This window comes from Sphaerodactylus townsendi, linkage group LG05 (genome assembly GCF_021028975.2).
Source record: "Sphaerodactylus townsendi isolate TG3544 linkage group LG05, MPM_Stown_v2.3, whole genome shotgun sequence".
Taxonomy (NCBI): Eukaryota; Metazoa; Chordata; class Lepidosauria; order Squamata; family Sphaerodactylidae; genus Sphaerodactylus; species Sphaerodactylus townsendi.
In genome coordinates this window covers 18,914,726-18,975,673 of record NC_059429.1, presented here as the reverse complement: position 1 = coordinate 18,975,673, position 60,948 = coordinate 18,914,726, and the positions used below count along the sequence as shown (strand labels likewise).

Below are 60,948 nucleotides of genomic sequence, written 5' to 3'. Positions count from 1 at the left end.
GAAAATTTATAAACTTCAGGCAGATTATTATGCTTACGAAACTAGTTTTAGATACTGTAGATTAAGACGTTAAGAATGTTTATATCTGTATGTACTTTTTGTTAAGTTCACACTTCACTGACTTCATGAACCTTGAAGAGCAGATAATGATGGCTGGCAAGACCAGATGGAGACCCTTTATTGCCTCAAGGAAAGCAAGCATTGCTACATATCAAAGCATCCCTTTAACCCGTTGTTGTTGCAATACTTCAGCATTAAGTATCCTGAAATGTGCAAAACTCAAAGATAACAACGGATGTTTAATTTCAACATGTTACTTGCATGTGTAAACCTTTGAAACATAATTGAAACATTGTCATTTGAATTATTTCATCACGTATTGGACCACATTCCTCTCCCAGGCTTTTTCCTGTAAGAAGAGTCCGATTTTGGACTTAGTTGGGTTCCTTGCCAGACTACGGGCCACTCTTGACAGTCAGAATGAAAATAATTGCTGTTTGAAATTATTTTTGCAAATTATTTCATTTCAGTCATAAAGATTATAATAAACGTTAAATCTAGTCTGGATATTAGTTGTTTTAGTTTTAACCACCAAGGAAGGTAATTTGGCCAAAGGGGTCTGCAACCTGCGACTCTCCAGATGTTCATGGACTACAATTCCCATCAGCCCCCGTCAGCATGGCCAATTGGCTATGAACATCTGGAGAGCCGCAGGTTGCAGACCCCATTGATGTTTTTAACTTATAATACACACTCATATATATTCTATTTTTTAAAATATAATGTTGTAATTAGCGGCCCTTTATCTGTATTTTCTGAGCCTTCAAACACTCTGCAGGTATAAGTTTCCTCCAATCATAGCTTCACAAAAGCCCTCGAGTCACACCTCCAGCTGCCTAGGCGGTATTTCCGGTTTCCCAGCCCGGAATACCATAGAGACTTTGGCGGCTAGACCGTCCCTGCTTCCATTGGGAGGTGCTTAAGGAACGGGATAATAAGCACAGTAGGGGGCAGAGCGAGGAGAAGGAGGAACCGTTGGTGCCCTGTTCTTTTTTTGTTTCTAAACCTCACTTTTATTATTTTTTTAAATGACGGGTTTTACAAATATTTCACAAACATTTCTGTTAATGTTTGAAGCGAAAGAGCGAAACGAATAAAAAAAGTTCCCCGTCAGCCAATCAGGGGCGCGGTGTGGTGTCACGTGCACGGCAGGGACGGGGCCCGCGCTCGATTTGAAAGGGAAGCGGTCGAGTTTCGTCGCATGAAGTCAGCGGCTCGTCGTGGCGGCGGTGTAATTTTGTAGCTGGTCCCTCATCCGCTGGAGAGGCGAGGTTAGGAGGGCGACCACCTGGGCTGGGCGGCCAAGAAGGCAGCTGGAGAGGTGTACTAGGTTAAAATCGGGGGAAGGGGGGCTGATTGAGTGGAGCCTCCATGGGCCGGCACAGTCTATAGCTGCTGGGGGAGAAAGGTGGGGTGGGCGTGGCTTCTTCCCTTCTTTCTTATGGTCTGATAGGAAAGAGAATGCCCCTTTCCTCTTATCCGCCAGAGTGCCATTCTCTTTTTCTTCTTTTTCTAAAAGGGTTTTGTTAGAATTTTTGGCATCCCTTGTGATTCTTCCTGTAAGTTCTTGCAGGAGTAAGATAGCTGCACCATTTGGTTGTTTCTGTTAATGCAGGGCAGGTGAGCTTCTAATAGGTGGGGGGTCACCTTCACTGTCTGCATATAACGGTGTAGCTTTATATGTTTCACTCCTCCCTTTCTTTTTTTAGACAAGCCTTTATTGGCATTCCAAGTTACAATAAAACAATTGTCCATATAAAACAGATGGAGACATCAGACATTCAGACTCTTATCAATAGTGTAGACCAAACAAACTCATCAAAAGTGCCATTCCAAGCTGAAGACTTATCAACAAAGCCTAAATATCATAATAACATACAATATTAAAATTTTACTGTAAAACACAGAGTTTGTTGGGGTGACATCAGGTACAAAATAAGGAATAGGGGACAAGGAAATAGATAAATAATTGGTCTGACTCTTAATAGGTTGCCACAGCATTTAATTGTTATACCATCTGTCAGTCGCTCCTCCCTTTCCATCCTCCACTCTACCCCTTTTTCCTCCCTCTGCTGTATTGTTGATACTGCTTGCTGTTTGATTGTGCAAGCATGATTGCTCGCTTGGGCATTTTGCACATCACTATTTTTTTGCCTTCCTCTTTTGTCAAATAAGCAGAGTTTGTTTGTTTTTTTCTCTCCCCAGTCAAGCCATGGCGTAATTGCCTGTTTTGTTTTCTCTTGTTGGGGGGGCGAGATAAGGGGAGTTGGTTGAAAAATGCTCAGCTGTTCGTAATTGAAAGCTTGAGATGGCTACAGTGGAAGGCTTGATAAAATGTGTTCCTGCTTTGAAGACTCTTACGAAGCTTGGAAAAGGAGTATTCGCTTCACACTTTTATTCAGAGATGCTGGAGGGTCATCGTGGATAAGACCAACCTCCAGCTGATGCAACTCTTGAGGAGAAAGCACTCTTTGTGAAGGGAGAAAGGAAAGTTGTGAGTTTAGTCTTAGTGTGACACTGCTTAGAGCACAATTGGTTGTATGAGCAGTATTAAAGTGAGTGTCTTGCTAATTCTTTCTTTTAAGGGCATTGATGCCCACTGATGCTCATAGCCAAAACTGTGCCAACTGGCGGTGAATTCCGCAGTTTAACTACTTGTTGAATAGCTTTGTTTTGACTGTCCAGCATTTATTGCCCTCGGTTCTACTGTTGTGGGAGAAAAAGATCTTCCTGCCAATGCATAATTTTATAAACTGCGAACATGACCATGACTCCGCCATTCTGAAAAACCTGACATTTTAAAAGCCTTTCTTCATCCCCTCAATCTTACTCTCTTCTAGGCTCATTCCGCACATGCGGAATAATGCACTTTCAAACTGCTTTCAGTGCTCTTTGAAGCTGTGCGGAATAGCAAAATCCACTTGCAAACAGTTGTGAAAGTGGTTTGAAAATGCATTATTTTGCGTGTGCGGAAGGGGCCCTAAGACTTTCTCCTTCCTTGCAATATCTATTTGAGAGAAGGTGGCCAGACCTAGTATTCCATATATTTTGTGTTGCATTTTCAATCCTTACTCTGTTTCATTTGAACAGGGTGCCATCTTCATTTGTCCACTTTCTGTATTCAGGAGTCAGTTGCTGAGAAATCTTGTGACTTCAGTTCTGCATTGATTTGGATTCTGACCCTCCTTTTTTCTTAAGGCTCTGGGTAGAATTGTCAGTTTCACAGGAGATCCTATCACGGAGCTTCTAAACTCTTCTATATTGATTGAAGCCTTCTAGCAACGGTGCTATTATGCTGGCTCTGTTCAGTGGCAGTGGAGCAGAGAGCTATCGTGACAATGTGATAGGGAATACATAAATTAACCTCTTAAAAACACTACAACATACAAAAATTAAAATCCTAACACCCCTTCCCCCAACCATTAGCATCATAGAAGGCATCCAGGGAGGCTAACTGAGTGCCTGGGTAAAAAGGAAAGCCTTTGATAGGCACCTAAACCTATAAAGAATAGGTGTTCAACGAACCTCTGAGGGGTGATTATTCCAAAGCCTGGGCACAATCACAAAGAAGAAGAGTTGAATTTATAACCCCCCTTTCTCTCCTGGAAAGAGACTCAAAGGGGCTTACAATCTCCTTTCTCTTCCCCCCCCCCCCCAAACACACACCCTGTGAGGTAGGTGGGGCTGAGAGAGCTCTGAAGAACTGGGACTAGCCCAAGGTCACTCAGTTGGCATGTGCTGGAATGCACAAGCTAATCTGGTTCACCAGATAAATCTCCACAGCTCAAGAGGCCGAGTGGGAAATCAGACCCAGTTCTCCTGATTAGAGTGCACCTGCTCTTAAGCCCCTCACCGCCCTGTATCTCGGGGGGGGGGGTGTGCCACAAGAGGACCCTCCCACTGTGCCCTTAGTGCCCAGGCGCAAGGCACTCCTTCACATCAAAATCTTGAATGTCTAGAAGCAAATGTGTGATAGAAAGCTTACTTCTCCCAAACTATGTGTAGTTGCTTTCTGCCGTCTCACCTTGGTGTATGCAGGTCAGCCTTGTCTACTCAGAATACCAGCGGCTTTTTAAGATATCTACCGGTAAGAGTCTTTCGTGTCATCTGCTGTTGGGTCATTTCAGCTGGAGGGCCCAGGTCTGAACAAGAACCTGCTGCCGCAAGCAAAGCAAATGCTTCAACCCTGAACCTTGGCTTCTTACCCAGAAGCAATTGAAACTGGGACTAGTACTTTTGCTAGCCAAATAGAGACGCTTGTTGCAACATATGAAGTATTCTTTGTTCATTTCTACTGTGACTGTTTGGCTGCTTGGGCACTGTATCCTCACAGTAGTAGAAGAAGAAGAGTTTGGATGTATATCCCCCCTTTCTCTCCTGTAGGAGACTCAAAGGGGCTTACAATCTCCTTGCCCTTCCCCCCTCGCAACAAACACCCTGTGAGGTGGGTGGGGCTGAAAGAGTTCCGAAGAGCTGTGACTAGCCCAAGGTCACCCAGCTGGCGTATGTGGGAGTGCCCAGGCTAATCTGAATTCCCCAGCTAAGCCTCCACAGCTCAGGCTGCAGAGCGGGGAATCAAACCCGGCTCCTCCAGATTCGAATGCACCTGCTCTTAACCATTACGCCACTGCTGCTCCAAACGATGCTAGTAGTGATGCATGTATCTAATCTGGAGGAACCGGGTTTGATTCCCAGCTCGGCTGCCTGAGCTGTGGAGGCTTCTGGGGAATTCAGATTAGCCTGTACACTCCCACACATGCCAGCTGGGTGACCTTGGGCTAGTCACAGCTTCTCGGAGCTCTCTCAGCCCCGCCCACCTCACAGGGTGTTTGTTGTGAGGGGGGAAGGGCAAGGAGATTGTAAGCCCCTTTGAGTCTCCTGCAGGAGAGAAGGGGGGGATATAAATCCAAACTCTTCTTCTTCTTCTAGTAGTCATTTGGACTGCTGTGTGCTGCAGTTTATTTGGGTTTTCCATAAATGTTTATTTGGGTTATCCTTAAAATTTGGGTGCATTAAATAATGTTAGCAAAAGAAGGCAAATATCACATCGGGAAGCCCTGGGTATTGTCCGTCCTTCATATCCCTCATTTAGTCCAGTTAATATGATTGATTTGCTACACAACAACCCTGGAAAGTATAAACAGGCTACTTGCACGTGTGGGTAGGAAAATTTGCCAGGGGAAATTATTCCGTTTTGGAAAGTGTTCTGCTGTATATTACTGGTGTGTACAAAAAAGAGTATAGAATGTGTCCTTTCCTTGCAGAAAATGGAGAGTTGTACATTTCCGAAGTACAGTAGCAATGACATAGTTCTAAATCTGCGCAACTGCTTGCTGACCGGAAGCGAGGCCAAGAGCTTTTCCAAAAGTGACTTATTCCCAAATGTCAAGGTAAGTTCTGCGAAAACTGCTTATTTGCTTAGAATAGTTTCAACTGTCATTGGATAGCTCGCATCTTCCCGATTCCTTCCATGTTATATTGGAGTTATTAAATCCCTCACTGAATTTAACTGTAGTTAGAGAACAGTACGTTTGATCTTTGTGTTTCAGATGTTTGCGTGCTAAGTTCTGCTTGGTACTGGAGCTTCCGTTAGCGTGTGGCGGCCTGACCCATAGTTGGTCGGGAACAGTTTATTTTGCAGGCCTGCTCTATAGTGAATAAACGGAAGACTTGTGAAAAATGCTAGTGTGTTTGGCAGAGAGGAAGGTTATAATGGACAGATTTCTCTTTTGTTTAAAATAAGCTAGAAAAAAGTAGCAGCCACAGCCTTTAAATGGTACATCTTTGCAGTTGTGATAGAGTTGTTGAGCCATTCTGTACAATCGTTGCAATTATGAAATTGTGCTTTTCCTGGGCTGTATCTCCATATCAGTGATGGCAAATCTTTTTGAGATCGAGTGCCCAAACTGCAACCCAAAACCCACTTATTTATCACAAAGTGCCAACACGGCAATTTAACCTGAATGCTGAGGTTTTAGTTTAGAAAAAACAGTTGGCTCCGAGGCATGCGTTACTTGGGAGTAAGCTTGGTGGTAGTCATTGGCTTTGCTTTGAAGCAACCATGCAACTCTTCGAACAGGTGAATCATGACCCTAGGAGGGTTTACTCAGAAGCAAGCCCCGTTGCCAGCAACCGAGCTCACTCCCAGGTAAAGGATCGCACTTTAGTTCTTAGCATGAAAATCAGTGGGGTTTAACAGCGCTTAACAGGGTTACCTACACTGCTTCCCCAAAACTAGGTCTTAGGTTTAGTGCTAATAATCGAGCCCAGTGGCCCAAGCCAGCCTAGATGTGTGGGGGGCGATTTCCCGCCCCCCCCTCATGATGAACTCTGTTTGTATGTGCCCACAGAGAGGGCTCTGAGTACCACCTCTGGCACCCGTGCCGTAGGTTCGCCATCACTGCTCTATAGGGTGCTTTAGGAATGGATGGGAGTTTAGAATTAAACGCAGTTACGCCATTCTCTCCAGAGTGATGTCGCTTTTCAGGGGAAATATGAATTGGAAACTTTTTGTCCAGTGCTTTAATGTGATCTGATTTAGCATTTTCTTTGCCTTGCAATTAGTAATTTTTTTTAAAAAAAGTTACACAATAATTTGATGTCCCAATTACAGCTGATAATGTTTCTGGAATACTTGATGAACAAAAAAATTAATCAAGTGTGATTAAAATGCTGTGTTCAGAACTTTATCATTCCAATAAAAATAATATTGATTGTGTTGTAAAAGAACCGTCTTAAACAGATCTACCCAGAAATAAATTCCATGTGACTAGGGGGCTTACTTCTGGGAAAGTTTCCCTAGAATGATAACCAATAACAAGTATTTCCTTTACGTTTGTTTAAGTTTAACATCCCCTCCACCCAAAGACACAGTGCAATCCTGCCTGAAATGCGCTGGGTTTCTATAGGATTGCCTCAGTTTCAGCACACCCAAAGAAAGAAATCAGCATGAGATGCCGTGGAAGATATCTTTCCATTTCTTTCAGCAGAGTGAAACTCAGCCTCAAGTGTCTCTGGGGCACTTCACTTTCATTGTTGTTCTCCAGAACATTGCTTGCATTGCTTGTTAGCTCTTGTCAATTGATGATTACAGACTTTGAGAGGAGAACTACCAATTAGACATTTAATGTGGGTTTCGATTTGACCCATTCCGTACAATTGATTTGACCTGAAATGTTAGAGGAGGCTATAGATCAGAATTTTTACATAGGTTTCGATTGGACCTGCGCACCCGATCTGATGAATGCGTAACTTGCTTTTTAATTTTTTTTTTGGATTGTTTATGGATTTGTGGTCTTCCCCATTTAAAAAAAAATACCCGAAAAACGTTAGTTGCAACTTTGCGGTTGCCTCATGTATTGTTAACAACGGCCATTCTTCGTTAATTTTATGTAACAGATCTTTTTAGAAAGGGACATTTTTCCACAGAAAAATAGTGCACAGAGCATCTTCTGCCCCACATCTGTGGTTCTTTCTGCCCATAAACAGTTGGTTGGGGAGAAGACTTAAGGCTCGTTTTCTCTCTGGCAAAATATTGTATCAGTGTAAAGCAACAAAATAGATTGGGGTGGCTGTTTGTTTGTTTTTACTGAATTAAGAAAGGTTGCTCAAAGAGTCAGAGCAGTCAAAGAAATGTAAATGCTTGTTCAAATATGTATGCTTAATGCGTGCTTTGTTCTTTCAAGTAGAGTCTAGTTTAGGGTTATAGCTTCTTGCCAGCACGTTCTTCTACATAATGAATCAGCGTTCAGCAGAGGTCAATCTGCTGGTAGTCCCTGGGCCCTCAATGATGCGGCCGGCCTCCATGCGGGCCAGGGCCTTTACAGCCCTGGCCCCTGGCTGGTGGAACACTCTTCCTCCAGCTGGCCGGGCCCTGCAGGATCTTGGTGAGTTCCGCAGGGCCTGTAAGACGGAGTTGTTCCGCCGGGCTTTTAGAGTGTCCAGTCGCTGATAGGTGTCCTCTGCTCCCTCCTCCTCCTCTTCTTCTTTATCTTTTTGGGTCCCTCACCATCTATGGGACCCGTTTTCTTCCCCCTTTTGGGAGGTTTTTAATTAGGGTTATTGCGGACATTGTTTGTTACTGATCGCTGCGTCTTAAACTGTTTTAATGTATTTAAGGGTTATTGTATGTGCGATTTATGTTGTTCACCGCCCAGAGCCCTTCGGGGGTAGGGCGGTATAAAAACCCCAATAATAAATAAATAAATAAAGAATTTTTCCTACCATGGCCTCAGAATTTCTGGAGATCTTGCATCTTTATGCCTGTTGCAAAATGAGAGAACCGCTCAACTTTTCTCTGTGTGGGATAGGAAAAGATCTAGAGAATCTGCCGTAATTAAATTTATGGCTGCCGCTGTGTAGCCCCCTCCCTGCATCTCTGCTTGGTAATTTGTCATAATATAGCACTATGTAAATATGATGGTATTGTACTACAAGTTGTGCTTCCAGCGATGGCACACAGTTAAATCAAGTTAAATCAATGACTGAGAAGTAAATACAATTTATTCTTCGTCTGATCTGGGTGGCTGGCAAATCAAATTTTTTTCCTTCCTTTTTTAGCCTGAAGTGCTGCATGTGATCTTCATGAGAGCCTTGCAAGTCGTCTACGGAACCCGCCTTGAACACTTTTATATGGTATGCGTGCAGCAGGCAATGGGAAGAAGGTGCAGAGCTCTGTTTCGCAGTTGTCGTTTCAAACAGAAGCTCTAGTTTAGCCCCTCGAGATGACATGTTAATAATCTGTTTTTACTTTTTGCCCAGTAATGTTCAGGACAGTGAAGCTGCTTACTAAATCAGACCACATAGTCCCAAAGGACTACGAGCAGGCGGGCTTGGGAGGGCTGTTGCTGGGCCTGGCTTGTTTTTTGGGGCAAGGGGAGGGTCAGAGGGTGCTCGGGAGGGCTGCTGCTGGGAAAGTGAACTTTCAGAAGGAACAAATGAGCCAGCAGCAGAGAAGAGCTCGGATGGCACTAAGGCCACCTTGGCTCAGTTTCAGCCTAAGGTTGGATTTTGGAAGCAGAGAGGAAGAGAGATCTGTAGGCACAAGAGGAGGATTTAGGAAGAGGAGAAAAAGCAATGGATGCAGGAGAATTGGTAGGTGGCGGCGGCAACTCGTGTGGGACTCAACTGTTTGGGAGCATGCCCGCTGGGGGCCCTCTGGGGCTAGCCGATATCTTGCACTCTAGCATGAGCTCTCTCAGATGGATTAGGACATGGGTCTTCAACCTGCGGCTCTCCAGATGTCCATGGACTATAATTCCCATCAGCCCCTGCCAGCATGGCCAATTGGGGCTGGTGGGATTTGTAGTCCATGAACATCTGGAGAGCCGCAGGTTGCAGAGCCCTGAATTGGGAAAAGCAGAGTACCAGATGTGCGGAGAAAGAATGGGGCAAGCGGCACATCTGCGTGTGTATGCTGGGAGTGCATGTGTGCACAAATGTGGTTTGGGGTGGGGAAAGGGAGGAAGTGGTGGCTGATGAATTCACAGTTTCACTTATATCTTTTGGTGAGGCAGAGTATATCTTGGGTGCTGTGGATAAATACTGAATTTTACTTGTTTCTTTACCCATGTTCTTAAAATACTATGTGTCTTTGTTACTATTGATTGGATCTGTTGTGTTCTTAGATGCCAGTTACCTTTGAAACAGCGTATCCCCAGATCTTTGAAGGCTTCCTACCCATTGGCAATCTGTTTGCTCACATGTGAGTATGCAGAGATGGTCTTCATATGCTAACTTTCTGATTCCCTCAAATTTGTTCTGTGACTAGTTATGGCTTTAGCTGAGTTTAGATCATGAAGACAAGCTCGTATTCCACTATTTGAAAAGACTCCAAAGGAGCTAAGCAGTGAATTGGAGGTATAGCAATATCGTAAGTAAATAAATAAAGGCTCTAGCTCTCGATTCAGACGTTTTTCATCGTCAGCATATAAGAGATGAGCGAGGATACTGTGCTCAGGGCACACTAATTGTATAAAAGCAGAGAATTCTGATGTTGGCTATTATCCTAAAAACATGTTTGATTTCAGTACAAATCTTAGCTCTCTCGAGGCTTTGCAACCCATGTGTGTGTAAGATTTATTTACGGTCTTTGACCAAAGCATTTACAATACAATGTAAAATAAACCATTTTAGAACCTTCTTAGCTAATATAAGATAACCATTAAAATAATACTCCTGCATATTTCAGCAGCCAAGATGACCAAAACTTATAATGGTGTTTCTCAGTATCTATTTAAAAAGTCACTTCATCCTATTTTTCATTGTTCTTCAAAATTCTTCAATTTGCACAAGTAAATACAAAATCTTGCAACTGATGATGTAATATTAGGGTCTGCTCCCTGGAGTAACCTTAATATATATTTATTATTATTACCAGCAAATCTCTTTAATATCGGACCCAACATATCTTTGCGAGGCTCTTCCAGCAAAGGACACATATGTTCCTGAAAAACATGTTCCATCGTATCGATGCTTTTAATGGACAATCACAAAGCCTTTTTTCAAAGGGAATTTTCCTGTATCTTCCCTCCAAAACCTTAGAGGGGAGTGAGTTAGAAATGACTCTTCTCTTATTACTTCCTTCTAGAAAATATATATAGGGTGCTGGATCATTTTTGTATTTTAGGTGATCCGGAGAGGCCGCTAAATCAGACTGACGCTCAATATCAAAAATTCTTTGCTGAATAAATGATTTCGCCCGTGCATGTCCCAGCTCTAGAGCAACCCATGTGACTTTAGCCACTGTGAAGTGTTGCAACGTACCAGATTAAATGAGAATATACATCTCTGCTAGGCTAACATTTGAAGGACTGTCTCTTCCCATATGTTTCTGGGGGCCAGCTGCTGTTGTCAGGCAGCTCTGCCTGTTTGCGGTCTCACCACTTGGTATGACCCATTTGGTATCCATCAGAATCTGAGCTTTTTCCATTGTGGCTCCTGCTGTGTGGAATGGGCTCCCTGATGAGGTGGGGGGGGGGGGGGGGGCTGCCCTTGGAGATCTTCAGGAGGCACTGAAAGACTTACAGCCCCATCCCAAGTACATGGGGGTGCTGTAACAAACTGAGTCCATACACTAGAATCTTCTTAGAAAACAGAAAGAGCTTTATTAACATGGCTAGATTCATTCGGAGTCCTTGCGAGAACTGATTATCAAAATACAGAAAGGCTTCGAGAGAACTCTGGCCCAGCCCACTCAGACAGATTCACACGCCAGGCCTGGCCAGTCTGGGAAAAGCGTCAAGCAAAGGTAACGCACGGTGAAACATTAAAACCTAAACAGGTGTGAGCACTAACTGTCAGCCTTCCAATCTGCTCTTCACAGGTGCTACCACTCCAGCACGTGGGAAGCCCCCCACCCAAAAAAACATCTGGCAAAAATCCACCAAAGGGGATAACAGAGATACGCCACGAAAAATGTGGCTCTGTTGGCGTGTGGGGACTGGGTGGGCAACGGAAGCCGACTAAGGTTGGCTCTGCCCCAGAACGCCCTCAGCCATGCCAGTGCAGTTTTCTGCACTGGTGGACCTAGAGAAGAATGGCGGGTTCTGGGTCAGTCACCACGGAGCTGTGTGGCGCCCACCCACCTGATTAAATTACACCTCTGCCAGAGCATTTTCCCCCTTGTGACAACGGGGTGAACGCCCACGCCAGTGCAGAGGTCCATTGGCTCCAGAGGTGGGTCGCCTTTTCCACTGGGTTGGGCTGCCCCTTGTTTGCCAGGGGTTTTGAGGAGGTTTAAACATCAGGCATCTTCTAAGTGGGGGTGGAGGGGGAAGGGGAAAAGATTTGGGGTTTATTTTGTTCAAAGTCTTCTTTGAACCATGAGGAAATGCAGGATATAAACGTTTTAGTAAGGGGAAATAAAACAATTCTGCATGTACCGTTTTTCAAAAATTAAGAACATAAGAACAAGCCAGCTGGATCAGACCAGAGTCCATCTAGTCCAGCACTCTGCTACTCGCAGTGGCCCACCAGGTGCCTTTGGGAGCTCACCTGCAGGATGTGAGAACAATGGCCTTCTGCGGTCCCGAGCACCTGGACTGTTAAGGCATTTGCAATCTCAGATCAAAGAGGATCAAGATTGGTAGCCATAAATCGACTTCTCCTCCATAAATCTGTCCAAGCCCCTTTTAAAGCTATCCAGGTTAGTGGCCATCACCACCTCCTGTGGCAGCATATTCCAAACACCAATCACATGTTGCGTGAAGGAAGTGTTTCCTTTTATTAGTCCTAATTGACTGACCCAACTCAAGGGTGTGCCATGTTTGGAAGCTAATAAGTAGGCCATAGATTGCTTCTCTTAGTCCCATTGAGCTGAACCGCAACTCTTGTTTGCTGCAGTGGGTACAGACGGCATTTTTGTCAGGCACTTGTGGTCCCCCTCATCACCAATTCTTTCTTCCCTCCACCTTTGCAGAGAGTGCAGAAACGAGTTCCAGTTTCTCTTGATGTTCAAACAATGGTTCCTGTATGGAACTCCGGGGGTGGGTGGTCTATCAAAGTTAATAAATAATAATAATAATAATAATAATAAATTTAATCAGCCCCATCACCACAAGCAGAATCTCGGAATCTGTCCCCGACAGGTGGAGGTTCGCGGAGACCAATGAAACCCAGTTCCTTCAAACGCCTGCCTTCAGGTGTCACAGGCAATATAATGTCACAGGCTACCTAGTCACGCTCGAGTCCGTTGCCGCAAACTGGAGTTCAATTGGATATTTGATTACAGCCATGTCATGTGGGGTTGGTGGCGGAAAGCACCTTCATGTCACAGCTGCCTTCGACGACCCTGCGCGGTTGTCCAGGCGAGAGACACTTGGAGGTAGTTTGCCACAGGCCGCCCCTTTGTGGGGTGGAAAGTATTCTGAGAGAGCTGTGACGGGCCCAAGGTCATCCGGCAGGTTTCATGTCTGTTTGATGGAAAGTCTGTTTGATGGAAATTAATGTTCTGTAAAACTTTGCCAGGGAGAAGTTTTTCCCAGTCTGTCGTGTCAATGACTTCCAGATGTCTGATCTCATCAATCCAAGTAAGAATTGTGAATACCTCTCTTGTATGCTGTGGATTTTGTCTGTCGTATGAGGTGGGAGGAGAGCTGGTTCTTGTGCATGGCACTGGCTGTTCTGATAGGGCTGTGGTTCTCAACCTGTGGGTCGGGGACCCCTTTGGGGGTCGAACGACCCTTTCACATGGGTCGCCTAAGACTCTCTGCATCAGTGTTCTCCATCTGTAAAATGGATAAATGTTAGGGTTGGGGGTCACCACAACATGAGGAACTGTATTAAAGGGTCGCGGCATTAGGAAGGTTGAGAACCACTGTGCTAGGGGAATATCTGGAATTTCCGGTGATGATTAATGAGTTGTGTCCAGAGATCTCTTGGCCTAGGACCACCTTCAAGCCACATGTTGTTGATCTTTCTCAAACACTGTATTCTTCATTGTTTGACGCAGGGCAGACACACTACTTGCGTGGTGGTCCTAAGGCCGTGGTGGCGAACTTTTGGCACTCCAGACGTTATGGACTACAATTCCCATCAGCCCATGCCAGCATGGCTAATTGGCCATGCTGGCAGGGGCTGATGGGAATGGTAGTCCATAACATCTGGAGTGCCAAAGGTTCGCCACCACTGTCCTAAGGACAGTGTGCCCTCTTCCAGTTATACTGCTGGGAGGCAAATAAGTTATCTAACAGCACTGAGACTGTGAAGAAGATGGGTTGCTTACCACTAATCTGGGTCATTTCTTGGGTAAGATTTAGCCAGGAAGAAGACAGCAGAATCCAGAGCTGAACTAAGCAGTTTGAATCAGGCTATCGGAGCGTAAATAATGGAATTTAAATCTCTCAGCAGATTAATGCAGACTGTTTATGAATGAAACAGCAGAAGGGGGAACCTGGGCATAACTAAGCATGATAAATCCAAGAACATATCGTGGCCATTATCCAAACATAAAAACCTTATGATGCGTTTAAGACAAAGCAATTGACAATAAAAATTAACAACTAAATGGCAAAAAAGCTCCATTGCCTAACATGCCTCCTGCCTGTCTACTTTGCAAGCTGAGCTGAATCTTCTAACACTGCAATATCTTGTTTCATCATTACCTCCAATCCATAGTTAATAAACTAAACAAGGCTCTCTACAATCATACTACTAAGTTCTCAACAATACAGGTCCCCCTGAAGGTCCAATGATAACAGCTGCGCAGTGGAAAAATTAAGTAAATGGAAGATGGGCTAACATGTAAAAAAGATTTGAATAACATATAGAAGCCTAGTAAAATAATTCTCCTTTATTAAACAAGGTATTAGTCAAAAGGGAAAAAATGGTACGCAAACGAATGCAAAACTTATTTAAATAAGCTCTCATACAGATCAAGCACATTTCAGCTAAAAATAGTCTTTGGCCATCTCCGGAATGGTATAGACCAGCGGTGGCGAACCTTTGGCACTCCAGATGTTATGGACTACAACTCCCATCAGCCCCTGCCAGCATGGCCAATTGGCAGGGGATAATGGGAATTGTAGTCCACAACATCTGGAGTGCCAAAGGTTCGTCACCATGGGTATAGACTCAGAACGAGTAATATCAATAGAATAAACAAGATATAAATTTGAACCAAGTTTCTTACATACCAGTAACTCTTTACAGATCTGGTTTTGCAAAACCTAGAGGAATGTCCCAAAGTTGTTTTATCTTGTGATGTATTTTAAAATTTTTGTTTAATTTAAAAAAAAAAGTTTTTGTCAGCCACAATATACTTTTTCCGCGGTATATTACCGTGTTTCCTGGAAAATAAGATGGGGTCTTATATTAGTTTTTGCTCCAAAAGATGCATTAGGGCTTATTTTCAGGGGATGTCTTATTTTTTTCCCCATGACTTTGTGCCCCCCATGTGACCAGATCAGCTGCACTGGGGAATCTGTAATTAGGGTTTATTTTTGGAGTAGGATTTATATTTCAAGCATCCTACAAAAATCCCCAAAAATCATGCTAGGGCTTATTTTCAGGGTAGGTCTTACGTATATTTGCGAGTTTCACTAAAATGCCATCTGTTATTAGTTAAGTAGAATATGTTGGCAGAAAGATGACTGTCAAGTCCTGGAAAATTAAAGACAAAAGACCCAGTAATGTTGCTGCAGTTAAATACACCCCTAAAGCTGGTGACTAATTAAGGAATTCATGTTTTTGCTATTTAAAACAAAGCAGTGGAATCAGTGGTAGAAAAATGGCTCTGTACGTGCTCCAGTTTCCTGCCCTTATTCTAAATGCTATCAATCTAAAAAAGCCTAAAACCAAAATGAATGTAGTCAGTCTAATCTAGGCATAGGCCTGAATGGATCTCAGTGGTAGATGATACAGCTCTCACCCATTCAGAGACCCTGTGGAGCACTAACTGCTGGTACTTCTAGACCAAAGAGCTCAAGCTGAGAAATACTTAATGTCACCGATAAAGAATTCCTAGGGGCTTGAGCCATTGACCCTTTATCTTAAAGCTATTTAGTAACAAAGCAGAGAGAGAGAGCAGTGTAGACATTACAGCCACAGTAAGGCATAGAAACAAACAAGCTAAATTCTTTAATAATGGTGAATAGCGGCAGTATAAAAATCCAGAGCAAGCAACCTGCTTAACAGCTGATTGGTCAATACCCTCATTGAAGCTCCTAGGGCAGTGATAGTGAACCTTTTTGAGACCGAGTGCCCAAATTGCAACCCAAAACCCACTTATTTATTGCAAAGTGCCAACACGGCAATTTAACCTGAATACTGAGACTTTAGTTTAGAAAAAACAGTTGACTCAGAGGCGTGCATTACTCGGGAGTAAGCTTGGTGGTAGTCGGTGGCTTTGCTTTGAAGCAACTGTGCAACTCTTCCAACGGGTGAATCACAACCCTAGGAGGGCTTACTCAGAAGCAAGCCCTATTGCCAGCAACCGAGCTTACTCCCAGGTAAAGGATCACGCTTTAGTTCTTTGCATGAAAATCAGTGGGGTTTAATAGCGCTTAACAGGGTTACCTACACTGCTTCCCCAAAACTTGGTCTTGGGTTTAATGTTAATAATCGAGCCCAGCGGCCCAGGCCATCCTAGATGTGTGCGGTGGGGGTGGGGGCAATTCTGTTTGTGCGTGCCCACAGAGAGGGCTCTGAGTGCCACCTCCGGCACCCGTGCCATAGGTTTGTCACCACTGTCCTAGGGTGATGCCATTTTTAATGTCAAAATCTAGAAGAGCCCCGGTCTCCTGACTTCCTGCTAAAGTTGTGGGCCAGACAATTGAATCTTCTCAGTGACCCCAAATTAGTTATTTGTCAGTGTGCCTCATGGGAATGAAATTTTTGAGCCTGAACTTTGCTGTCTCTCGTGGGCCTGTTGTGTTCGCAGATCCTTGTCCTGACTTTCCTAGTAGTTGTCCCCACCTGTAATAACTTGTGAAAATATTGTGCAGCCAACATGACCCTTGTTCTTATTAACAATCAACAAATGACCTGACATAACAGTTTTAAATTTCTGTAGGCTTTTAAAAAAATTGCGCTCTCAGCCAGTTGCTGTATACACTGTGATGTCCACTGGGGAAATTGCTCAGAGGCCACCACCAAGCTTCCATGGCAGAGCGGGGATTTGAACCTGGGTATCCAAGATCCTAGTTCACTCCACCACGGCTTCATTATATCATTCTTCTATAACAGATCATGATTTCAGCAGTGATCTTCTCTGCCGCCTTTGCCGCTTCTGTTCTTTCTTTGCCAGGTCCCCATTAGGGTCTTCCTCCGTCTGAAACGTTAAGATAGATTTCTACCCTAGTTAAGCACAGGGGATATTCTAACATGACCATGGAATCCGATACTGCTATCTTCTTTCGCCTGCCTCAACTTCCAAACAGTTTGTTTTCACAGTTTTGATGTGATGGTGGGCCCTGTACCTATAATGAAAGTGTTTACTTTTGGTTTATTTCCCCTTCTGGTTGAATTCTAGAACCCAAGAGGACAGCTCATTTCTTGAGTGGCATCATTAACTTCCTTTTATTCCGGGCTTCCCGCCTTGAGGTCTACCTGGAAATCCAAGACACGCATGTAAGATTACTTGCTCTTCTTTTCAAGTCAGATTTGTCCAAGTTGGATGGTGATGGTTGTATTCATCTCCTTGGAAACTTCAGCCAAGGTGCCTCTGGGCTCCCTGATGTTGTTTCCTGGGACCACTTCATTCCAGGCTTATCAGTTGCTCCGCTTGTCTGTTGTTTAATACGTGTTAGGTCTCAGTCAATAAACAGACTCTGGATTCTTGATCAGTAGTGTTTATTAAAAGGCAGCAAGTACCTAGCTGGAGAAAGTCAGCTCTGTTCGACCTGGCTTCCCTGGGTCTCTTTATTCTTGCCCAGGCCCCCCCTCCCGCCTTTCCCAGAGAAAATGTGAAAAGAGTTGTTTGAAGACTCGGGCAAGGCTGCGATTGTAAGGCTGAACACACTCAAAGTCGGCTTAATAAAAAGGAACTAACTTTATTGAACTATGTCGCCCTAGCTACAGGGTGCTGGAACTGAGGATTCTTGTCCTCAGTTCCAGTATTTATTCTATTTACAAAAACAGGCAGCAACCAATCAGCTTTTCCTCTCCCCCAGCTGCTGGCCTCTCATTGGTTCTGAAGCTCCGGTGGGATGTAGCTTCTCCGTTTGTTTTCCCGTTCTTTTTGGAAAAAGGCGGGAGCCAGTGCATGCTGGGAGTTGCAGTCCTGACAGCGATAGGGATCGATTCAGCCACCTGCCTCCCCTCCCCTCCCAGATCTACAGGCACATACTGTTTCTCCGAGGCAGAGAGGCTGCTCAGGGTCACTTAGCCTAGTTATCGACAATCAGTGCTAAAGCTATAACAGTGGTGGCGAACCTTTGGCACTCCAGATGTTATGGACTACAATTCCCATCAGCCCCTGCCAGCATGGCCAATTGGCCATCCTGGCAAGGGCTGATGGGAATTGTAGTCCATAACATCTGGAGTGCCAAAGGTTTGCCACCACTGTCCTAGAGATACAACCAGAAACTGGACCAGATTTTTAAGGATTGCAACCTAAAAATGGATCTATATTTTTTAAAAAAAACAACAGAGTTTTAATGCCCTTGTCCTGGATTATCAAGCTGAGTTTTTACAATACAATGCCATAAATATTCTTTATCTTGTTGAATGCAGCGAGCTGCTTGTAACATCTGACACCTTTATTAATATAACCGGATTTTTGGTTTTTTTAGAAATTGGCTGTGGAAAGAGTGCAGCAGCTTCAGATGTCTATCCAGAAGGCGACGTTGAAGCTGGAAAAACTGGAGTAAGCTGTTTGGGATTGAGTTTTCGCAACTTAAAACCACATCCAGTGTTGGAGTTCACCAATCCCCGCATTGTACATTTGACCGGCAGATCCCCTGTTAAGTTCTGTTTTCTTGAAGGGGGAACAGAGGTCTCAGCTGCAGATCCAAGCACATTATACCTGGCTGCTACTGCTGTGACCTTTAATTGCTCTGCGGGTTGAAGAAGGGAAGGAAGAGAGCTGTCCACGCTGTTCCCCTTAACTCAAGCCCAGTAGTCTTGAGATGTCCGCCTTGAGAGGGGATCTGTGCTCCCGAGAACCCAGCAGTTCCTACGATCGGAGCAGTAGCCTGCTAGCCCTGTTGATGCCAAGAGCTCTGGTGTTCTGGAGGGTGTCAGGGTGGCTGCAGCGCCTGTGGAATCTGAGCAGCGCAATTGCACAGGGGCTGGTGAAGGCTTCTTTCCATTTCTGCTTACCTTTGTTGTCTTGTCCGTTACATGTGATCCTTAAGAAATTGGTATCGCTCAGGTTTGACTAGTTTGCTGGTCTGTAAAGACCTCTCACTCTTTAAAAGAAAAAATAACAAGCCCTGGTTGTGGTGGGTTTCCCGGGCTGTGTGGCCGTGGTCTGGTACATCTTGTTCCTAACGTTTCGCCTGCATCTGCGGCTGGCATCTTCAGAGGTATATCACAGAGGGATAACAGTGTGTGTAACAGACTTCCCTGCGTGATACACACCTCTGAAGCTGCCAGCCACAGATGCAGGCAAAACGGTAGGAACAAGATCTACCAGAACACGGCCACCCAGCCCGGAAAACCCACCACAACCAGTTGAATCCGGCCGTGAAAGCCTTTGACAATACAATACGATAACAAGTCCTGTTTGTTCACTGGCTCTAACATACCAACTTTCAGTACGCTCTTGTGTATTATTTCAGGGTTCGACCCTAACCATTCTTTTGCCACCCTGGGGAAGGTTCTCGGCAGATGAGTGCCTTTGAATCCAACCCCCAGACTTGTAAAATAGACAGCCCTGCAGCTTTCCTAATAAGCGGAAATCTGTGCATGTTTATTCTGAGCCTCCAACATCCTCTCTCTTGTGCATTCAGTACTGTCCCCGCCGAGCAACAAGAAGAGTTCAAGGAGCTGTCTCAAGATATTCAACAGCTGGAGCACAAGCTCAACCAGGAATATCGGCAGAAAGCGGTATGCGTTCATCTTTCAGGATCGGCTTGAGATGCTAGACTCCCTTGGTTTTGATCTTTTAAGAACTTGAAAGTGGCAACCTTTGTGTTTCGGATCTTAACAAGCTTACCTCTGTTGCCTACAAAGCTCATTGCGTCGCCTTTTGTGAAACCCCAAAGTCCACCTTCTGCCACTGTGAGCGAGAGGAACGATGAAGCTACTCTGCAGCATGCTGGGCCTAAGTCAGAATGTAAGACTAAGGATTCTGGAGCTCCGCTGGAACTCCAGAATGAAACCCCGATTCATCTTGTTTCCTTAATTGTCAAACGATTGTTCTTTCCACTAGAGTGCTTTGCAAGAGGCGATCGGCCAAAAGAGAATGAGAATTACGGAAAAAACCCAAAATCTGGTAAGTGTATCTCAGCGGGGAACAGAGGGTAGCCTTTGGAATAACCTTAGCACGCTGAGAGGTGCAACTGACTATACATTCATCTTCCACTGTCGACATGCAGTATATTTTCAGGAGGGGGCAGCTGTGTTGTTGTGTAGGAGTAGAGCAAAGTTTGAGCCAGGGATCCCCTTAAAGATCATCAGACATTTTCCAAGGTAGGAGCTTTTGTGACTCAAAGCTCATTGAAGATCCATCATCTAGATGAGAAGGTAGGAGGAGGGATTTCCAAGAAGGGCCAGTTGGGGTCGGGAGGCAGCGGGACACACAGCAAGACACAATTAGATTGATTAAAACTGCTATATGATCAACAACTAGGGGAGCAGCAGTGGCGTAGTGGTTAAGAGCAGGTGCATTCTAATCTGGAGGAATCGGGTTTGATACCCCGCTCTGCCACCTGAGCTGTGGAGGCTTATCTGGGGAATTCAGATTAGCCTGTGCACTCCCACACATGCCAGCTGGGTGACCTTGGGCTAGTCACAGCTTCTCGGAGCTCTATCAGCCCCACCCACCTCACAGAGTATTTGTTGTGAGTGGGGAAGGGCAAGGAGATTGTAAGCCCCTTTGAGTCTCCTACAGGAGAGAAAGGGGAAAAATAAATCCAAACTCTTCTTCTACTACTTTTTTGTTGCCAGCCATTGAGACCATTTGATTGAAATAGCCTTTGGCCATAGACCAGGGGTCTGCAACCTGCGGCTCTCCAGATGTTCATGGACTACAATTCCCATCAGCCCCTGCCAGCATGGCCAATTGGCCCTGCTGACACGGGCTGATGGGAATTGTAGTTCATGAACATCTGGAGAGCCGCAGGTTGCAGACCCCTGCCATAGACAATAAACTGTACCTGTGTGTGAGCTTCTTCCCTCCCCACCATCCTTGCAAGGTGGGTTGGCACCCTGCTGAACTACTCACAGAGCAAAGAAGCACACTGAGGTTGGCTTCCAGCAGATGGGGTAGTTGGCAAGCAGCTTATCCACTCATTGGCTCTTGAGTTGCAGTACTCTAATCTGGAGGAACTGGGTTTTGATTCCCCACACATGCCAGCTGGGTGACCTTGGGCCAGTCACAGTTCTTTGGAGCTCTCTCAGCCCCACCTACCTCACAAGGTGTTTGTTGTGAGGGGGGAAGGGAAAGGTGTTTGTTAGCCCCTTTGAGTGTCCTTATAGGGGATATAAATCCAATTCTTCTTCTTCCCCTGGCCTCTTCCCCTGTGTTCCTTTTATCCAGCGGTTCTCAACCCGTAGGTCATGACCCCTTTAGGTGTCAAATGACCCTTCCACAGGGGTCGCCTAAGACCATCGCAAAACATATTTCCGATGGTCTTAGGAACCGAGACACAAATAATTTTATGGTTGGGGGTCACCACAGCATGAGGAACTGTATTAAAGGGTCGTGGCATTAGGAAGGTTGAGAACCACTGCTTTTATCCCTAACAAAAGTGCCCCCCCCCTTGGGGCTCTCTATTCCAGCCTACTTGTGGTTGGCAGGTTGTCTATCAAGCCCTGCTAGCTTAGGATTGGCCCCTCGAGTCTCTGGGTCCTCCTTAGCATCTGGAAAATCAGAGCAATTAAAGGTGCAGCATTTACGTGCCGTAGTGGGAGGGAAAACCTTAGCTGTTAGTGCCCCCTTCTTTGTTTGAAGGTTTCAAAACCAACTGATGGTTGGTTACTGAGAGGCTGGCTGACAGAGCCTCTGGTTTGAATTGGATTGAAACTTGCCTTGGCATCAACCGAGCTGTTCACTCGCTCTTGTGGACTAGAACGAGCTGAAACGCACCATCTGTGAGCTGAAAGAGGAACAGAAGCAACTCAAGTCCAAGATCACGGAGTCTCCGGAGGAGCTGACCAGCTGCAAAGAACGCTTGAAGGAGGCCCTCCAGAAGATCAAGAAGGACAAGGTGAGGTGTCCCTGGCCTTTGATTTTATCAGCAGCCATCAAGCCATCTTCACAAGTGCACATTCCGTACAAATGATGAATGCATTTCTTTTAACTATTTCTGGTGCCTAGGTATTCATATTGGCTTGAGAGAAGCCAAATGCTACATCCTTCTTAAAATTCCCAATAGACAGCCTTTGCAACTCCCTCCCTCCCTTCCCCTCCTTTCCTTCTTTCCTCCCTTCCTCCCTTCCTCCCTCCCTCCCTCCCTCCCCCCCAATGGGGGAAGCCAAAGCAGCTTATTCTGTTCTCCTCTTCGCCATTGTTATCCGCACAACAACCCTGTGGGGTAGGTTGAGAGTATGTGATTGGCCTAAAACCACCCTGTCAGCTTTTGTGGCAGAGTGGAGATTCGAACCTGGGTCTTCCACATCTGGCTTAATACTCACTTCAGTGCTGTCTCTGTTGCCTAACAAATGCAGAATGCCTGCTTTTCAGGCCGTCTGGATGCCCCATGGCTTGTTACTTCCTACTGTTTCCTTGTTAGCCAAGGAGCAGATTTTGCCATGTCCGTTTCTAGAGGCCACTGTACTGTGGCACCCTGCATCTTGTTTCAGTTGGGTTGCTTGGCCTTCCTGTATACTGCGATCAAGTAGTGGATTCTCTAGTAGACCAGAGGTTCTAACGCAGTGCCCATGGAGCCGTGCAGCTCACTAAAAGCCTTTTCTGCAATTCCTACTGATTAATATTTGGAGAAAGTGGATCAGTGTTTGCCCAGCAGGGCTTCTTATTAACCTTTGCAGATCTGATTAGCTTGTGCAGATTTCCTAAAAAGTTTGCTTTAATAGCAGCTGCCACCTCGGCAAAAGAATCTCCGCTGTAGGATTGAAGGTCAGTTGTGTGTATGTAAAAAAATAAACTTAAATAATGTTGTCTTAAAACCCTCCCCGGAACTTCAGCCTGAAATGTTACAGCATTACTGTTACGCATAATCGGAAGTGTTTGTGGTTGACTCCACTTCTTGTGGCAGCTGTTTTGTGTTTATGCCTGTTTATGCCAACATCCCTGGCCTAGGTGGGCACTCTGCTAGCCAGCTAACGATTAATTTGTCATGATGGTGCATCCTGGTACCCTTGTCTTCATTCCTGATGCACTTGAGCTTGTCTTGCTGCAAGTGAAATAACATGACACAAAAATGGGCTTGCTCGTGGAGGTTAACAGGTGTGTCGCTCAAGAACACCGAGGACCTCTGCTGGAGTTCATCCACCTTGGAGGAAGTCGCTGTAGCTCAGTGATGGCGAACCTTTTTGAGACTGAGTGCAAATTGCAACCCAAAACCCACTTATTTATTGCAGAGTGCCAATACGGAAATTAAACCTGAATACTGAGGTTTTAGTTTAGAAAAAACGGTTGGCTCCGAGGCGCGCATTACTCGGGAGTAAGCTTGGTGAAGCAACCGTGCAACACTTCGAATGGGTGAATCACTACCTTAGGAGGGTTTACTCAAAAGCAAGCCCCATTGCCAGCAACCGTTTACTCCCAGGTAAAGGATCGTGCCCAGGCCAGCCTAGATTGTGTGTGTGTGGGGTGATTTTCTGCCCCCCCCCATGACGAACTCTGCACGTGTGCCCACAGAAAGGGCTCTGAGTGCCACCTTTGGCACCTGTGCCATAGGTTCGCCACCGCTGCTATAGCTTGTGGCATAGTGCCAAAGGATTGCTGTGGTCTGGCAAATGCAAAAAGATTTGTTTGTAGCAAAGGGAGGAGAAAGAGGGGTGGCATTCAGGGGAAGGAAGGGGAGGGGAGAGGGCCCGGCATCTGGACATGCCCACCCACCCTAGCAGAGGGAGGGGGAGAGGTGGCATGGAAGGTGAGTGAGTGAGGGGTGGCATGCAATGGAGGGAGCCGGGCATCTGGACATGTCCCTAGAGGAGGGAGGGGGAAGGGAGGAAGGAGTGGCATTCAAGGGGAAGGGAGGGAGTAAGGGGTGGCATGCAGGGGAGGGGAATTACTTGGAAGCCTTTTTGAGTAAAATGAAGGGTACTCACTGTTCACTTACTTCAGTGTGGCTGCTGTTATTTTACATTTAATGTTGCGTATTTTGGGACTTTCTGTCTTGCTGGTGAGCCCTTTTGGGTGCTTCTGCATTAAGAACATTGGGTAACTGGTAGAATAAAAATCAAACCCCAACCATATGCATGGCTTGCTCTGGTCCTGACCAGTCAATCACACAACTTTTCTCTTAAGGGGACGTGACAAGTCTTGATAATTGACTTTATATAAATCACCTGTAATGCTAAAAATCCCTTGTTTGTTTGCTAAAGGAAGACGTTATGCGGAAGTATGAAGTCTACAGAGACCTGGTAGGAATGCTGCCCTCCTGTCAGATGGAGATCCAGATGTATCAGGAGAAAATGCAAACCCAGGGAGCAAATGTGGATAAGCAGGCCGCCCTACTGGCAGAGGTTTGTCTTTTATGTATCCTCGTTTGAGCTGCAAAACTGCTGCTGTTGACACCTTTGGGGCATCGTCTCACCTGGTGTAACCATCAAACAAAGTCAGGGCCAGCCCAAGCTTTTGGTGACGAACTAGGAGGCTGGCCAGCCAGGCTGTACCCATCTACACCCTCCTTTTCTCTATCATAAGGAGCCTCAAAGCGGTTTACAAACTCCTTTCCCTTCCTCTTCTCACAACAGCCACCTTACGAGGTAGGAGGTGGAGCTGAGAGAGCTCTGAGAGAACTATGACTAGCCCAAGATCACCCAGCTGGCTTCATGTGGAAGAGTGGGGACTCAAACCTGGTTCTCCACGTTAGAATCACCACTGTCATCCACTACAACATGTTGGCTTTCTGATAAATTTATACCCTGCTTTTCTCCCAAAGTGAGAACCAGAAATAGCTTACAATTTAGTTCCACAACAAACCCTGCAACAACCACCCTGTGAGGTATCTTAGGCCAGGAGTGTGTGGCCAACCCAAGGTGACCTGGCAGAATAGGGATTCGATCCCGGATCTCCCGGATCCTAGTCTGACACTTTTAAGTACAGCACTATTCTGACTCTGTGGCAGAGAAAGTACCCTGGGATTTTGCTGTTCAGTTGCTGGGTGGGGATTTCTGTCGCCGGATAAATTCTCTTTGCACACACAAGAGCAAGTGTGAACAGAAACATAATGTGCAGTGCAAAGCTGTGAATTGCTCGCGTGTTTTTCTGGCCCTGTCGTAAACACCAGTTCGTGCTGGCTTTTAGTCACGTCGCCTCTTACCCAAAGAGGCGTTCCAAGCCAATGTAATACATATGTGCAGTTTTGACAATGCCTGTGTACTGAAATGGATTCTCAAAGATCAGCAGAATGCAAAAGTCAGCTAATCTAAAACTGCATAGCAAGGAGAGGCTACTATATCCAATAGTAAAATGGCTGGCTCTTGAGGGATAATGAAAAAGTCACATTGGGACCCTCTCCTCTCTCCCCCCCCCCATCTTTACCTACTCAGATTACCTACTTTACCTACTCAGGGTAAAGTTTACTCCTTCCAACAGAGAAAGGCAGGGTATAAATCCAAGCTTTTCTTCTTCTTGCCATATAGCCCAAAGTTTACCTACTCAGGGTAAAGATAGGCCAAGTTAATTTATAAAACAGTTTTTTGAAAAATGGCGTGAAGACTTCAAACAGATTGTAGACGGAGTAGGTGGGTGCGTTTGGGTATTTCCGAAATATTGCTTCGTTCCTTGCTTTGTTTTTGGTTCTTCTGATCCTAAACTACACAGGGACCACTGGGGCACTGTTTCAGGTCAGAAGTGTCCAGCTACACAGCCCTCCATGTTGAAAGTCCTTGTGCATCAAACGAAAAAGGAGCATTCTCCAGTTCGAGCTTGGGAGAGCTTCTCATCCAAAAGGAGGAGATTTTTGAGAGGCAAGAGGATTTCCAGATTGCTTCCTGCCCTTCGTGATTCTTTGTATGCCCCCATTAATTCAGTAGGGAGCTAAAATTTCTAACCTATACGGTTTCCGCACAGGGAAGTAACAGCGCTCCAGGGACGGGGAAAAACACAGTCCCTGGGGCACTGTTCCCACAGGAAGCGCAGCAGCGCTGTCCTGGCTCCCCTGAAGTGGCGCAAAGACGCTGCTTCTGAAACTCGCTCAGGGGGCAAGTTTGTTGGAATACGCCGGTTGCCACCTGTTGCCGAGCGAACAGCAGCGGGTGGCAGCTGGCGTATTCCCGTGGACTACCTTTTCCCTGACTTTCGTCGCTCCGAGGAGGGAAGGGGACACGCCTCTGTTGCTTCAGCCATCACTCTGGCCAGGGGGCGTGTCCCCTTCCCTCCTCGGAGCGACGAAAGGCAGGGAAAATGTAGGCAGCTGTTCAGGGGGCTGCGCGACTGTGCGGAGTGTGCTCCGCCAGCCGTGCAGCCTGTGGGGCCGTTCGTGCCAACGGCCCCAGGGTTTGCATCAGCATCAATCATACCGATGCAAGCCCGCGAGCCTGAATGTGCGGAAACCGCCCTGGGTTTTTTACCAAATGGTGCCTAAGGCAACTGAGGAGAGCAATGAAGCCAGTGTGGCGTAGTGGTTAAAAGGAGTGGACTCTAGTTTGGGGACTGGGGTTTGATTCCTCACTCCTCCACGTGAGTGGCGGACTGTTACCTGGATTTGTTTCCCTGTTCCTCCACATGAAGCCTGGTGGGTAACCTTGGGCTAGTCACAGTTCTTCCTGAACCATCTCAGCCCCACCTGTCTCACAAGGTGTCTGTTGTGGAGAGAGGAAGGGAAGGAGTTGGCAAGCCTCTTTGAGACTCCTTCCGACAGAGAAAGGCGGGGTATAAATCCAAACTTTTCTTCTTCTTGCCCAAAGTCTAACAACTTCATGAAAGAAATCAGAGTGCCAAGGATTTTCTTGTTTGCTAGGGTTATTTAGTCTAAGTTCCTCTTTGTTTTGCTAAGTGGGCTCTAACTCTCTTTTGGTATTGGAGCTGACCAAACAATTTTGTAAGCTACCCTGAGACCTCTGTATCAGGCGGGCTATAAATTCCAAAAATAAATAATAAACAAACAGCATCCTCTGCAGTTGGCTATTGTACAGGGGAGATTTTTTCCCCCTGTGTATCCACTTCTGACATGTCTTACAAAACATTCACGTTCCAGATCAGAACCCTGGAGCACCAGATCGAAAACAGCAAAAGTGGATTCAGGAGTTCCCAGACAGAAGAGATGTCCCTGAAGAGGCTGGTTACTACAAAGCGAGAGAAGCTCACCATTACCGAAATCAAAATAGAGAAGGTCCGGGAGGACACAGAGCAGCGCAAGCAGGCGATCACTGAGTATGAATCAACCGGCATCAGTGTTTATCCTGCTTAACTTCTCAAAGCGGCGTCCCTTCAAAACTGGCGCTTAGAAAACAGCATACCCAGCCTTCTGGCCCCTTCTGAAAAATGAGTGTAATATGTTATCTGGGCATGAAAGTGAATGTACTTGGGGGCAGGGGGGCATGGTTTGCAATTCAATTTCCCAAGCACCGTGGATGGCCCGGGTGAGCCTGACCTTGAAAGCTGAGCGAGATCAGCCCCGTTTAGTACTTGGACGGGATACGGTTAGGAGAGTCCAGGGCCACGACACAGAGGCAGGCAACGTCAGATCACTTTTGATCGTCTCTTGCAGGGGTCTTCAAACTATGGCCCTCCAGATGTTCATGGACTACAATTCCCATCAGCCCCTGCCAGCAAGGCCAAGTGGCAGGGCTGATGGGAATTGTAGTTCATGAACATCTGGGGGGGCCATAGTTTGAAGACCCCTGGTCTCTTGCCTTGAAAACCCTCCAGGATGGCCATAAGTTGGGTGTGGCTCGACAGTTCTTTCCACCCCCACCCAGACAAATTGATCTTGACTCACAGTGGCATAGTGGTTAAGAGCAGGTGCACTCTAATCTGGAGGAGCCGGGTTTGATTCCCCGCTCTGCCACTTGAGCTGTGGAGGCTTATCTGGGGCATTCAGATTAGCATGTCCACTCCCACACATGCCAGCTGGGTGACCTTGGGCTACTCACAGTTCTTCTGAGCTCTCTCAGCCCCACCTACCTCACAGGGTGTTTGTTGTGAGGGGAGAAGGGAAAGGGGTTTGTAAGCCCCTTTGAGTCTCCTTACAGGAGAGAAAGGGGGGATATAAATCCAACTCTTCTTCATCCCCTGGAAATTTCTCTCCGTCTCGAAGGTGCCGATGGATTCTACGCTTGTTTTGTTACTAAAGATTAACGTGTCTTCACAGACATTTTTGACACAGTACTAATTCAGGCCTTGATGAATTGCCTTTGGTTCTTACATCCTAACCAAACATTTAGGAATTGGAATTCTTTGTGTTGAGCCCTCAGAGTTTTTGCGTTTGGACCAGATTTTTAGAATGTTTTTGCGATGGCAGATACTGTATTCAGAACCGTGGCTTCATTAAGCTATCAAGAAATGGGGGCAGTTCTTAATCCAATTGATAAGTAGTCGAGTGAGGGTCCATTCGTAGGAAAACATTGTAATAGGACTGTTTCGGAGGGTAGCCCATGTTAATCTGCAGTGGAAAAGCTAGACTCACTCAGTAGCACCATCCATCCAGCCCCATAAAAACACATAGCATAATACATAGTGAACATTTAAGATCTGAAATAAAAACAGACAAAATAAGAATGGCCTATTTTTACGGAAACGAATTTAAAAACACCACCCATTCTTAGCATGACACAATGTTATAACTTCTTGCAGGAATTTGAGCACCCTCTCGCTTAATTCAGGATTGGGGTTACTCAAAAGAACTATCAGCTTAACAGAAATTGCAAAGCCCTGCTCTGTGGACTAGAATAGGACTTATATACTTCGCTCGGATCTCAAGATGGAAAGGACAAGAAGGTAGAGCATGCTGAGTAGCAGCATCTTGAAGACTGACCACATTTTCAAGGTAAAAGCTGTTAAGAGTCAACACTCCCTTCGTCAGGTAGCTGATGATGGGAGTTTGACTTTTGAAAGCTTGGTCTGTAAGGTGCTTCTGGTCTTGAATCTAGCTTTTCTATAATAGGACTGGTGAAGCAATCCTTCCCCAGGCTCCACATCTGAATCTTTTACATGTAGTAGCCTTCTTACTCAAAGTAGCCTTCTTTCTCTGTGGCACACAAAATAAAACTACTGAAGTTATAAGCCGCATTTGATAACTTGGGAACAGCTCCGCCTGTCACAAGGGGATGTTTGGCCTGGAATGCCCTAATATTTTGTGGTGGGTATCTGCCCTGTGGCAGCCATTTTAATTTTTTTATTTATTCATTATTTGGATTTATTAACTGCTCCACCCCCGTAGGGCTCTGGGCAGTGTACAACATTATTTCATAGCACAGAAACTATAACAGGGAGCAAATAGGATAAAAATAAACAGGCTCCAATAAATACAAAAACTAAACCCCATTAAAACAGCAGTCAATATACGAAAGGCAATAAAACCTCCATTGAAACCCTCCCAAAGAAGGAAGGGGGAATGGCGAGTCCCACTGATGTTAAGGGACTCACGGACAACCGGGGGGGGGGGGGGACACATTTTTTTGTGGTGCCTGATATTTGCTCTCCAAATTCCAAAAGGGTCCACAAAGTTCAATGAAATTGGAGACCATTTTGCCACAGCTTGTAAGAAAGAACTGAAACAGTACTTGGAAAGGGACAGGGACTGTTAAGGGATAGAATCTATCCTGAGTGCTTAAAGCAGGGTTCCCTGATATGCTATTTTTTTACTACCTTCTATGTAGTTTTTTTTACTACCTTCTACGTGCAAAGAGCCTCAAACTCTTTTCCCTCCCTCTCCCCACAACAGACACCTTGTAAGGCTGGGGGGCTGAGAGAGTTCTGAGAGAACTGTGACTGGATCAAGGTCACCCTGCAGGCTTCATGGGTAGGAGTAGGGAAACAAATCCAGCTCAGCAGATAAGAGTCTGTGGCTCACGTGGAGGAGTGGGGAATCAAACCTGGTTCTCCAGATCAGAGTCCACCGCTCTTAGCCACTACACCGCTGTAGTGAGTGGCAAAATGAGGATCTGCTTGCCCCTTCCCTTAAAAAAAATGAGGATCTAAGCACCTTTTTCGTAGCTAGAACACGATCCGGTTCCAGCATTAGGAGAATTGACAGTCATTCAGCTCACTTTGTAAGTGAAGAAAATTGGGATTATGTTTCCACCCGAGAGGACGGCTTCACTTGGTGACACTCATCCCCCCTTCCTGCCATCACCTTTTCCGTTCCTCCCCCAGCCCTAGGTCTAAATTTAGGCTGGAAGCTCCCTGTCTTTCGCCTGCGTTACTGTCGAGTGTCATGCACACCAGTGGCATAATAACACGTTGATATCTATTTTTAAACAAGCTGTCGCATCTACAGGAACAACTTCCTTGTCAACACGGAGCCTGCAGCTGCAGGAGCAGAGATACAGCCAAGCACCTTCCATTTGTCTTCTTTTTGATGTATGTTTATATTTTTGGTCGGCTGCCCTGAGATTTTTCTGACAAAAAAAAAGGGCAGGCTGCAAATAACTCCGTGGGATCATTTCTTTAGTTGCCACCCCATCATATACTTTAAACCAGGGATCCCCCCCCCCTTTTTTTTTTAAATCCTGCGGGGACCTTTAGAACTGTGACACAGGGTAAAACTTTTCAGGTGAAACCGGGGGGGGGGGGGGATTGAGTTGATGACTTGTGGAGTTGAGGGATAAAAGATCACCAAGAAATAAGATTTACTAGAGAGAAGTGTGAAATTGATTAGTAATAGTTAAGAATTAATTTAACATACGTTGCTAGGGAGCAAGTAACAATATCTTCGTGTTTCGATATTTGGTGCAGGCGAAATGGGAGCTTCTTGGTTAAACGTTCTATCTGTGTTTCTTTTTTTCTTTTCTGTCTCTAAGCTATTTAGAGGCAGAAAAGTGGCCCCATAACATCTGAGGGACCTGCCACCCCCTCGGTGGGAGAGGGGTCAGGGACTGGACGCAAGGCATTGTACATTAGCACGCTGTGTTTCATGGGGATTTTATTTGTTTTAATCCTAATAGAGCCATAAGTTTTTACTGTAAATTATTGAGGTCTTAAATTGTGCTCTACCTATATGATGTTAACCACCCAGAACCCTTCGAGGTGGGCGGTATACAAGATTATTATTATTATTATTGTTATTATTATTGTTATTATTATTATTAATAATAATAGTAATAATAAAATAAAAGTCCTAGATGCTTGGGAGGTGTTTGACGTGTGATGTAATACAAAATCCAGCATATTGATCTTGGGTGCTGTGTGGTTTCCGGGCTGTATGGCCGTGTTCTAGCAGCATTCTCTCCTGACGTTTCGCCTGCATCTGTGGCTGGCATCTTCAGAGGATCCTCTGAAGATGCCAGCCACAGATGCAGGCGAAACGTCAGGAGAGAATGCTGCTAGAACACGGCCATACAGCCCGGAAACCACACAGCACCCAAGTGATTCCGGCCGTGAAAGCCTTCGACAATATATTGATCTTGTTTGCTGTGTATAACTGTTTTTGTATCAATATAATAATAATAATAATAATAATAATAATAATAATAATAATAATTATTATTATTATTATTATTATTATTATTATTATTATTATTATTATTATGTGAAAATGATAAAAATATCATTTACAACAAAAACCTGACAGAATGGTGGACATAGCCATAAAATGGCTGCCACAAGGGGAGGAGCCAAACACGAAAATGTGAAGGTGTAGTGTTTAAGAGCAGCAGGTTATAATCTGGAGAACGGGTTTGATTCCCCCACTTTTCTAAATGAGTGGCGGACTCTGAACTGGTGATTTGTTTCCACAGTCTTCCACATGAAGCCTACTGGGTGACCTTGGGCTAGTCACAGTTCTGTCAGAACTCTCTCAACCTCACCTACCTCACAAGGTGTCTGTCGTGGGGAAGGAATCTGTAAGCCGCTTTGAGGTTATGTTATCCATTTGCAGGACAATGTTGGTTTTCGTTTCAAGAAATATCTGGCATTTGCCAAGGGTATGAAATATTTGGGAGTGGCAGCGCTAATTCCTTGCTGCGTTCTTGTTCTTCAGGTATTGCAACAAGTTTCAGAAGAAAAGAGGGGCAGTTTGTGAGAAGCTGACCTCCAGTCACACGGAAATCAAGCAACTCAAAGCAGCAATTCAGCAGCAGTATGACCAGGTTGCACTGGAGAAGTCAAAAGCACAGGTGAGAGAGCGCACAGAGCCAGTGTGATCTCGGAAAAACCCACTGGAATAGAATGTGGCCCAACCTGATTGATAGGCTGTCCTGACCTCCCCATGGCTGGGGTCTGGGCGACATACAACGAATACATCCATTAAAACTTAATGGGGCCAAAACCAACTCATTGGGCAGGGTGGGGAAAATAAAGGGAAAGAAGAGAAAGAGAGGGAAAGGGGCAAGAAGACCAGCTATGCTGGAAATACTGTTGCTACCCTCAGCCATAGGCCTGGCAGAATAGCTCTGTCTTAACAGGGCCTTGGTCTTATTCAACAGAGCATTCCACCAGGTCAGGGCCAGAGCTGAAAACACTCTGGCCCTGGTCAAAGACAGCTGGGGGCCAGGGACCACCAGCAAGTTGTTGTCCATACTGTGGAGTGCTCTCTTGTGGGTGTATTTGGAGAAACAGTCCTGTAGATGCACTGTAAAGATGTGGCTCTTGCTCAGTGGATTGCTAGGAAAGCAGAGCATTGACGGGGCTTCTTGGAGCTCTAGCAAGAGGCTCCTTCAAGACCTCTTTCAGCTCTGATCTGGCATGACCACGAAGAGAAATCCATGGACCCCTTGTAGATGTTTGTTCTTTTGCTGGTGGAAACCAACCCCAGCCATGAAAATGTTTCTCATCCTCTGACTGTTTAAACGAGATGGATAAAATTGTCAATGTGATGTTAAGGCATTCCGCTACGCTGAGAAAACATGAAGCGGGTCGTGATATGACTGCTATTGTGAGTGTACAGTAGGACTACTGGGCAGGGAAGTGACGTCAGAGCATCAAGACTACATTTAGTCCTGGTGCAGTGACGCCCTTTGACCCGGTAGTAGTTAGATCTGGCCCATAGCCTAGCTGTCGTTGGAAGGGGCGAGGCTGTGCAAGTTTTGTAGTTAATTCACTACTATTACATGAGGTTCTGTTAAAGTTTTGGCCCAGAAATTGGAGAAGAGCAACTTCTAGCCATTCTCTGCTCAGATGAAAGGTCTGTTGAGTTTGCCACAGGCAAAAAGCTGATATCGTTATTTTTTGGGTTGTTGGAAAATGGAAAACATAAATGGGCCAAAGAATATTGAGGCCTCTTGGGATGCCCAACTTATACATTATGCTGAATAAGTTCCTGACTTTTTTCTCCTTCTACCAAAGGAAATCTATCTGAACATGAGGGCTGGCTTGGAGAAGTATCATGAGAACCTTGCAAACATAGTGGACAGATACACATCTGCAAGAGAAAGCAAGATCCTGGAACTGCAGACTCTGTTGAGCTCACCCAGCCACTCTTAATTCCATACTCTTTTTATCGCGTTTGTTTTCCCACTGCAGAAAACCATTTCAGGAGCAGCTTTATCGTGGCATTTCCTGATGGGAGGGGGTCTACCCTTGATCTGTTGGGCGGAGAATACGCATCCCTGCTTCGCTTTATCTTTTTTAGCCGCAGTGGTTGAAATCTGCGGATTAAACTGTCAGCTGCAAAAAAAAGAGAGAGAAATCTAGAATTTGTGTGGAATCCTTAGCAGGAGAAAAGCGTAGTGGAAGGCTACATCCCTGTTGAATTTCTCTGAGAAATGGCTGCCCGAAGCAACCGGTATGGAAGCTTCAGTCCACTGTCATGAGGTGCTATGAAGTTTTGTTATCTTAAGTAGAACTATGTTTGTCTGTGGTGGTGTCTCTGATATTCTTCTTTTTTTTTACTATTCTTTATTCATTTTGTGAAAAACAATAACATACCACATACAATCCTCTATCTAAACCTAACTTTGAACCCACCACAATACGTGGATCGATTCCCCCTCCCTATCTCCCCCTATCATACTATACTAACCTATGCCTATTACTAACCTTAAAAAAATAAATTTCTTAACACCCCTCTCCCCTTGTTCTATCCTTCTCTCTCTACTAAGTCTGAGATTAACATATATTCCCCTCCTATTCCTCCCTCCCTTCCCTTGCCCTCTATCCCTCACCTTTCCACATGACTAACTTATTCACCCTTTCAAACTATTACAAACTTAATAATATTAACATAATTTATATTCTTTGTTATGACGCAGCTTTTGAACTAAGGACTTCTCTCCTAAACGATCCACTTCAGCTTACTCTCGATAATCAATCGTAAATATTCTTCTGATGTGCCAATCTTGCTGTGTATTTTGTGTCTAAGTGCCAGGTGACACCTGAGCAGGAGTTTGTTGAGTTAACATTAGCGTGGTAAACCTTGCCTTTAACTCTGCTTTCAGTAGAGGTTTTTGTAGTTTGCAATGGAAATAAAAAATAAACCGATCATTTAAGTTTGGCTTTGATGAACATTTTCATTGCCCTATCTTCACCATTCATTAAGAGGAAGAAGAGTTGGGTTTATTACACCACTTTTCTCGATCTTTAAGGACCTTCAAAGCAGCTCCAGTCACCTTCCTTTCCTCTCCCCAAAGCAGACACCTTGTGAGGTGGGTGGGACTGTGGCCTTTTCTGCACATGCAGAATAATGCACTTTCAATCCACTTTCAGTGCACTTTGAAGCTGGATTTTACTGTGTGGGATAGCAAAATCCACTTGCAAACAGTTGTGAAAGTGGATTGAATGTGGATTGAATGAAGGGGCCTGAGAGTTTGGGGAGAACTGTGATTCGCCGAAGGTCAAGTCCTGTGAAAAATTTCAAAGCTTGCCTATGATTACCCCGATAGATGGAAGAGACAGCGGATTGAGCTCATGCAAACTTCACAACCCCGAAAGATCTGCCCCTTTCCCCTTCAACCTCATTCCTAACCTCCAGGCAGTTGCATCTTGTAAAGAATACCTTCCAGAGACCTGCTTCTGGTTCTCAGCATGTCCAGTGGTCAGAGTCAGACATCTATGCCTCTTGGCGATATGAACAAGGACAGCAGGCACCTACATGTCGTGGTGCTGGCCAGCGCCTTCAAATCACAGCTGAGACATGGCAACTTAAAAAAGAGTTTTCAATTGCCTGCCTCCCTGTGGGTTGAGAGAAATCCGGGAGAACTGCGACCGGCCCAAAATCACCCAGAAGGTTTTATGTGGAGGAATCGGGAATCGAATTTGATTCTCCAGATTAGAGTCTGCCGCTCTTAACCACTGTGCTACGTTGGTTGCACAGGTCCCATTTACCTGTCCCAACCCCAATTTCCCACCACTGAGGAACTGAGCAGGAGAAAAAAAATGCCTCCACAGTGATTCTGTAGACATCTGCCCTAAGTCTCTATGGCAGTGGTGGCGAACCTTTGGCACGCGTGCCAGAGGTGGCACTCAGAGCCCTCTCTGTGGGCACAAGCACACAGAGTTCGTCATGTAGGGGGAGTGGAAAATCACCCCCCCAAACACACACTCCCACATCTAGACTGGCCTTGCTTCTGAGTAAACCCTCCTAGGGTTGTGATTCACCCATTTGAAGTGTTGCACAGTTGCTTCACCAAGCTTACTCACGTGCCTTGGAGCAAACTGTTCTAAACAAAAACCTCAGTATTCAGGTTAAATTGCCGTGTTGGCACTTTGCGATAAATAAGTGGGTTTGGGGCTAAATTTGGCCACTCGGTCTCGAAAAGGTTCGCCATCACTGCTCTATGGTAAACATCATGGAGACTAGGGAAGGCTGCTCAGACCCTCACCTGGAAATGAACTCACATCTTTCCCAAAATGCAGTATCTCCTGACATCTCCCCCCACCAATTTCTCTGCATTTGCCAAAACAGTGTGGGGCACCTTTTTGTATATGTTATAAGTGTTTTTCTCAGAAGTATTGCTTATATCCTGGCCTTACATCCCATCACTCAAGGGATTAGAGCCAGCCTCTTCACTCCATCTAACCTAACCCTTCCATCCCTGGTGGCTTTAGTTCCCTTGCACAGTTTCTTTCAGTGGTCCAAGTAAACTCCTCCTTCCCTTTTGCCTGGATCAAAGCTGGTTGGAGCCAACTCAACGTTCTTCAAATAACCCAACTCACCCTATAGATTTTGATGACAAAAATTGGTTTCTCTGTTTGGGATTGCGTGACATCATATGGGCTGCTAAGCCTAAGCGGTGTAGAAAATGTCACAATGCTTTTGAAGACAAATATACGCAAGTGAGCTGGACTGGGTTGTGTTCAGACAGCACATCACTGAATACCAGTTGTTGGGGAGGAGGCAGAGCAAATGACGAAAAAACACACAAAATGTTCCTTCCTGAGGAGCTTCTTCACTAAGCAGGAGTCACACACGAGAAAGGATGGGACTGCTTCCCTTCCTCTTTTTCTGATGTCTCCATCAATGAAAGCTGGAAAGAGCTTTCTCACAATACTAGAACCAGGGGGCATCCATTGAAAATGCTTGGGGGAAGAATTAGGACTAATAAAAGGAAACACTTCTTCACGTAACGTGTGATTGGTGTTTGGAATATGCTGCCACAGGAGGTGGTGATGGCCACTAACCTGGATGGCTTTAAAAGGGGCTTGGACAGATTTATGGAGGAGAAGTCGATTTATGGCTACCAATCTTAATCCTCTTTGATCACCGAAAGTTACCCAAATGCCTTAACGATCCAGATTAGCACCGAGAACAGTAGCAGTAGAAGGCCATTGCTTTCACATCCTGCATGTGAGCTCCAAATGGCACCTGGTGGGCCACTGCGAGTAGCAGAGAGCTGGACTAGATGGACTCTGGTCTGATCCAGCTGGCTTGTTCTTATGTTCTTACAAGCTCACAGAACGTGCTTCTGTCTGGCGGGGAGAGTGTAGGTCTTTCCGCACACATCCCTAAAAGCATTTCTAAAAAGTTTCCAACCCTTTCCATTCACCTCCTTGAAACAATTCATGGACACTATTAGGTGCCTCCTCCCCCCCTTTTAAAGATCTGGGTTGAATCAGCGCTTCAATATTTCAAAGCCTTCTGCTGCATTCTATGCTTCTCGCATACTCAATGCTTTGAAGATCCCCCCCCTCCCTCAAATAAAAGGATAAATAGAGAAATGCTGCAAATAACCAGGCCTGGGGGAGCGGAGTGAGTTCAGAAAATGGCGCCAAGGAGGAGGTTCAGGGAAGCAGAGAAGCACGGTCAATAGATCACAAAGCGACTGAAGACGTATGCAAAACATTTCAGCCAGAGAATCATTTTTAAAAGGGGATTAATTTAAAATGTTTTAAGGCTGGAAGTAAAATGTTTTGGGGGAAAAATGCACAACTCCTTGGAGGAAAAGTTTTATTTCCTGCCTCAAAAGCAGTTTAAAAGGTTTTTTTGTGGAAAGGGCCTGTGTGACTTTTCCCAGTTTCTTCCCTTCCAGACATGTAAAACTTCCAGAAATTTTGAAGCCCTGGGAAAACATTTTTACCACAAGGGCCGTCCAGTACAACCTCCTGCCATGCAGTAATACACAAAGCACTCCCGACAGATGGCCACCCAGCCTCTTTTAAAAACCTCCGAAGGAGACTCCACCACTCTCTGAGGCAGCGTATTACAGTCGAACAGCCCTTACCATCAAGAAGTTCTTCCTAATGTTTAGGTAGAATCTCTTTCTCATAATTTGAATCCATTACTCTTTGTCCTAGTCAGCAGAAGACAAGCTTGCTGCAGCTTCAACAATGACATCCCTTCAAATATTTAAACATGGCTATCATCAGTGGTGGGATTCAAATAATTTAACAACTGGTTGTTTACAAGCACCATTTTAACAACCGGTTCTGCTGAAGTGGTGCAGACCTGCTGAATCCCATCACTGGCTATCATGGTACCCTTTAACCGTCTCTTCTCCAGACTAAACATAACCCGCTCCCTATTCTTGGACTTACTATAGAATTTAATTGTTTTACTGATAGGAAATGCTTGTTTTCTTATATGTGTGTTAGATCTTCCTTGGGTTTTCTCATAGCGTTAAACTGGCTAAGCCAGGGGTAGGGAACCTGCGGCTCTCCAGATGTTCAGGAACTACAATTCCCATCAGCCCCTACCAGCATGGCCAATTGGCCATGCTGACGAAGTGATAGATTATGAATCCCTGGTATCTGGAAGGAGATCTACAAACTTCGCTTTCCTGTAGCTTGGAGGTTTGCCCCTTTAAGGTAAGAAAATGTGCCTGTATGAGACGGAGTCTGTGGTTTGTCCACTGGGTGGCACTGTTGTACCCTGCAATGTATGGTATTACCGGTAAATCTGAATGAATATTTATTTCTAGCGCTTATCTGCCAGAACAAAGGTGAATCTCCTGCGTTTTGACAGCACCTCAAAAAGCTGCTTTGAACACAGCCAGGCCTGCATGTCACGGAACTCTCTCAAAACAAAAGGAAATATTCAGATTTTGGTGCCTTGTTCCTCCTCTTTGGGTAGGGTCTGTCCCATTTTAACCAACATGCCCAAATCCAATCGCGTGTATTTAGGTGCTGGAGCATAACAAAAAAGGTTAATATAAACTTTCAAAGGCAATGCTTTATTATACAATTCAAAAGAAATATGGGGCAAGAGAAGACTTCCTTTGAGAGACAGTGGTGGCTCAGGAGAATTTTTTTAAAAAAATATTCATCCTGCTTTCGTGTCCAATATAGGCTTCGTGGGTGGCTAGCACAGAGCTTGAAGATTCATGGTGAAACATCAGAAAAAAAGCAAAATGGTTGTAGCAGCTATTAGAATTAAATATGTAAATGTAAAGCCAAATGCTTATAAAGCAAATGAAGAAGAAGAAGAAGAAGAAGAAGAAGAAGAAGAAGAAGAAGAAGAAGAAGAAGAAGAAGAAGAAGAAGAAGAAGAAGAAGAAGAAGAAGGTGGAGGAGGAGGAGGAGGAGGAGTTTGGATTTATATCCCCCCTTTCTCTCCTGCAGGAGACTCAAAGGGGCTGACAATCTCCTTGCCCTTCCCCCCTCACAACAAACCCCTTGTGAGGTGGGTGGGGCTGAGAGAGCTCCGAGAAGCTGTGACTAGCCCAAGGTCACCCAGCTGGTGTGTGTGTGAGTGTACAGGCTAATCTGAATTCCCCAGATAAGCCTCCACAACTCAAGCGGCAGAGCTGGGAATCAAACCCGGTTCCTCCAGATCAGAGTGCACCTGCTCTTAGCCACTGCTCTTAGCCACTACGGCACTGCTGCTCCTCAAGTATTTTAATTGTCTTGACTAACAGTGTAGATACAGCTTGCCAGGGCATTGGAAAATCAGAAAGCCCTACAAAATAGGCCATGCGTCTGGAAACTGACTGTCTACTGTAGAAGGGAGAGAGGACGTTGAAACCAAACTTCAATTCAAGAGTTTTATATGTAGGGAAGTTCATATGGGAACTGATGGTACTTCAAAACTTAGACTGCTTAGGGCTTTAAAAAAAATCCAACCTAGCGTTTGGAATTTTTCCTTAAAAAAAAATTGGCAAAGATTTTTGGAGTAAGATCCGATCCAACCTGCAGGCCTCCAGTTACGAACACGCTGCCCCTATTCTTATTATAGCAGCGTTTCCAAACATTCTTCCAACTCAGTCCTAGTGAATCATGCACAAAGATAAACCCACCTGGATGTTAGCAAAGCATGGATGCAGGATTCCAGAGTGGGAGGCCTTATTTGTCCATTGCAGCAAACTAAAACAGCTGCCCAGTGACGCCATAAAGACTATTTATTCCAGTTTAAAAGTTGAGTTTTTCTCATCAGATTCATTTAGTGGATTTATCTGTCCTACAGACATACACGCCAAGTATGTGACTTATGAATCTCACGTTGGAGTAAATTTTGTTTGTCCTGTGACAACAAGCCTGATGCCAGGTTTTGCTTCTTTCCCCCATATTCCCAAACAGACACCACTGGCTATCTGTTTCCCCAAAACTTCAACAATTTCAAAGACGTTTGGGTTTTGCCACTGGCTTGCTTCTCGGAGAACTGATGGTATGCCAAAGGCTACCATAGCCTGTTTGGGTGTTTGAACTGTTCAGTGTGTATGTTTATAAATAGAGAAATGCAGATCCTCCGGGAAAACTTCCTCACAAGGAAGCCAACGTAGCAAAGCCCATACTTAGAGCTTCCTAAATTGCAGTTATACTTATCTGGAGGGGAAGGCTGAGCAAAATCATTCAGCTGACTGCTGTTTACTGACTAGAACCTCAATAGTGAGACTCCTCATAGTAGTAGTAGAAGAAGAGGAGGAGTTTGGATTTAAGCACCCCTTTTCTCAACTTTGAGGTGTCTCAAAGCAGCTTACAAAAACCCCTTTCCCTTCCTCTCCCCAGAACAGACAGGTAGGTGGGCAGTGGTGGGATCCAAAAATTTTAGTAACAGGTTCCCATGGTGGTGGGATTCAAACTGTGGCGTAGCGCCAATGGGGCTGGGCGGGGCATGACGGGGGTGTAACTGGGCATTCTGGGGGTGGGGCATTCCTGGGTGGGGCTGTAGCAAGGACGCAGCTGCTGCGCCGGTCCTTGGCCGGGAAGCAGATGCCTTGAGGCGCGGGCTGCCATGTCTGCCGCCCGGTGCACCTCGCCAACTGGAGCTGCTTCAAGTTCTGCGTGCTACTGCTGAGAGGAGGGGCGTAACTAAGGCAAAAATCACGTGGCAAAATCACCAATTAGTAACCCCCTCTCGGCACACACAAATAATTAGTAACCTATTCTCACTATTTGCGAGTCTTTTGAAAAATCCCGGGTTGCAGCGCATTTATTCGGCATCGTGAGACATCACCATGGCTGTGGGGGTCCATTTTTTCATGCCTGCATAGCTACACACTGGTGAGAGGTAAATAAGAAACAAAATAGACGCGTCTCTGTGCGAAGGTGCGACACCAACCCGCATTGTTTCTGTGGGCTCCAATAGTTTCCTGCACAGATGCATGTGAATGCAAAAACAGGAAAGCGGGTTACTTTATCCCAACTGCAACCCACTCTACATTTGCTGTGCGGAAACGGCCCTGAGTCAGCTCTATCCTCCAGGTTGCACTGTACAGTAGCTAGGTCCAGTGGGTGGGGAGGGGGGACCAGGGTGGTCTGTAGTGATTCCTCCATCTATCAAGATGCTTCATCCATCTGCCTGCCAGTTTTGAACAGCTTGACACAGGGTAGGGATTCTGCAGGTGTACAATCCACTCGCTGCCCAGCTGTCTGTTTCCGAGCTAGTCGATCTGATCTTGGACTTGCTGATAGACATGACTGGTGGCCCTGGGTAACGTCAACATCCATGCTGAAGCCAGGCCATCAGGTGTGGCTCAGGCCTCCGTGACATCCCTGGGCCTGTTCCATGTGATTCCTGCCCCATATGTTATGGAATATTTTCTGCCCAAAAATACTCACGAACAAGGCCGTCAGCAGTAAGCAGTTTATTGTAGTCACGACTGCAGACGTGGAGAGAGGGCACCTTGGTGGGCGCGGCTCTCTAAAGTCTGTGGCGCAGCACAGCTCATTTTTAAGGCCCCTGCTCTGCCCTCTTGCCCGCCGCTCAAGTGGACACGAGGTTCACAATCTGACCAATCAGCTTTTAACACATATCCCCTTGATACATCAGGGGCTTTCCACATGCAGGCATTAGCTAAGCGAGCACAGAATACTTTTATTAGGAAATCAGCTAATTCTATATGTGGCACAAACATGCGTCAATATCCTGTGTTTCTGGCTACCACAGGCCTAGTTCCCTGTTCTTTCCTCCCTTTAGTTCCTCTTTTCTCTGTAGTGTGACCTTCACACTGTGGCCTTCACACTCAAGAAATACATTTTTCCATATCAATCTAGGCCACGAAGAACCCCTTGGATGGCCCTGATAGCACCCAAGTTCACCCTGCTAGCCTGAGCATGATGTGGCCAGCCAAAGCCAGCAAAGAGGAATTGCAGGTTCTTCCCTCTTGGTAGTTGTCCCCCTGGCTATTGCCTAGGATGTACATTGGCTGAAGGGGAGACTGACAAACATGCCCTGTTGCCATGGCAGAAGTACTTCCAGGGGGCAAATGGGATGGAAGAACTTAGCCTGTGGCAACCACCCAGGCGCTCTTCTCTGTTGCCAGGGCAATGACTGTCAAGAGGGCCTTCTATTAGGAGAGAAAAAGACGAAGAGTTGGATATATATCCTCCCTTTCTCTCTTGTAAGGAGACTCAAAGGGACTTACAATCTCCTTTCCCTCCCTCCCCACAACAAACACCCCTTCCCTCCCCTCCCTTGCATGCTGACCCTCACTCTCTCCCCTCCCTTGCATGCCACCCCACCCCACCCTCCCCTACCCCTCTCTCCGCTAGGGTGGGTGGGCCATGTCCAGATGCCATGCCCCCTCCCTCCCCTCCCTTGCATGCTGACCCTCACTCTCTCCCCTCCTTTGCATGCCACCCTTCCCTTCCCCTCCCTCCGCTAGGGTGTGTGGGCCATGTCCAGATGCCGGGCCCCCTTCCCTCCCCTCCCTTGCATGCTGACCCTCACTCTCTCCCCTCCCTTGAGAGCTCAGAAGAACTATGACTAGCCCAAGGTCACCCAGTTGGCATGTGTTGGAGTGCACAAGCTAATCTGGTTCCCCAGATAAGCCTCCACAAGTCAAGTGGCAGAGTGGGGAATCAAACCTGATTCTCCAGATTAGAGTGTACCTGAGTCAAGATCACAGAGGCAGAGACACTATAATACTCTTTTCCACTGTAAATAAAAAAAGAGAACTGGTTGGAGATGAAAGTGGTTCATACCCTCTAACATTCCCTCTAACAGCCTGCAGCGCTGTCTGCACAGGAGCCGAAGGAGAAGATGGAACCAACCCCAGGTTCTCTCAATTTCTGGGCTATCCGTCTGCATTCAGCCACACAGGGGAAGGGTTGTGCCCTTGATATTCAGCAATATTTGATTTCATTATTCAATTGTAATATTATGAGTAATTGTCCATCGCACTGTGGTCACATCATGAGAAGAAAAGACTTGCTGGAAAAGACAATAATGCTAGGAAATGTGAAGGCAGTAGGAAAGGACAGAGATCCAACGTGAGATGGATTAACTCAATAAAGAAGGCAAAATTCCAAACCATAACGTTTTACATTTTGTTGAAATTTCATGTCAGATCCAATATTTGAAAATCTGATGTCAGATCTCAATCACTGCAAGAATAAAGCAGGCAGAAAGATGCCACGGGCTTTTAAACCTCAGTGGAACACAATTTACTGTTTACAAACTGCTGGAGGCTGATCTCTGTATTTCGCTGCATTTTTTTTTTACCTCTGGCATGATAATCCCTTGCTGCTTATTCCCTTTTCTTATCAGCAACTCTCCTGAGCATCAGTGATGCTCATGGAAAGGCCGTGTATGTATAATTCACAGTAAGGACAGCAGCCCCATTCAGTCGATCTTGTCCTATTTCCATACAGTTACAGCACAGAATAATCTCCTCCACTAAAAGTTTAAGAAGAAGAAGAGTTTGGATTTATATCCCCCCTTTCTCTCCTGGAGGAGACTCAAAGGAGCTTACAATCTCCTTGCCCTTCCCCCCTCACAACAAACACCCTGTGAGGTAGGTGGGGCTGAGAGAGCTCCGAGAAGCTGCGACTAGCCCAAGGTCACCCAGCTGGTGTGTGTGGGAGTGTACAGGCTAATCTGAATTCCCCAGATAAGCCTCCACAGCTCAGGCGGCAGAGCTGGGAATCAAACCCAGATTAGATACACAAGCTCCAGATTAGATACATGAGCTCTTAACCTCCTACGCCACTGCTGCTCCCATTTTTCCCCAAATGGGAAAAAGTATTCCCATTTGCAACTGAAATCAATGGGCTTAGACCAGATAACTCTGCACAATATTGCTATCTCCATTACGTGCCCGTAGAATAGAGTGTTTGACCAGATCCCAGAGATGGGCAACCAAAAGGGTATCACCTACCATCTGCAACCAAGAGTGTCCAGAGTGACCTTGTTTGGGGTCAGCTGTGAGACCCATTGCTCTCTACCAAAGAAAGAAGGGCTTCATTATTCACTTATAAAAGGGCAATTGACAAATGCTGGCAATAATGTTCAAGTAAGTATATAACAGAAAGGGAGGAAGGAGGCAAAGGAGGAAGGAGTCGGAGGCAGTGCTTGCTTCAATAGTAGCACAACTTTGGACTGCCCTGGGCCCGTGCAATACGGTAATTACCTCTATCATTACAGGGAGTTGTTGCACTGAATGTCAAGGCCACAGTGGGGAAAGAGAGACAGGGAGAGGGGAAGAGACAGAATGGGTGGGAGGCAGAGAATGAGGGGGGAAACTCTGAGCCCAGAAGCCTGCTGCACCCCCCCTCCCCCAAGTTTCTGCTACTGCCTGCTTGCCTCTCCTGTGAGCTTGGAGGTGCCCAACCAGTAGCAGCAGTGAGCATCTTAACATGTGCTCTGAGCACCAGGTACAGGCAGTAGACTGTATTCAGGTCCCTGATTTTTTTGGGGGGGTGAGATATTGACTAGCTTAATTGCAGGCAGGAAAGGCCTGTAGAAGAAGAAGAAGAAGAGTAGTTTGGATTTATATCCCCCCTTTCTCTCCTGCTGGAGACTCAAAGGGGCTGACAATCTCCTTGCCCTTCCCCCCTCACAACAAACACCCTGTGAGGTAGGTGGGGCTGAGAGAGCTCCGAGAAGCTGCGACTTGCCCAAGGTCACCCAGCTGGCGTGTGTGGGAGTGCACAGGCTAATCTGAATTCCCCAGATAAGCCTCCACAGCTCAGGCGGCAGAGCGGGGAATCAAACCCGGTTCCTCCAGATTAGATACACACACGAGCTCTTAACCTCCTACGCCACTACTTAACCTCCTACGCCACTGCTGCGCCCATTGGTTACTTATTCACCCTCAACCCTACCCCAAAAGGAGTGGTGCTTCTCTTCCAAATACTAGCAGTGACCGTCTTTGTTCGTTTGGCCCCCTTGATACCCATCCTCTCCCCAAGCAGGTTGCACATTCTGCTACACCAAGGAGTAGGCTTCTGCCCCTGCCCTCAGAGGTGTAGCTCCAAGGGTGCCGGGGGTTGCGCGATGCACCGGGCACGCGCCCCTGTGTGGGTGTGGCGAGGGTGTTCCAGGGTATGGTGGGGGTGTTCCGGGGCGTGGTGGGGGTGTACCAGGGCATTCCAGGGCGGGGCTGGGGCAGAGGATGCACCAGTGCACCGGGCTCTTTTTTCCCTTGCTACGCCTCTGCCTGACTTCCCAACATCACTGGCCCTTTTCACACTAAAAAAATGTAAAGCAGATGTGGATGAATGCCAGTTGGAGCAGCAACCAGACCTTTTTGTCGCAGTTTTTGTCTTACACACTGGAGCCACATTCAATGGAAGGGATCTGGCCCTGTATCTGATTCATCTGGACTCTGAAAAGTGGAGCGGGGATCTGAAAAGTGGAGCAGCCGCCCGGGTTTACACACCAAGCCACACCAATCTGGAGTGAAACCATTTCCTTGGAAAAAGTTGTACAAGCAACCAGGTTCAGGAAAAAGGTGAGGTCAGGGGTCGGATATGCGACAGGTCAGGAACTGACCAGGAACTGATCCATGGCACGGGGCTCGACAGTACGTCAATCGCGCGGAAACCATGACTATCCAAATAATTGTTCTAGAGCAGCAGTGGCGTAGGAGGTTAAGAGCCCGTGTATCTAATCTGGAGGAACCAGGTTTGATTCCCAGCTCTGCCACCTGAGCTGTGGAGGCCTATCTGGGGAATTCAGATTAGCCTGTGCACTCCCACACACGCCAGCTGGGTGACCTTGGGCTAGTCATAGTTCTTGGGAGCTCTCTCAGCCCCACCTACCTCACAGGGTGTTTGTTGTGAGGGGGGAAGGGCAAGGAAATTGTAAGCCCCTTTGAGTCTCCTGCAGGAGAGAAAGGGGGATATAAATCCAAACTCTTCTTTACTCTTCTTCTAGAACAAAGCTGCAGTACGAAAAGCGCCTCTGATGTCCCCCACCCCACTTTTAGGGGCTTTTTAGCCATTGAACTGCTAAAAGGATGGTGGTGCTGATGGTCACCAGGATGGAAGGACCAGACTGTTTCCCTACCAGCTGGCTTAGGAATTCCTGCACACACACCCACCGCTCCAAAGTTCCTTACTGCCCCCCTTCATGTTTCCACTGCCCCAAGGGTGGGCGGTACGGCTCACTTTGGGAATCCCTAATGTATATGATGAGGATGGGGTCATGTAGGTAATAATTCTAATTATCAAGTTAGGGTAAAGATGCTTGAAATGGAGAGGGACTGAAGGACTGATTCCGCCATTTTTGACAGAGTAGATCTAAGATGGACAGGGGGTGGTTATAGCTTGGAAGCCGAACACCTGACCTGAAATGCAGGCTAGTAGCCACTGAAGGTAGGACAGAATGGCTGAGCTCCCTCAGTCCAAAATGGTTTCTTCTGTCTAACACAGGGGTAGGGAACCTGCGGCTCTCCAGATGTTCAGGAACTACAATTCCCATCAGCCTCTGTCAGCATGGCCAATTGGCCATGCTGGTGAGAACTGATAAGAATATGGTCTCCTAACATCAGTCCTATCTGGTTGTAACTTTCCTGCCAACTACCAGTTAAATTTCCTGGCCCGTTTTGTCAAAATCAGAACACCCTTTGTCCAAAGAATGTGCTTGCATTTACAAACGTTATTTCAATGGGCATTGAGTAAATTATTTCTTTAAAATAATATAGTATATCTATAATTAATTAAACCTCTCCACAACATTAGCACAAGATGGTGTAGCTTTTTTTTTTTTTTAAAGGTATGTGTAATTTGCCAACGTGCTATTCAGGAATGTATGCCCCAAAATCAATTCCTTTAGTTTCCTGAGAATAGAAATGAGAAGCAATCTCATTTTAATTATATCTCTTTATTGCTAACAAAGGAATGATTTATGCAATTAAATTAACTGGCTAGAAAATTATTCTCAGCTGGGCTGTCCTAATTCTTTGCTTCCTGAATTGCAGGCTCTCACATTTTTCTATAGAGATTAATTTTTCTGATATGCAAACAATGCTCCTTGTGTTCAATTGGAACACATTTTTTTATTCACCTCCTCTTTTTGCCTCACACAAATTGCGTGAGTAATATTTGTGAGCTGCTAAGCTCTGAGTCGGAGCTTTTTAAATGTCGAGGGGGGGGGGGGGGGGGTTGTCTTTTCTTGACTGCTGTTATTGCCAGAACAGAGAAGAAAGGTTTTGAAGTTATCCTGTGCGTTGCCAAAACGTATGAACAAATTGCAAAGATACAAAAGAATAGGTGGCAAAGCCAAGCACTGGAGGGAGAGGACATTCCCCCCACCCCCGAACTTCACTGTCTTCTCTGTAAATTAAAAAAACAACAACTAACTGTGGAGATATTATGGCACCCACGCATCTTACTTGAGAAGTTTCACTTCTTAACCTACTTGTCCTTGCTTACCTCAGAATTAGTCAGGTTTGCTTACTTAATATCATTTATAAGGTGCCTTTCTCATCGAGAGTCATGTTGGATTGCAAAAAAGGAAAAACTGACTGAACAATAAAGCACTTAACAGCCCCATTCGGGGGGAGTGAAATCCTCTCTGAAGCCAGTGTACCCTCGTGACAGTGTGGGTGCCCACTTCGCTGCTGCAAGGGACAAAAGCGCCGACAAAGGGGTCACTTACCTGGGTGGTTTGGCATTGCGGGGCTCTGCAGCACCCGACCCCAAAGTAGCATTTGGTGCCCAGGCTTGCTGGAGCAAATCGTTTGATTTCCATGGCATATCTGTATTCTGTGCCATGGTGGATTTTTGCCCATTTGTAACTTTTGGAGGGGTTGGTGCTGGAGGGGCCTCATCCTGACCTGCCATGCCTCTTTGGATGGGGCTGTAAGTACAACTTAAAAAGCCATGTACGTTAATTGCGGTCCCATTGCTTCTGACTCGTGGCTATCTTACGAATCAGTATCCTCCAAAACATCCTTCCGTTAACAGTCTTGCTCAGGTCTTGCAAACTGAGGCCCATGGCTTCCTTTCGCAGCGTCAACACACTTCATGTTGGCTCTTCTTCTTTTTTCCCTATTGCCTTCAACTTTTCCTAGCATTGTTGTCTTTTCCAGGGACTACTGTCGTCTCGTAACGTGACCAAAGTACCTCAGCTTAGTCATTCTAGCTCCTAGGGATAGTTCAGGCTTGATTTGATCTAGAACTCACTCATTTGTCTTTTTGACTCTCCATGGTAGCCATAAACCTCCCCTCCAAAATTGCGTTTCAGAGAATCCACTTTCTTCCTGTCAGCTTTCTTCACTGTCCCACTTCCACATCTATAGATACCACCAGGGAATACTACGCCATGAATTAACTTGATCTTGGTCACCAGTGACACATCCTTAATAATCTTTTCTAGCGAATTCATGGGGCTTCCAGCACATTTCTTGGAGTCAATTTCTTCCCATCCCGACAAATGGGTACAGCTAACCCTTTCCCATTCTTTGCTGCAATTGTCTGTCATTAAGAGTCACAACTGAAGTCTAATTACCAGGTTCTCAAAGGGTTGGTAAGACAGCTGCAGAGGGACCCATGAATATTCAAACGCCAAGATCATCTGCTTTCAGAAAGCAAACATGGTTCTTGCTTTGGACAGCCAGTGAGACTCTTGTTGCCTGGAACGGAGGTGAGAACTGTGCTAAAATAAGCCCTAGATCCACAGACTCTCACTCCTCAGCGAAATATGCAGCATGACATGTGGAATCATAAGTTCCTCTCCCTGCGCGAGGCAGATTGTAAATGTGGAGGTTGCATACGTGTGTATGAGTAAGATCTTGGGAGCAAATGTAGAAGGGGACCCTTTCCGTGGGAAGGACACAAAAGGAGCCACTGAAAATGTTTCTAAAATTCACCAGGTGGTGTAGTGGTTAAGAGCAGGTGGATTCTAACCTGGAGAACCAGGTTTGATTCCCCACTCCTCCACCTGAGTGGCAGAGGCTTATCTGGTGAACCAGAAGTGTTTCTGCACTCCTACATTCCTGCTGGGTGATCTTGGGCTAGGTACAGTTCTCTCAGAACTCTCTCAGCCTCAGCTACCTTGCCTAAACCCTAACCCTAACTTCTTTTTTATTTAATTTTTTCAGTCATAAATTGTTCATAAAACTGTTATAAAAAGCCGAAACCTAAAACTGACCATAGCCCTTTTCTCAGACTGTGCCCTAGAATGCAACATAACACTGAGGCAACCCCGAGCCCCTGTTTTTGCTTAAACCCTAACCCGAACTTATTATTTTTATTTAATTTGTTTAGTCATAAATTGTTCCCAAAATAGTTATAAAAACCCAAAACCTAAAACTGACCATAGCCATTTTCTCAGACTGTGACCTAGAACGCAATGTAACATTAAGGCAAGCCTGAGTCCCTGCTCTTGCCTTAACCCTAAGCCTTACAAACAGCGTTACAATGGCATTACAATGGCGTTACAACGGCGTTACAGCGGCGATGTAATGGCCTTAGAAAAACCCGAAACATAAATTTAATTTATTTTTTGTTACAATTTTGGGATCTATTCCTGACTGAATAAATTAAATAAAAATAATAAGTTCAGGTTAGGTTTAAGACAAGGAAAGGGGCTCCGTCTTGCTTCAGTGTTATATTGAGTTCTGACCATTGCTCTAATATTGGACTTCGCCCTAGAACTCAACATAAGACTAAAGCAAGCCTAGGAGCCCACTCCCGCTTGGCTTTTAACCTCCTAAGCCTTTATAGCGTTAGCGTTACAGCGGCGTTACAACGGCGTTACCACGCGGTACGTTGCTTGAATTCTTGGCGCATGTAGCGGTGTTACTTCAGAACTCAAAAAAATGCATTTAATTTTATTTTTTGTTACAATTTTTCACGGGATCTATTCCTGACTGGAATAGAATTAAATAAAAAATAATGTTCAGGTTAGGTTTAAGACAAGGAAAGGGGGGCCCTGCCTTACTGCTTCAGTGTTACTATTGAGTTCTGATCCAATGCTCTAATATGTGGACTTCTACTCTAAGAACTCAACACATAAGACTAAAGAAGCAAGCCTGAGCCGCTTTCCCCTTGGCTTAAACCCTAAGTCTTATAACGTGATGCTACTACATTGCTATTAACCATGCTATTAACCATGCGGCGTTACAACAGTGATGTAACGGCGTTACCAAAACTCAAAACATGCATTTAATTTATTTTTTGTTACAATCTTGGGATCTATTCCTGACTGGAATAAAATTCAGCCAAAAATAATAATAAGTTCAGGTTAGGTTTAAGACAAGGAAAGGGGCTCCGTCTTGCTTCAGTGTTATTGAGTTCTGACCATTGCCTCTGCATTATTGATCTTCACCTCTAGAACCCAAACATAAGACTAAAGCAAGCTCTGAGCCGCTTCCCCCCCTTGGCTTAACCCTAAGCCTTTGCTATTAAACGGGCGCTATTACAACGAGTTGGTTAACGGCGTTACAACGGCGTTACAACAGCGATGTAACGGCGTTACCAAAACTCAAAACATGCATTTAATTTATTTTTTGTTACAATTTTGGGATCTATTCCTGACTGAATAAATTAAATAAAAATAATGTTCAGGTTAGGTTTAAGACAAGGAAAGGGGCTCCGTCTTGCTTCAGTGTTATATTGAGTTCTGACCATTGCTCTAATATTGGACTTTGCCCTAGAACTCAACATAAGACTAAAGCAAGCCGGAGTCAGGCCTTCCTTTGCCTTAAGCTCTGCCTTATAAACGGTATGCTATAACGTATGCTACAGCATAGCATAACGGCGCTATGTTCTAAGGCTATGCTACAACAGCGAGCGTGTAACGGCGTTACTAAAACTCAAAACATGCATTTAATTTATTTTGTTGCAAATTTGGGATCTATTCCTGACTGGAATAAATTAAATAAAAATAATAAGTTCAGGGTTAGTTTTAAGATAGTATTCGCCTTGTTTCAGTGTTATATTGAGTTCTGACCATTACTTCAATATTGACTTCGCCCTAGAACTCAACATAAGACTCAAAGCAAGCCGGAGCCACTCCCCTTGGCTTAACCTCTAAGCCTTATAACGCGCAACGTATAAACGGGCTACAACTACAGCGTTATTAACCATGCTACAACGGCGCATACAACGGTGTTACAACGGCGATGTAACGGTGTTACCAGAACTCAAAACATGCATTTAATTTATTTTTTGTTACAATTTTGGGATCTATTCCTGACTGAATAAATTAAATAAAAATAATAAGTTCAGGTTAGGTTGACAAGGAGTAATTTGTCTTGCTTTTCAGTGTTATATTGAGTTCTAATTCATTGCTCTAATATTGGACTGCCTCATCAGAACTCAAATATAAGACTAAAAGTAAAGCCTGAGTCATCTCCCTTGGCTTCTTAACCTCCTAAGTCTTATAACGGCGCTACTAAGCATGCTAATAACGATAAGCATAAATCCATAAGCATAAACAGCTGATGTAACGGCGTTACCAAAACTCAAAACATGCATTTAATTTATTTTTTGTTACAATTTTGGGATCTATTCCTGACTGAATAAATTAAATAAAAATAATAAGTTCAGGTTAGGTTTAAGACAGTGAAAGGCCCCGTCTTGCCTAGTTTCAAGTTATATTGAGCTCTGACCATTGTTGCTCTAATATTGGACTTCACCTAGAACTCAACATAAGACTAAAGCAAGCCTGAGCCGCCCCCTTGGCATTTAACTCCTAAGCCTTGCTAACGTATATATCCATAAACGGCATAAACGCATGCTACAACTGAGTTGCCATTAACGGGCGCTATTAAATCATGCTACAAAATTGTGCGATGTAACGGCGTTACCAAAACTCAAAACATGCATTTAATTTATTTTTTGTTACAATTTTGGGATCTATTCCTGACTGAATAAATTAAATAAAAATAATGTTCAGGTTAGGTTTAAGATTACAGGAAAGGGGCTTCGCTTCTGTTTCAAGTGTTATTATATTGAGTTCTGACCATTGCTCTAATATTGGACTTCGCCCTAGAACTCAACATAAGACTAAAGCAAGCCTGAGCCGCTCCCTTTGGCTTATAACGGCGTTACAATGGCGTTACAACGGCATTACAACGGTGTTACAACGGAGTTACAACGGCGTTACAACAGCGATGTAACGGCATTACCAAAACTCAAAAAATGCATTTAATTTATTTTTTGTTACAATTTTGGGATCTATTCCTGACTGAATAAATTGAATAAAAATAAGAAGTTCAGGTTTATGTTTAAGACAAGGAAAGGTAATTCGCCTTGCTTCAGCGATACATATTGAGTTCTTGACCCATTGCTCTAATATTGGACTTCGCCCTAGAACTCAACATAAGACTAAAGCAAGCCTGAGCCACTCCCCTTGGCTTAACCCTAAGTCTTATAACGTATGCAAGCATAGCTGCTATTAAACGCGCGTATAACGAAGCGCTAACTTAACGGCAAGCATAACAACGGCGTTACCAAAACTCAAAACATGCATTTAATTTATTTTTTGTTACAATTGTGGGATCTATTCCTGACTGAATAAATTAAATAAAAATAATAAGTTCAGGTTAGGTTTAAGACAAGGAAAGGGGCTCCGTCTTGCTTCAGTGTTATATTGAGTTCTGACCATTGCTCTAATATTGGACTTCGCCCTAGAACTCAACATAAGACTAAAGCAAGCCGGAGCCGCTCCCCTTGGCTTAAGCCTAAGCCTTATAACGGCATTACGAATCAAGCATAGCATATAACGGCGTTATCAAGGTTACAACGGCGCTATACAACAGCTGCATGTAATCGGCGTATACTCAAAACTCAAAAAATGCATTTAATTTATTTTTTGTTACAATTTTGGGATCTATTCCTGACTGAATAAATTAAATAAAAATAATAAGTTCAGGTTAGGTTTAAGACAAGGAAAGGGGCTCCTGCCTGCTTCCAGTGTTATAATTGAGGTTCTGACCATTGCTCTAATATTGGACTCTCACTTCTAGAACTCAAACATATGACTCGCCAAAGCAAAGCCTGAACCGCCTCCCCTTTGCTTAACCTCTAAGTTTTACTAACGTATGCATAACGTATGCTATTAACGTATGTTATAACGGCTAAGCATAACGGCGTACATAACGGCATATATAACGGCAAGTACAACGGTGTTAATCCATAAAAAAAAAAAAAAAAAAAAAAAAAAAAAAAAAACGGTGTTACCAGAACCCAAAACATTACTTAAATTTATTTTTTTTGTTACAATTTTGGGATCTATTCCTGACTGAATAAATTAAATAAAAAAATAATAAAGTTCAGGTTAGAGTTTAAGACAAAGGAAAGGGGGGTTCTCGTCTCGTTTTCAGTGTTATATTGAGTTCTGACCATTGCTCTAATATTGGACTCTTTCTAGAACTCAACACATAAGACTACAAAAAAGTAAAGCCTGAGCCGGCTCCCTTTGCTTAACCTCTAAGTCTTTCTTAACAGGCATGCTACTCGCTAAGCATGCTATTAACGGCGCTTACAAATCCAAGCGTTATAAATACATGTAACGGCAAGTACTACTAAAACTCAAACATGCATTTAATTTATTTTTTTGTTACAATTTTGGGATTCTAATTCCTGACTGGAATAAATTAAATAAAATAATAAGTTCAGGTTAGTTTAAGACAGGGTCTGGCTCTTTGCTTCAGTGCTACATTGAGTTCTGAACCATTGTTTCATTATTGACTTCTCGCCTCTAGAACTCAACATGTTCAGCATAAGCCTAAAGGAGCCTTGTTTCACTCCCCTTGGCTTAACCTCTAAGTCTTATAACGGGCATGTTACAACAGCTGCTAATAACGGGCATGCTATTAACGTAAGCGCATACAACGGCAAGCATAAACGCTACTACCAAAACCTCAAAACATGCATTTAATTTATTTTTTTGTTACAATTGTGGGATCTATTCCCGACTGGAATAAATTAAATAAAATATTAAGTTCAGGTTAGGTTTAAGACAGGAAAGGGGCCTTGCCTCTTGTTTCAGTGTTATAGCGGCTTGAGTTCTGGACCATTTGCTCTAATATTGGACTTAGCCCTAGAACTCAACACATAAGACTAAAGCAAGCCGGGAGTCATTTCCCCTGGCTTCTAAGCTTCCTAGCTCTTATAACGGCAGATTACATCGGCAAGCATAAACGGGCGCTACACCGGCGTTACAACGGCGTTACAACAGCGATGTAACGGCGTTACCAAAACTCAAAAAATGCATTTAATTTATTTTTTGTTACAATTTTGGGATCTATTCCTGACTGAATAAATTAAATAAAATATTGTTCTTTGTGGTTAGGTTTAAGATTAAGGAAGGGTCTGCCTTTGCTTTCAAAGTGTTATATTGAGTTCTTAACAATAGTTTCTAAATATTGACTTCTACCTAGAACTCAACATAAGACTAAAGCAAGCCTGAACCGCTTCCCCTTGGCTTAACTCTACTATAATCACAAGCATATGCAAGCATAACGGCTGCTATTAAATCATGCTTACAACGGGCGTTATTAAATCACAAGCATAACGGCGCTACAACGTATAAGCATAAACGGCAGCTATATAACCGTATGCTATTAACGCTATAACGGGCGCTACAACGGGTGTTAAGCAACGGGCGTATGTAACGGGTGTTACTCAGAACTCAAAACATGCATTTAATTTATTTTTTGTTACAATTTTGGGATCTATTCCTGACTGAATAAATTAAATAAAAAATAATTGTTCGTAAGGTTAGGCTTTTTTAAGACATGGTATTCTCGTCTTCGCTTCAGTGTTATATTGGAGTTCTGGACCATTGCTCTAATATTGGACTTCAGCTCTAGAACTCCAAAATATCATCATAAGACTAAAGCAAAGCCTTGAGCTCCCCTTGGCTTAACCTCTAAGTCTTATAACGTATGCTACTAAGGCTGCTATATAACGGGCAAGTACAACGGCGTTACAACAGCGTATGTAACGGTGTTACCAAAACTCAAAACATGCATTTAATTTATTTTTTGCTACAATTCTGGGATCAATATTCCTGACTGAATAAATTCAAATAAAAATAATGGAAAGTTCAGGTTGAGGTTTAAGACAAGGGAAAGGTTCCGCCTGTTTTCAGTGTTATATTGGAGTTCTGACCATTGCTCCCCAATATTGGACTTCTCACTCTTGTGAACTCAACATAAGGACTAAAGCAAGCCTGAGCCAGCTTCCCCTGGCTTAACCTCTAAGCCTTATAATCCATGCTATTAACGGCGCTATGTCTGAACGAGTTACAACGGGCGTTATTAAACGGCAAGCATAAACAGCGACAAACGGCATTACCAAAAAACTCCAAACATGCATTTAATTCTATTTCATTGCTAATTCTTTGGGATCTATTCCCTGACTGAATAAATTAAATAAAAAATAATGTTCAGGTTAGGTTTAAGACAGGGTAATTCGTCTTGCTTCAGTGTTATATTGAGTTCTGACCATTGCTCTAATATTGGACTTCGCCCTAGAACTCAACATAAGACTAAAGCAAGCCTGAGCCGCTCCCTTTGGCTTATAACGGCGTTACAATGGCGTTACAACGGCATTACAACGGTGTTACAACAGAGTTACAACGGCGTTACAACAGCGATGTAACGGCATTACCAAAACTCAAAAAATGCATTTAATTTATTTTTTGTTACAATTTTGGGATCTATTCCTGACTGGAATAAATTGAATAAAATAAGAAGTTCAGGTTATAAGTTTAAGACAGGGTGGTTCGCCTCTGTTTCCAGTGTTATATTGAGTTCTTGACCATTGTTTCATTATTGACTACTCTAGAACTCAACATCATAAGACTAAAGCGCAAGCCTGGAGCCACTCCCCTTGGTTTAACCTTAAGTCTTCCTATAACGGCAAGCTATTAAACAGTTGCTATAAACGGCGCTATTAACGGCAAGCATACAACGGCGCTATAACCATGCTACTGCAAAACTCAAACATGCATTTAATTTTATTTTTTTGTTACAATTGTGGGATCTATTCCCTGACTGAATAAATTAAATAAAAATAATAAGTTCAGGGTTAGGTTTAAGACAGGAGGTCTGCCTCTCGTTTCAGTGTTATATTGAGTTCTGACCATTGCTCTAATATTGGACTTCGCCCTAGAACTCAACATAAGACTCACAAAGCAAGCCTGAGCCGCTTCCCCTTTGGCTTCTTAAGCTTCAAGCTCCTATAACGCATTACATCATGCTACTAATCATGCTATTAATCACCGTATGGGCACATAAACGGGCGCTACAACAGCGACATGTAACGGCGTTAATCAAACTCAAAAAATGCATTTAATTTATTTTTTTGTTACAATTTTGGGATCTATTCCTGACTGGAATAAAATTAAATAAAACAATAATGTTCAGGTTAGGTTTACAAGATAGAGTAAAGGGGCTCTGCCTTGCTTCAGTGTTATATTGAGTCTCTGACCATTGTTCTCTAATATTGGACTCTCAGCTCTAGAACTTCAACATAAGACTCTGAAAGCAAGCTTCTCCGAACCGCCTTCCCCTTGGCTTAACCCTAAGCCTTATAACGGGCGCTAAGCATAACAGCGGCCCGTTAGCAATCTAACGGCATATATAAACGGCAACGGGCGAATCCATATGTAACGGCGCTACTAAACTCAAACATGCATTAAATTTATTTTTTGTTACAATTCTTTGGGATCTGCCATTCCCTGACTGAATAAATTAAATAAAATAATATTGTGTCTAGGTTAGGTTTTACATAAGTTCCGTCACCTTGCTTCAGTGTTATATTGAGTTCCCGACCATTGCTCTAATATTGGACCCTTCGCTCTAGAACTCAAATACATAAGACTAAAAGTAAGCCTTGAGTCAGCCCCCCCCCTATGGCTTAACCCTAAGCCTTTACAACGGGTTAAATGGCGCTATTAACGGCTCCATATATAACGGCATGCTATAAACGGGCGATAAAATCAAGCGCTAATGTAAACCCAAAACAGGCATTTAATTTTTTTTTTGTTACAATTTTGGGATCTATTCCCACTGAATAAATTAAATAAAAATAATAAGTCTAGGTTAGGGTTTAAGACAATAAGGAAGGGTTCGCCTTGCTTCCAGTGTCATGCATTGAGTCTCCCCTGACTCATTGCTCTAATATTGACTACCAGTGAACTCAACACATAAGACTAAAAGCAAGCCTGAGCCGCTCCCTTGGCTTATAACGGCTGCTAGTAACCACAAGCATAATCCATGCTATTAAACGGCGCTATAACGGGCGTATGTAACGGCGTTACCAAAACTCAAAACATGCATTTAATTTATTTTTTGTTACAACTTTGGGATCTATTCCTGTCTGAATAAATTAAATAAAAATAATAGGTTCAGGTTAGGTTTAAGACAAGGAAAGGGGCTCCGTCTTGCTTCAGTGTTATATTGAGTTCTGACCATTGCTCTAATATTGGACTTCGCCGTAGAACTCAACATAAGACTAAAGCAAGCCTGAGCCGCTCCCCTTGGCTTAACCCTAAGCCTTACAACAGCTGCTATTAACGGCGCTACAACGCATGGGCTATTAAACGTACACATGTAACGGCATGCGTACCAAAACTCAAAAACATGCATTTAATTTCTATTTTGGTTACAATTGTTTGGGGATCCTATCTCCTGACTGAATAAATTAAATAAAAGAAATAATAAGTTCCAGGTTAGGTTTAAGACAGTGTAATTCGCCTTGCTTCAGTGTTATATTGAGTTCTGACCATTGCTCTAATATGTGGACCCCCCCCCTCATCAGTGAACTCAACATAAGACTAAAGGCAAGCCTGAGCCAGCCCCCCCTTGAGCGTTATAACCCTCTAAGCTCTTTACAACGGCGTTACTTAACGGCAAGTTACAACGGCGTTACAACGGCGATGTAACAGTGCGCTACTAAACTCAAAACATGCATTTAATTTATTTTTTGTTACAATTTTGGGATCTATTCCACCTGAAACAAATGGTAAATAAAAAATAATAAGCAAGTTCAGGGTTAGGTTTAAAGACGAAGGAGGTAATCCGCCTTGCTTCCAGTGTTATATTGAGTTCTGACCATTGCTCTAATATTGGACTTCGCCCTAGAACTCAACATAAGACTAAAGCAAGCCTGAGCCGCTCCCCTTGGCTTAACCCTAAGACTTACAACGGCGTTACAACGGCGTAACGGCGCTACAACGGCAAGCTATTAACCATCGGCTATGTAACGGCGTTACCAAAACTCAAAACATGCATTTAATTTATTTTTTGTTACAATTTTGGGATCTATTCCTGACTGAATAAATTAAATAAAAAATAATATCTAGGGTTAGGGTTTAAGATGAAAGGGCTCCGCCTTCTTCAGTGTTATAATGAGTTCTGACCATTGCTCTAATATTAATTCTACCTCTAGAACTCAACACATAAGACTGCCAAAGCAAGCCTGAGCCGCCCCTTGGCTTAACCTCTAAGCCTTACAACTACAAGTATTAACTATGCTGGCTAAACGTATGCTACAACAGCCATGTAACGGCAAGTACTAAAACTCAAAACATGCATTAAATTTATTTTTGTTACAATTTTGGATCTATTCCCTGGACTGGAATAAATTAAATAAAATATTGAAAGTTCAGGTCTGGTTTAAGACAAGGAAAGGGCTCTTCGCCTCGTTTCAGTGTTATATTGAGTTCTGACCATTGCTCTATTGATTGACTACTCTAGAACTCAACATAAGACTAAAGTGCTTTCCGAGCCGCTCCCTATTGGCTTAACCCTTCTAAGCCTTTACAACGGGTTACAATGGCGCTATTAACGTATGCTATTAAACCATGCTACAACGGCGATGTAACGGGCGCTAACAAAACTCAAAACATGCATTAAATTTATTTTTTGTTACAATTTTGGGATCTATTCCTGACTGAATAAATTAAATAAAAATAATAAGTTCAGGTTAGGTTTAAGACATGAATTCGCCCTTGCTTCAGTGTTATATTGGAGTTCTCAGACTATTGTCAAATATTGGACTTCATTCTAGAACTCAACATAAGACTAAAGCGAAAGCCTGAGCACGGCTCCCCTGGTTTTAACCTTCTAAAGCCTTATAACGGCAAGCGTTATAACGGCGCATACAACGGCAAGCATAACGGGCGATGTAACGGCGCTACCAAACTCAAAACATGCATTTAATTTCATTTTTTTGTTGCAATTCTTGGGGATCTATTCCTGACTGAATAAAAATTAAAATAAAAATAATAAGTTCAGGTTAGGGTTTAAGACAGAAGGAAAGGGTTCGCCTTTGTTTCAGTAAGTTATATTGAGTTCTGACCATTGCTCTAATATTGGACTTCGCCCTAGAACTCAACATAAGACTAAAGCAAGCCTGAGCCGTTCCCCTTGGCTTACAACGTATGCTATTAACGGCACCATGCTATTAAACGGCGTTACAACGGTGATGTAACGGCGTTACCAAAACTCAAAACATGCATTTAATTTATTTTTTGTTACAATTTTGGGATCTATTCCTGACTGAATAAATTAAATAAAAATAATAAGTTCAGGTTAGGTTTAAGACTTCAGGAATTCGCCTCTGCTTCAGTGTTATATTGAGTTCTGACCATTCATTGCCTAATATTGGACTGTTTCTAGAACTTCAACATAAGATTCATAGCCTGAGCCGCTCCCCTTGGCTTAACCCTAAGTCTTATAACGGCGTTACAGTTAAGGCATACATGTTCCATGCTATTAAACGTATGCTACAACAGCTTATGTATATGCATACTCAAAACCTGCAAAACATGCACTTAATTTATTTTTTGTTACAATTTTGGGATCTATTCCTGACTGAATAAATTAAATAAAATAATAGTTCAGTTAGGTTTAAGACAAGGAAAATCTGCCTCGTTTCAGTGTTATATTGAGTTCTGACCATTGCTCTAATATTGGACTTCGCCCTAGAACTCAACATAAGACTAAAGCAAGCCTGAGCCACTCCCCTTGGCTTAACCCTAAGCCTTATAACGGCTATGCTAACGGGCGTTACAATCGGTGTTACAAGCGGTGATGTAACCATGCTACTCAAAACTCAAAACATGCATTTAATCATTATTTTTGTTACAATTTTGGGATCTTATTCCTGACTGAATAAATTCAAATAAAAATAATAAGTTCAGGTTAGGCTTTAAGACAAAGGAAAGGGGTCTGCCTTGTTTCAAAGCTCAAGTTATATTGTGAGTTCTGACCATTGCTCTAATATTGGACTTCTAGAACTTCAACATCATAGATTCAGGCAAGCCTTGAGCCAGCCCCTTGGCTTAACCCTAAGACTTACAACAGCTGCTAGTAACGGCGTTATTAGCATAACGGCAAGCTATAACAGCTGTATAACGTATGCTACTAAAAACTCAAAACATGCATTTAATTTATTTTTTGTTACAATTGCGGGATCTATTCCTGATTGAATAAATTAAATAAAAATAAAATGTTCAGGTTAGGTTTACACAAGGAAAGGGGGTCTGGCCTTGTTTCAGTGTTATATTGAAGCCCTGACCATTGCTCTAATATTGAGTTCTTCTAGAACTCCAACATAAGACTAAAGCAAGCCTTGAGCCGCCTCCCCTTGGTTCTAACTCCTAAGACCTGCTATAACGGCAATAATGGCATAACGGCGTTGTTGTCCATGCGTTACAACGGTGATGTAACGGCGTTAATAAACTCCCAAAACATGCATTTAAAATTTGGTTTTTTGTTACAATTTTGGGATCTATTCCCGACTGAATAAATTAAATAAAAATCAATAAGTTCCAGGTTAGGGTTTAAGACAAGGAAAGGGGCAATTCAGCCTTTGTTTCCAGTGTTATATTGAGTTCTTTGACCATTGCTCTAATATTGGACTCTCGGCCCTAGAACTCAACATAAGACTAAAAGTAAGCCTGAGTCATTTCCCCTCATTTAACTCAACCTAAGACTTACAAACGGCGCTATTAACCATGTGCTACAATGGCATTACAACAGCCAAGCTAC

General features: G+C 44.3%; 1 protein-coding gene across 2 annotated transcripts; it reads left to right on the top strand.

Annotated features, from left to right (window-relative positions):
* The first annotated feature begins 978 nt into the window (after window positions 1-978).
* NUF2 (NUF2 component of NDC80 kinetochore complex) lies at window positions 979-34,383 on the top strand. Of its 2 annotated transcripts, XM_048498858.1 has the most exons (15): window positions 979-1,331; window positions 4,099-4,147; window positions 5,325-5,450; window positions 8,620-8,694; window positions 9,687-9,763; window positions 13,027-13,088; window positions 17,030-17,127; window positions 18,291-18,364; window positions 19,452-19,548; window positions 19,874-19,936; window positions 21,735-21,872; window positions 24,175-24,315; window positions 26,994-27,169; window positions 31,938-32,073; window positions 33,242-34,383. In XM_048498858.1, the coding sequence occupies exons 3-15, from the start codon at window positions 5,328-5,330 to the stop codon at window positions 33,377-33,379; spliced, it is 1,398 nt and encodes a 465-aa protein (XP_048354815.1). In that variant the 5' UTR covers window positions 979-1,331; window positions 4,099-4,147; window positions 5,325-5,327; the 3' UTR covers window positions 33,380-34,383. The 2 variants fall into 2 exon arrangements, with proteins under 2 accessions (XP_048354815.1, XP_048354814.1); XM_048498857.1 differs by lacking the exon at window positions 4,099-4,147.
* The last annotated feature ends 26,565 nt before the right edge of the window (window positions 34,384-60,948 follow it).

Excerpts from the sequence above, each read along its gene's own strand:
- NUF2 (XM_048498857.1), top strand. The coding sequence starts at position 5,328 with ATGGAGAGTTGTACATTTCCGAAGTACAGTAGCAATGACATAGTTCTA. Across the intron at positions 17,128-18,290 it reads TGGAAATCCAAGACACGCAT|AAATTGGCTGTGGAAAGAGT; the intron begins GTAAGATTACTT and ends TGGTTTTTTTAG. Across the intron at positions 19,549-19,873 it reads AGGAATATCGGCAGAAAGCG|AGTGCTTTGCAAGAGGCGAT; the intron begins GTATGCGTTCAT and ends TCTTTCCACTAG.